The 65,544-nt window shown below is 44.7% G+C and overlaps 1 protein-coding gene across 3 annotated transcripts; it reads left to right on the top strand.

Moving 5' to 3' along the window:
• Positions 1-10,741: 10,741 nt before the first annotated feature.
• On the top strand, positions 10,742-57,821 carry OGT (O-linked N-acetylglucosamine (GlcNAc) transferase). Of its 3 annotated transcripts, none has more exons than XM_041000449.1 (22): positions 10,742-10,992; positions 13,749-13,929; positions 14,785-15,028; positions 22,142-22,210; positions 25,373-25,489; positions 32,961-33,040; positions 33,820-34,015; positions 34,270-34,410; positions 35,333-35,433; positions 35,555-35,708; positions 35,797-35,898; positions 36,347-36,526; positions 36,817-36,975; positions 37,123-37,212; positions 43,425-43,550; positions 44,342-44,512; positions 44,633-44,749; positions 44,841-45,011; positions 46,405-46,557; positions 48,489-48,741; positions 49,425-49,548; positions 55,527-57,821. In XM_041000449.1, exons 1-22 carry the CDS (start codon positions 10,956-10,958, stop codon positions 55,699-55,701), a joined length of 3,141 nt encoding a protein of 1,046 aa, XP_040856383.1. In that variant the 5' UTR covers positions 10,742-10,955; the 3' UTR covers positions 55,702-57,821. The 3 variants fall into 3 exon arrangements, with proteins under 3 accessions (XP_040856383.1, XP_040856402.1, XP_040856392.1); XM_041000468.1 differs by having other exon boundaries at positions 10,756-10,850; XM_041000458.1 differs by having other exon boundaries at positions 10,757-10,992; positions 13,779-13,929.
• The last annotated feature ends 7,723 nt before the right edge of the window (positions 57,822-65,544 follow it).

Genomic DNA, 65,544 nt, shown 5'->3' with positions numbered 1-65,544 from the left:
GAGCTGGATGGGAAGCAGGGCTGCAGGGGCATGAATCAGCTTGCAAGAACAGGACTTTAGCCAATAGGCTACCACGTTGGGCCCTGAAAAAATCTTTTTTTCTTTTTAATTTAAAGATTTATTTATTTCTATTGGAAAGTCAGATATACAGAGAGGAGGAGAGACGGAGAGGAAGATCTTCCATCTGAAGGTTCACTCCCCAAGTGGCCACAACAGCTGGAACAGAGCCAATCCAAAGCAGGAAGCCAGGAACATCTCCTCCAGGTCTCCCACATGGGTGCAGGGTCCCAAGGCTTTGGGCCGTCCTCGACTGCTTTCCCAGGCCACAAAGCAGGGAGCTGGATGGGAAGCGGGGCTGCTGGGATTAGAACCGACACCTATATGGGATCCTGTGGCTCGTGCAAGGCAAGGACTTTAACCACTATGCTATTGTGCTGGGCCCTGAAAAAAATCTTTTTTAAAAATATATTAGGGCCCGGCGGCGTGGCCTAGCGCCTAAAGTCCTCGCCTTAAACACACCAGGATACCATATGGGCACCGGTTCTAATCCTGGCAGCTCCACTTCCCATCCAGCTCCCTGCTTGTGGCCTGGGAAACATTTGAGGACAGCCCAAAGCCTTGGGACCCTGCACCCGCGTGGGAGACCCGGAAGAAGTTCCTGGATCCTGGCTTTGGATCGGCACAGCATCAGCCATTGCACTCACTTGGGGAGTGAATCATCGGAAGGAAGTTCTTCCTCTCTGTCTCTGCTCCTCTCTGTATAGCTGACTTTCCAATAAAAATAAATAAATCTTTAAAAAAATATATTGGAAGGGGCCTGTCACCATAGGCTAGTGGCTGAAGTTCTCACGGGATCCCATATGGGTGCTGCTTCATGTCCTGGTGGCCCAATTTCTTTCTTTCTTTTTTTTTTTAAGTTGTATTTATTTTTATCAGAAAGGTAGATATACAGAGAGGAAGATCTTCCATGCTTTGATTCACTCCCCAAGTGGCCACAATGGCTGGAACTGTGCCATTCCTAAGTCAGGAGCCAGGAGTTTCTTCTGGGTCTCCCACACGGATGCAGGGTCCCAAGGCTTTGTGCTATCCTCCACTGCTTTCCCAGGCCACAAGCAGGGAGCTGGATGGGAAGCAGGACCACTGGGATTAGTGCTCGCACCCATTTGGGTTCCTGGCGTGTACAAGGTAAGGACTTCAGCCACTAGGCTACTGAGCCAGGCCCTCTGAGGTCCAGTTTCCAACTCCTGGCTAATGGTCTGGGAAAGCAGTTGAGGATGGCTCAAAGCTTTGGGACTCTGCACCCATGTGGGAGATCCAGAAGAAGCATCTGGCTTCGGGTTGGCTCAGCTCGGGTCATTGTGGCCACTTGGGTAGTAAATCAATGCACGAAAAATCTTCCTCTCTGTCTCTCCTCTTTTCTGTATATCTGACTTTCCAATAAAAATAAAATAAATCTTTAAAAAAGTAATATCTTAAAAAAAAGTGGCATTGGGCCAGGCACCTTGGCCTAGCAGCTAAATTCCTTGCCTTGAACACATAGGGATCCCATATGGGTGCCGGTTCTAATCCCAGCAGTTTGTGTCCTGGCTGCTACTCTTCCCTTCCAGCTCCCTGCTTGTGGCCTAGGAAAGCAGTTGAGGACAGCTCAAAGCCTTGGGGCCCTGCATCAGCGTGGGAGACCCAGAAGAAGCTCCTTGTTCCTGGCTTTGGATTGGCACAGCCTTGTGATCACTTGGAAGATCTTTGTCTCTCCTCCTTTCAGTATATATGATTTTTTTTAAAGATTTTATTTATTTTTATTGGAAAGTCAGATATACAGAGAGGAGAGACAGAGAGGAAGATCTTCCATCTGATGATTCACTCCCCAAGTGAGCGCAACGGCCGATGCTATGCCGATCCAAAGCCAGGATCCAGGAACTTCTTCCGGGTCTCCCACGTGGATGCAGGGCCCCAAGGCTTTGAGCTGTCCTCAACTGCTTTCCTAGGCCACAAGCAGGGAGCTGGATGGGAAGTGGAGCAGCCGGGATTAGAACCAGTGCCTGTATGGGATCCTGGTGTGTTCAAGGCGAGGACTTTAGGCGCTAGGCCACACAGCTGGGCCCAGTATATCTGATTTTGCAATAAAAAATAAATAAATCTTTTTTTAAAAGTGACATTGGGAGAACCATTTCAAATTACATGTTTCATCTTCCGTGAGAATTCTTTGCTTTAGAGCTAAGTGGAAACATTTCTGGACAGCACAATCCCAAAGCGCTACATTAAAGCAATGTGCAGCCTGGTGTAGGCGCTCCTGGGGACCTGGTGTGTGGACTTGCATTGTGCCTGGGGCATGGTTTCAGCAGGTGCAGGAGGTGTCCTGGAGGCCAGCACGCTGGGGAAAGGAGCCTGTGAATTTCTTCACCTGCACAATCCAGGGGGGATCCAGGCCGGGAGGTGGGGTGGGGGTGGAAGTAGGGGAGGGGGAAGTGAGGGGGTGGGGCAGGGAGTAGGGGTGGAGGGACGTGGAATTGGAGAGCTCTAGGTTCGCATGCTGCATGGTATGCTGGAGGACCAGGCTTGGGGAACTGTGAAAGTGCTTTGATCTTGGTTGGGTGGAGGGGTAGGGTCCCAGGCCAGCACATGTGCCAGGAGCTTGGGTCTCTGGTGGGCCGGCAGAGCTCCAGGCCAGTACGCCACCCCATCTCAAGACTGGACTTGGAAAGACTGGGTGGGGGAACCCATGCACTCTCGGGGACACAGGGATTGTCAGTTGCTTTGTTAAGGGGGGTATGGGGATATGTGGGAGGGAGGACTGTTGAGGGAGTATGTTGCAGGTGAGAAATGACTTCTGGGGGACTTCCACCAACACGGCCACTGTACTTGCAGTTGAGTGAGGGGGCTGAGATTGAGCAGTTTGGAGGAGGGAACCTGGAGATCTTTCTGGGTCAGACTGATACACCCTCCCACATGGGAGACCTGATCTGGGCTAGTTAGCATCAATCACTGCTGAGCAGCACCCACTGGCCCACACTAAAGCTAGGGCTTGGTGCCTATCTGGCAGGTGTGGATCACAGTAACAAACAGTGAGAATCAGAACAGGGGAAAGGTAATGTTAGACTGGACCATGACACTAACCAGCACGCCAGAGAACCAGGTCTGGGGGCAGATTCTGTGGGGAATATGTGGACTCACCCTGTGGAACTGCAATTTCTGTTGGTTTCAAGAGCTGGGAGGGGGGGTATTGACAGCCTGATTAGCATGACCATGGAGCCCTAAGACACTCATGGGTACATGTTGGGGACAGCCTGGGCTGGTCCAGGTTATAGTAACCATAGGCACACCCAGGGATAGGGAGTGGGGCAGGCTGGGCCACAACATTCACCAGCTCACACAAAGGTTGAGACAGAGGGGCCGGACTATGCCAGGTAAGTGCCTAACACCCACTGGCACATGTGAGAGGACGTCTAGTACAATGGAGGACAGGACATTGGACAAATCTTCCAGCCAAGCACCGTCAGCAAGCATCTGGGCGAATGGAGACTCTAAGGTGGACTATGTCAGCCAATGGACCTTGGAAGGATTTCCTCATCCTTGAAGCAACGAAATCAACAGTGTTTCAGAACTATTGGAACCACTTGAGCAGAACCATCAGAACATGTTCCACATTGTGGATGCTGCAATGACATCAAGTGGCTGTCCCCCATCCCCAGGTACTGATGTGGTTAGGATGCTGGGTATGGCTTCTCCCCTTCTCTCTCTCCTTCCACCAGATACACGAAGAAAAAGAAAATTGGAAACAATGGTCTCATCCACTTTGTTGTTTGTTTGTCTCCTACCATTTGTAAGAACATTAGCTTGTTTTTAGTTAAGTAACATGTACCTTGTGGCTTGTAGTACTCTGTTTCATTCATGGTTCTGTGTAGTTTGCTTTTATGTGGTACTGGTTGCTGCATTTTGTTTTTCATATTTTAAACTATAAAGTAGGGGATAGTTTTGTCATAATAAGCAAGACATTTCCTTCTGTTGAAATTTAGTGTACTGAAACATTTTAAGATTTACTTAGGGCTCTGATTATGCAATATTTTGTTACCTTGGATTTTACAGTATAAAACAGTACTGGGGAAAAAAAATCTAAGTTATTGGCCCAGTCTGAACCAGTGGATGGAAGGCTTTTTGTCTTTCTTTCTCTCTGTAAAATCTACCTTTCCAATAAAATAAACAGATGTTTAAAAAAATCCACAGTTACATATACTATGTTGTTTAAAAAACACATTTTTTTTTTTTAATTGGAAAGGCAGTTCAAATTTACGGAGAGGAGAGAAAGATAGATCTGTTCGCTGGTTCACTCCCCAAATGGCCACAATGGCTGGAGCTGAGCCCATGCAAAGCTAGGAGCCAGGAGCTTCTTTCAGGTCTCCTACACAGGTGCAGGGTCCCGAGGTTTCACAAGGTCATCCTCTACTGCTTTCCCAGGCCACAAGCAGGGAGCTGGATGGGAAGTGGAGCAGCTGGGACATGAACTGACGTCTATATGGTATCCTGTTGCTTGCAAGGTGAAGATTTAGCCAACAAGTCATCATGCCAGGTTCTACATATAGTATCTTAGTATTTGTTACTTATTCTAGTGAATATTTATGGCCTAAATGCTTTATTAAAATAAGCACTGGGCCTGGTGCCGTGGCACAGTGGCTAAAGTTCTTGCCTTGAAAGCCACAGGATCCCATATGGGCACTGGTCTAATTCTGGAAGTTCTACTTCCCATCCAGCTCCCTGCCTGTGGCCTGGGAAAGCAGTGGAAGATGGCCCAAACCCTTGGGAACCTGCACCCACATGGGAGACCTGGAGAAATATTTCCTGGCTCCTGGCTTTGGATCAGCATAGCTCCGGCTGTTATGGTCACTTGGGGAGTGAATCATCGGACGGAAGGCCTTCCTCCCCGTCTCTCCTCCTCTGCGTATATCTGACTTTGTAATAAAAATAAATAAAATCTTTTAAAAAAATCTTTAAAACAACAACAACATACACTGTGGTCCTGGACTAATGGCTCATGTGATTTTTTAAGATTTTATTGGAAAATAAAATTTATAGAGGAGAGAAGAGAGGATCTTCCTTTCACTGGTTCACTCCCCAAGTGGCCACAACTGCCAGGTCTGAGCTGATTCTCATCCAGGAGCCAGGCACCCCTTCCAGGTCTCCCACAGGGGTGCACAGTCCCAAGTCTTTGGGCTGCCCTCTACTGCTTTCCCAGGCCAAAGGCAGGGAGCCGGCAGGGAAGTGGAGCAGCCGGGAATATGAACTGGTACCCATATGGGACCCTAGTGCATGCAAGGTGAGGACTTTAGCCACTAGGCTACTGTGCCGGGCCCAGAAATTAAAAAAAAAAAATGTGACATCAGTGATACAGAGGAATCTGATCCATTTGTGAAAACTAATTGTATAACCAAGTTAACAATCATAGTTGTGGAAGAAGCTCCTGGCTCCAGGCTTCAGACTGGCTCAGCTCCAGCCGTTGTGGTCACTTTGGGAATGAACTGTTGGACAGAGGATCCTCCTCTCTGTCTCCTCCTCTCTGTATGTCTGACTTTGCAATAAAAATAAATAAATCCTTAAAATAATAGTCATAGTTGTTTTTATATGTTGTGCTAATTTTTATCAGTTTAATGACACAAAAATGTCTAAGTTGGAAGCAGACACTTCCTTAAGATTGAAAAACATAAATCCGGTTTTAAATATAGACAAGCCACATATGAAAACGAAAGCAGGGGCCCGGCGCGGTGGCGCAAGTGGTTAAAGGTCCTCGCCTTGCACGTGCCAGGATCCCATATGGGCGCCGGTTCTAATCCCGGCAGCCCCGCTTCCCATCCAGCTCCCTGCCTGTGGCCTGGGAAAGCAGTCGAGGATGGCCCAAAGCTTTGGGACCCTGCACCCGCGTGGGAGACCCGGAAGAGGCTCCTGGCTTCAGATCGGCATAGCATCGGCCCGTTGTGGCTCACTTGGGGAGTGAATCATCGGACGGAAGATCTTCCTCTCTGTCTCTCCTCTCTGTATATCCGCCTTTCCAATGAAAAAATAATAAAAATAAATCTAAAAAAAAGAAAATGAAAGCAGCAGAATTTGTAACCAAAAAGTGTACAGAATTTTAACAATTTAGAAATGGGTGTTGTATAAGACTTGCTGGAGATCTGTGTACTATTATTCAGGATAATGTCAGTACATAATTGGAAATCTTTCTAACGTAGAGGATTAAAAATTGTTTTCAGTGTATATGTCAATTCTGTTTTAGCCCACAATGATAATTCAACTCTTTTGAAAAGGGTCCCTTGAAAGAGCCAACAATGTTTATTCTAAAAGTTTTGTTCAACTTAACTTCTGGTTGAATACACATGAATGTACTTTCTGTCTCTAAAAATCTCAGCAGATAGCAGCAAAAGGACAGCGAGGACAGATTAAAGAGAATCTGCTCGCTCACACTGTGATTACTTTGCCCATAGATACAAGAGAATTCTTTCTAAAACCTCAAGACTTTCCTTTTTAGGGAACCAAACTCCAAACAACTTGCTAAGCCTTCTTCATCCTTCAGCAAATTGAGCCAGTTACGACCGAAGAGGTTGATCAGGATACAAATTTGTAAAACCTATTTCAAGCTCTTTTGCATCCCCTCAAACAAATTGATCATCTTTCAGCAGAGCTGCTCCTGTATATAAGCCTCCTTTTGTTTTTTTTGGAGGGGGTTCGGTGGCTAAAGGTCGGACGTTTGTTGCAGTAAGTCTCCCCTGGTGTGCTGATACAAAACAAAGGACCCAGGTACCGCAAAAAATAAATCTGCGGACATTGTGCTACTGGATTGGTCATTCTGACGTGGTAAATAGCAGATCCTGGCAACCAAAACCTTGAAAAACAAAAGGTTCCATTTTCAGAATCCCTGGTTGAATGTTCAATTAGCACAGTTAATTGCCCGTCCACATCTGGTTGTTTAGGAAAGCAACACCTACCATTTGAGTGTTCAATTCTAGTGTGAAGTGTTTTGCCATGGGAGCGAGAGCTGAAGCTGAAAAAGGTACTGATCATTACGACCATCTTGAACAGCAACAAAAGGCGCAATTGACTATATTTGCTGCTTCCTTTCTGCCTCTCTGTGTGGTTGGTGTCTAGCAGCACCCCTATTTTGCAAGCCTTTTTTTCTTTCAGCTGCTCAGATGACATCACAGCCACAGGACCAAGGCTTTCCTTGCAGAGGGTCATAAACTGTTGTAACCCTCGGAGCAGAATCAGGCTCAGAATCCTCATGATAGCACACGCTTTCAGACACAAGCATGGCTCTTCCTGAGTTCACTGCAGTTCTTCTGGATTTGATTACTCTGCATTGGAGGTAGCAATGGCAAGAATGGAGGAACATCATGAGGACCCATTCTTGGGCCCACTGTGCCTCCTATGGTGTCAGTGAACAAGCCATTCTCAGATGGCCTTGAAACCGATGGGAACAAGCAGCTCCTGCTCTACCAGATTCTACTCTTTCCCAAATGGGGAAAGAGTTGCCTTTCACTTGAGAAGGAACAGCACAAACTTACATGGGAGAATAGCAGATGTCCAGACAATAGCCACGAGATCCTGGCTCAGAATACAGCTTTCATCTCAGGGCACAGAACGTGGAAATCAGCCTTGAGGCGCCAAGTTCAAGGACTACAGGCACACATCGTTCATCGAGGCAAAGCTGCAAGCCTCTGTTTTGCACTTCTGAATTCCTTAATGAATCTATCCTTTACATTCAGCCTCAGGCTGCTGCTTGTTAGTGAAAATCTTTTGGAACATTGTTGGGTGCTGGACTTGGAGGAACGAGCCAAGCCCTTGGCTTTCACCTGCCTAGTGATAGGCGAACTGTTTGCTCAATTTGCAGGCAAGGAGTAGGATTACTGAGATGACTGCGGAGGGAGGTGGAGGTTTAGTGGCCTTCGAACAGGCACATCTTTAAAGAGTGTTGCTGGTCCGAAGTGGAAAAGGCATCCTTGGGTCAAACTCCCAGAGGGCGTGCTTCCCTTGCAGGTCTGCTTTTGTATTGCAAAGAGCTGCCTTTTCAGCGCACCCATTAGGCTTTCAAGTGTTTGATCTTTTTTCTTCCACCTTTTTTTTTTTCCCCACCCTGCACAGTTACCGGTACTGCTACCTAATAAGGAATCATCGGCTTGAAATTCACTGACTGGTGATTGTGGTTGTACTATCAGGCAATCAGTTTCTTCTCTTGTTCTGGCTCAAAGCTTTCTGGAAGATTTTCACACTTATTTTCCTCATTGTGACTGATTGCTTAATCCACGGGAATTAGTTCTGCCGTGAATACTATCTATCTCCACACATGGCAGAGCCTGCGACTCTAATATTCTCATTTATTTCCATTTAACCTCTGGATCCGTTTTCCAGCGGCAGCAGCGGCCAGTGAGGGTTCCTTGCTCCCCGTGCTGCTCCGAAATGGGTGATGTTTGAAGGGCTACAGCTGTGATAATTTGTTACCCAACGTTAAAGGGACCGTGGGGGAGGCAAAGTTTAGGATCAGGGTTGATTTCTTTACAGATGATTTAAATTTGGTATTGCTGCCCATAAATGGGAGAGAAGAAAAAAAAAAATAACCAGAAAATAAACGCAAAAGAGAAGAAACACACAAGCGCTTCATTCAATCCCCAAATGAAGCCTTCATCACCCTCCTCCTGCCAGAAGAGATTTTTCCTGCTTCAAGTATTTATAGGCCAATGGAGTTTATCACCTAAACAATATTCTTCTGTGTTGTTCTCTAGTGGCTTTTTGTGTCTACCTAACTGGAGTTCAAGTTTTATGAAAGCTGGGATCTTGTATATTTTTATGTCTCCCACAGTACCTTGTACACAGAGATTCTAAGGAGTGTTGTTACTTGATTGAGAAGGTCTGCTTGCCTAATGAATAAGTCTTTCAAACGGAACCATACCATCCAGGTGCTGCTCCTGGAAGGTCTGCAGTGGGATTCTTGCGACTCCAGCAAAGGCTTTCTTTATTGAGCCCCTGTGAGCTCCCCTCCCCACCTCCTACCACGCAGCTTGTCACAGAAGCGAACTGAACTGCGTCCTGACTCTTCTCTCAGGATAAGGAACTCTCAACCATAAGTACCTATGGCCGAATAGCCTACTTGACCGGCAGCATGACCTGGCATTTAACAAGAAGAGTTTTACCTAATTAACTAGCACCCACTAATCAGTAAGGCCTAAACAGCTGCTGGTGGAATCTGGAGAAGTATGTTTAAAAAACTGAAAAGCTGTTTCTTCACTACAAATGGGGCCCTTGTCCTGGGGAGTAGTGTAGGGGGTCCACCAATTACACAAATGAAAGAATGTATACAAAGAGATGGGTTTGCAATTTACAAAAGAGTTTGTGTAGTGAACATTGTCTCTCTCTCTGTCTCTCTCTTTTTACTGCAAGAGGTGACTCGATTTTAGGATAAAAGAAATTATCATGAATTGTCTCTACTCACATTCATAATTAAGTTTGCTGACTCTTCAGAAGAAAATGAAGCACAATTCAAGGTTTTACCTTGTTCAATTACCATGTTTTGAAATGTTGACAAGGGCGCTCACTTTGGCAGCATATATACATAATATAGACAAGAGGGTTAGGTTGTAGAAACTTTTTGAAAAACATTTCCTGAAATGCTTTCTTAGATCAAGGAGTTTTTGAAATAAAAAGACTCTAAGGGATCCAACTTATAGCTTTAGCAGCTTGTAATAATTTCTCATTAATCTTTTCTGGAAGAAAAGTTATAAATTAATACCAATATGACAAACTGAACAGTGGACCTAAAACTGCGGGAGGAGTGCAAGGACCGGTTTGTTCAAGGAAGCGGAGACAATTCCTGACTCAATCTAGCTGTGTGCTTCATGCCAGGTGAATACATTTGTCTCCATTCTCCATGCCATGGTCTTGTGACAATTTGGAGAGCTAATTGGTGGACATTAAGTCACAACTTGGAGAGTCACGGATTTGGAAGAAAATGAATCATGTTTTGCATTTTTATGGTTGCCTTTGGGGGGCAAACCTTACCCTTGCCACGAGTTATTAAGCATTTGCCCCCCTACTGTGGGCAGAACTCCCCTGAACAAGAAAACGATTTTGAAATTTTGGGCTATGTGGTCAAACAAACCCAGAGTTACGTTTGGGTTCGCGTTCATTTGTCCCTCTGAAAGTATGTCGTTCTCATCAAAGTGTTTAAGCCTAGGGTTGAAGTTGGAACTAAGGAGTGTTCAAGTCAGAACCCTTCTCTCCCACGTTGAATTTTCTTGTAGAACTGAACCTGTGCCTTTGTAAACTTTTACTTATTATTATTATTATTTTGGGGGGGCATGAATAAAGTTACTTAAAGTTTTGTAGATGCCGTTAGCATTTTTGTTAAAATGTAGTACATGTGGCCAGGTATCAAACGTTTACTACTTTGGCAAATAAGTACACGGAGGATATTTTTCACTCTTCCGCCTTACTCTTAAAAAAAAAAAAAAGAAAAAGAAAAAGAAAGGAAAAACCTGGACACTCCAGCCCCAGCGAGGGCTCTAACAGGGTGCCCAATTGACAGAGTTGCTCGCATGCGCTGTCGACACAATTCTGTTTGTCGCAATGAGCCCTGAGCGGAAGCCTACAGGAGAGCAAGTGACTTTGATTGGAGTCATTGGGCTCCGTAGCGCTGGTTACGCGATTCCTCCGCCGGGTACTTGATTGTAACTGAAAGTAGTTCCGGCCCGTGTTGTTTCGGCCGAGGAGCCGTCGCCGCCATTTCAAGACCGTGAGAGGTAGACGGCCAACCAGAGTTCTTAAGGTTCCAAGTCCGTAACTGCCGCCACCGCTTAAGCCTTCCAAAAATTCTGGTACGGTTGCTGCCCTCCTATTACTACCTCTAGAACTATTCTTGCCCGTAGTGGCGGCAGTGAGAGTCAATTACCCCCTTCTTGCGCTCGCTCAAGAAGCTCCAGATGGCGTCTTCCGTGGGCAACGTGGCCGACAGCACAGGTACCGGTGTCCTAGTCTACCTGGTCAGACTCCCCTTTGGGGTCTCGCGCCACCGTCTTCCTCTCATCACTCCCTCCCTCCCCTCTCATCATCCCCATTGCATCAGTAGCAGTGCTGAGCTTTTCGCAGTCCGCTGACATCTGCTCGGGTTTTCTGCTGTTGTCTGTTCAGATATTTTCTCTCTCGTGCTTGTTTGCCGTTACTTATTTTGATTTGTTTGTTCTCAGAAATGCCCTAGCCTTTTACTCTCTCGGGACACTTCTCCCGCACGTGCGCGCTCAGAATGTCTTGGAATGGACTGCATTGGAATCCCTGCCCTTCCACTCTCCTTTGCAACGGGTTTCTCCCCAAATTCCAGCCGTCGCCCTGTCTTTTCCTCTCCATGTCCTCCTCCAGCCCTTTGCGCTTAGCCTGATTTCGTTCTTCTTTTCCAGTGTAGGGCGGGGGTGCAATTTCGTTGTAATCATATTCCCTCTTTGCATCACCCAAGGAGCAGCAAAAGCTCGTCACTATGGTACTGGTAACCTCCCAGAAAGGAGACATTGGGCAGCGCCCCGTTGGGCAGCGCCTTTCCGGTGTTCTTTTGGTTGAACGGTCCCAGTTTCGGTTGGAAATTTCCAGGGATTCCCTTTGCCATCGCCCAATTTCCACCCGCTACCCCCAGCCTGCTTTTCCCACCCGGTGCTCCCTCTCCGCCCGCGCGGAACCACACCCTTTGCTTCGAGACGATTGCCAGCCTTACGGGCCACTTCCTACCCTCGGGGGAGAAACCACCCCAGTACTGTTGCTTTGGCGCTGACCACCCTGCCCGCCCAATTGTCGCTTTGTGTTACTTTCGCGATGTATTCTTCCGCCGCCGCTGCCGCCGCCGCCGCTACCGCCTCTGGGTCTTCCATTCCCATTCTCTAGCCCGGTATCTCTTTATTCATAGGGTGTGTATATTTGTATATATTTAAGTTTCCATTCCTGCTTGAAGAGTTTGTAAAGCAACTGGAGTGTAGCTGCACAGACCACAACGCTGTTGCCCTTTTAGACAATACAGTTGCGAGCATTTGATGCTAAAAATAAAGAGAACAACCAAATTTTAAGAGTGTCCTTCGGCTGCCTTTCCATTTTGAGGCTATTTGGGGCGCGAGAGGGTGGAGAATTGGGACGCGCTTCTAAGGTTTCCCACGAGGTTATTTCTTTTGGTTGTTTCCCAGTTGAGATGAATCAAGGGTTTTAGCTACTGTTGTGGTCATTGTGTAGAAAGTGATGGGTGATCTGTAATAGTATCTTACTCAGGATTGTAGGGAGTGGGACTCATTAGTCCTAGCTCTCTTTGCACCCACATATTAACATATATATGTATAGTATGTATATAGATTCTGTTCTAGCTTACTCTCTCCATGAGTGTCATTTTATTGAACGAAGTTATCATTTCAGGTGCTAAAATGAGCGATTTGAAAAGTGAGCTAGGAAATATGGGGCTCTGAAATGTAATTTTCTAATTTCTATTAAGAGATCATAACCTCTTCCAGATCTGGACACAAGGCTGTTTTGTTCGTGGTCAGCTGTCAGGAGGAAATTTACTTAGCTTTCCCGGTGCAGAACTGTTGTCTGCCCTAATGATGGGGGAGGGGGGAGCAAAGCTCAAATTTAATCACGTCACTCTGATCTTGGTAGAATTAAGTAATTTGTCCATGGTTTCCCATCCCACCCCTTTATTTCAAAGTGCTGTACTGAACTTCAGTAATGTGTTATGGCTTAAAATATTTCCTCTTGAGCCTTAGTTTTTTCCCCTATCTCCAGGCTTTAGTTATATACCCTTTTTGCATCTGAATAATTTCACAGCAGAGTGCTTTTGTTATTTATTCTGTTGTGCCTTATCTACACATTTTTTCATTTTTTTTATACCATTGCAGTTGTGGATAACTGCTTGGTCTATATAGGATTGTTTGCAGTGCCTTAATCTTTAGTCAGTGACAGCTCTTTGGAAAATGTTAATGCAAAACTAACAGAGCTGGGATTTACCCAATCCAAGTCTCCTTGTGAGTTGTGTATGCTAGAGGACCTGTAGAACCCTGCAGCTTCGTTTAAAATGTTTGATAATTCCTTTAAATATGTTGGCTCTTGACAAATGCATATATCTTGTTTATCTTGTTTATCATGTGTTTTAAAAATAGCACTTTGACTTTCAGTATATTTTTACCCCTTAGGCTTGTTTTTTTGTGTTGATATTTTAAAATACTCAATTGTGAAAGAAAACTCAATGTAACTTAGAGTAAAAAATATCTGGTGTCCCCACCCAGGTTAAGAGATAGTGACCAATACTGTCCCACAAAAATGGAATGTGCAACATGAGACCAGGTGTTAGGTTTCCGTAGGTTATTCAGACATTATTAAATCTTTGTGACCTTTGCATTCACATTTGTTCCCGTTCCCAGGCTGTTAACTGAGTTGTAAGGCATAATGTTTAGTGATTCTTTAGATTTATAATTTAAAAAACACAAAATATTTTTGTCATACAATGTAATCTTATTTGGAAGTGAATATTCTTGTTGAGTATTAGCGGGTGAATTCTAAAAATGCCAGCTATGCACCTGATGATGTTAACTTGGGGCTGTAAATAACGGGCAGAACACTCTAGTGCTTTACATAGTTTCAAGCATTTTCATCTTTTAGTTTAATATACCATATTTTTACATCTTTTTGTTTGCATTTCTAACTTTTTGTTTTCCCCCCTCCTTCCCTCAAATGTTTTGATGATTCTCCAGAACCAACGAAACGTATGCTTTCCTTCCAAGGGTTAGCTGAGTTGGCACATCGAGAATATCAGGCAGGAGATTTTGAGGCAGCTGAGAGACACTGCATGCAGCTCTGGAGACAAGAGCCAGACAATACTGGTGTGCTTTTATTACTTTCATCTATACACTTCCAGTGTCGAAGGCTGGACAGGTAGGAGATGTGGGGGTACCTGCTGGTGATTGTTGCCTCTGGGTGCTGAGCTTAAAAATGGTATCTAAATATTTGAACTTGGAATTTTTTGATTACGGGGTATTAGCTAAGCCACCAACACACATCCGTTTTCTTTCCGACTTGTGACGTACCCAGCTGCCAGTTTTTCTCCCTACTTTCGTGGTTATATTGCCAGTGTGACTACAGATGTTTTCTGGATTTTTTTTTTCTCTACCTGGCTCTGCTGCTTAACTCTGTTCTGCTAATGAATTCTTTTTAGTGTACATCTGAGTATCCAGTCTCATCTCTGTAAGACTTGTCAGCTTGAGGGACTGAGATACTCAGAAATGATATGTCAGTTGTGGTAGGCAGTGCATGTGTGCTTCACATTGCAAATGCTGTCTTTAAATTTAGACAGGCTGCTTTGGGCTTCTCAGTTAAATTAATCAAATGGGAAGAATTTGTTTTTGTCCTTTTAATTGTCATTCTCGTGTATTTAGGCATTTGAAGATGTGCATCATTAAATCATATGGAATCAAATGGAAAATGGGACTGATGCACATGACGTTTTATTCCTGATCTTTATGATCATCAGTTACAATGTGGCAGTTGATAATAAGACTAGTATGAATTTTATCTCCAGAAGCTTTCTAATTTGAAATCTGGAGTACTTCCACTTTTGAAACACTTTAATGTCTGTAAATTTTTCCTACTGTGTGTTAGTGAAAAGATAATGTTACTTAATTACCAATAGCTTGGCATCTTCAGAAACTGTTTAAGTTACATACGGGCTATACCTTCTTTTCTACACAGAACAAGCATACTCATGGAGCAACACTTTTTCCCCCTTTCCAGATCTGCTCACTTTAGCACTCTGGCAATTAAACAGAACCCTCTTCTAGCAGAAGCCTATTCGAATTTGGGAAACGTGTACAAGGAAAGAGGGCAGTTGCAGGAGGCAATTGAGCATTATCGACATGCATTGCGTCTCAAACCTGATTTCATCGATGGTTATATTAACTTGGCAGCCGCATTAGTAGCAGCAGGCGACATGGAAGGGGCAGTGCAAGCTTACGTCTCTGCTCTTCAGTACAATCCTGTGAGTAAAATTTTAATGGTTATTTTCCCTTTATAGACACCCAGAAACAGTTGAATGCTAAGAGGCTTTTGCGTGGAATAAAGTCAGAGAGTTTAAAAATGTTTATAGATTTCAAATGGTGAACTTGTTTTGACCTGCTCTAACTTATGTCCAAAAAAATCCCTTTTATATTGAAAGTTTTATTAAAAAAAAAACCTAACAATTACCATTGTTGTATGAAATTCTACATCAGCCTCTTAAAATATTTTATTTGGGGCTGGTGTTGTGGCGCAGGGGGTTAGGCTGCCACATGCAATAGTGACATTTGTATGAGCAAGTACTGGTTCCAGTTCTGGTCATCCCGCTTTCGATCCAGCTCCTTGCTAAATGCATCTGGGAAGGTAGCAGAAAATGGGCCAAGTGCTTGGGCCGCTGCATCCATGTGGAAGTTCCAGATGGAGTTCCATGCTCCTGGCTTTGCCCTGGCCCAAGCTGTTGTTGCCATTTGGGGAGTGAACCAGCAGATAAAAGATGAGTCTGTCTTTCCCTGTCTCTGTAACTCTGCCTTTCAAATGAATAAATTAAAAGCATTTTTTTTTGAGAGGCAGAGAGAGCAAGTGTACTTAGGCATGCTTCCCTCACAACCAGGAGCTAGGAGCTGAATCTAGGTTTCCTGTGTGAGAAGCAAGATCCCCCATTACTCAGGCCATTGCTGCTGCCTCCCGGGGTCTAGATTAACAGGAAGCTGGAATGGGGGGGCGGCTTGAGCCAGGAATTGAACCCAGGCATTCCAATGTAGGATGAGGGTGTCTTTAATCACTGGGCTGGCTAACTGCTTGTAGTGCCCTGCCTCATTTTTTTCTATAATGCCCATGAAGTAATGGTATGTGGCTTTGTTTCTTTGGGCTGTTGTGATTAAATTTGGGTAAGTCCTGGCAGATGCTTCTAGCAGTTAATTGATTCTTATGGAGTGATGGGTAAAGGATTTTAATCTGTAATATAAAATTGTTAGGCGCCACTATATGGATTAGTGACACAAAAACTAGGCTCAAAATTTGTTCGTCAGCATCCTGTTCACTTAGGCATGACTTTTTCTCAACATAATTAAAAGTGGCACGGTCCACGTCAGACTTGGATTATTTCTTCAAGATTTTTTCCCTAAGATGCAGATGTGCTGTGGGCAGTGAGTCCCAGTTGGCAGAGATTAAATTCATGCCATGTTAGGGTCTGTGAAAGATACAAAAATGTAAGACTTGTCCTCAGAAATTTGCTGTAGAGAAGGTAAGTAAATGTAAGAGACAGTGAGGGTTCTAAGGAATACAGAAAGAGCATAAGAAGAATTGATTCTTAAGCTTTGTTGTCGGCATTCGGTTTTGTGACCTCTCTGGAAATGGTTAATAGTTCTTACACACTGTAATAGCTGCCACCTATTGAAAGGGTACTGTGCTCTCAGACATCGTGTTAACCACTTCAGATGGTTGGCGCTAAATCCTCACAGTGATCCTGCAGGTTGGCAGGTGGGATTATTTCTGATTTGTGAGTTTTTATTTTAAGAGAATTAGGAGTCAGAGCATGTAACTTTTGGGGGAGCACCTGACAAGTACCGGTGAAGTGGATGTTAGAACCTTAACCTGAATACCTTCGAAGAAAATGAAGGTATTTTTTGAAATGGCAAAAATATGAATAAAAAGGCATATTGTGTCCAGAGGGCACCTAGCTTCACAAAGGCAGTTCTTGAGTGCAGTTTAAAAGCTGGTCATCATATCCTGCTGTCCTTTAGTTCCCCACATTAGAGGTTAGGAAGCTAGAAACTTAGTCATTTGCTTAAAACTTCAAAGCCACTTTTCATTATGACATCTATTAGCAATTATTTTTCAGTTACTTATGAGAGTTTTAAAGTTTCATCTTTTTTATCCCTGGGTTTTTGAATGACTATAGTGAAAAGTCACAGTTAGCTTTCCTGGTAGCCGGTGAAACTGATTTCTCAGGTGTCCTTTCAGAGATGCTCAAATTTGAGTGACTTCTCTGGTTTTTATTGTGGCACTGTTTAGTGAGTTACCCATAGAAAGTTCTAGAGAATCTTGTATGTGCTGCTGTTGGGGCTTGGACCCTGTTACCAAGACTCGACGTTCACCTGTGTGCACCCAGTTGTCATAGTAAGTGTTTTTCCTTTGTTAACCAGGGCTGCTTTCATCTTCACCTGCCGACTGTGAATGTCCTTCGGTAGGAGGAGACACTTATAAACCGTGGTCCTGACCTGCTTTAGCTCTGATCCCCTTGCCTCAGATTCTCAGTTGCCTGTGTGTACACCAGAGCAGTCATTGCTGCTGACAGTATACCAAACCATAGGACTATGTGAAGAGAAAATGAAAGTGGAAGGCAGAACCATGTTATTTATTTAATACCTAACCTATGAACAGGAAGCTGATAATTGTGCCCTGCTGGAGAAGTGATATACGGTACTAAAATTTCAATTACTTCTTGAAGGCATTGAACAGCCATGTGGTCCCACCTGGTTCTGTGTTTAATGTGCTGCTTCATTTTTCTCTTTTTTTTTTTTTACCAGTAAGAGTAAGATGGAATTGTTCCCGCATCCTTAATTTCCCCTACTTAGCCATACTGATCATGTTTTAATTTATTTAGTTTGACTTTGACTTGCTACCAAATGCTGGTTGTCAATTCAGTACTGATGGAATCTTGAATCTGTTCCTTACATGGGCATCATGCACCAAGGCCCTGAATCCTAGATGTACTTGGTTTTCTGTGAAAAAAAATCAACTCAGATCGTTTTGGCTTTGCAGCAATTAAAAAAAAAAGTGAAATGTTAAGGGATTATTTAAGTTAGTAGGTTTATGTAAAATTTATTCCCTGTGACTTGATTCTAGAAATTACCTCTAGACATAGAGCTGATTCATGTTGCTCCATTCTGTATTGCCTCCTGTAACTTTGGATGGTTTAATACTATTGCTGAAAGTCTAAAGATGTTGCTGCTGGTATTCGTTCACATGATGGCTCGCTATAACTGCCCATGCTCAGAAATTCCTCTGTGAAGAGGAGAAAATTGTCTTGCTTAGAACAGCTCTGTTTTATGAATTTACAGGATGTTAAGCCATTGCCCTCCTTCACTGCTACTAGCCTGCCCATCGTGTGTTACTGTTAAATTGTTACTATGGTGAGCCTCACTGAAGTAGGATAGCTGGACTGTACAGAACCATGCATTTCTTTCCTCTCTGTCTGCTTTTTGTTAAGGTTGCCATGTAAATGTCACATTTAAATATTTCCCTATTTACTTTGTGCAATAAAAACGAGAGCGCTTTGTTAGAAATTGGGGAGGCATGTTGGGTAAAGTTTTGGGTTATGAGACAGGAGTTGACCTGTAAAGGAAAAAAAGGCCCAAGTTCCTCAGATGATTATTGTTGGAGAGTATTAATCAGAAGATTTCCTCGAGTGGGTGCTTATAACCTAAGCATTATGTAGGAAGGTAAATAACAAGTAGACTTCCTTGGCTGAAGTGGTGAGTCAAGAGGTAACAAGGAATGAGTGTAGCAGCGAGTCAATTGGAAGATTTAGAAAGAATAGAAAGGCTGAGGAGTCTGAATTGAGAGGCAATTGAGAACTGTAGGTTTTCATCAACCTGGTTTTACGTCACATGCATGTATAGCGTGTATGTGGCAGCAGTAGGGGGATTCCAGGAGGAAAAGCAGGAAACGTGTTATTTTAGGAAGGATGGGTGTGGAAGAAAATCTCGCTTAATTTCAGTTCCTTACTATTTCCCCTATTTACAAGGCTCTCTATGAATACCGTACTCAACCTTCATGAGCCTGCTTAAACTTCTCCTTTGTGCTCATTTTTTTCACTAAAATTTTCAAACACTAGGTGGGTGTTTCTTATGTGAGCCTTATTTTTCCAAATATATTGTAAGCCCCTTAAATAAGAAGGGCTCAAAATTTTTTCTGCATTCTAGGCACATTGTTGACTTGATAAAGGTTGGCATGAAAGGTGTTGGGATGGATAGAATGGGTTAGACTTGAGAAATATTATCTTAGCAGGTATAGTTTTGATTGAACAGATGCCCTAGTTTTTTTTTTTTAAGATTTATTCTTCTTGCAAAGGTAGATTTTTTTTTTAAGATTTATTTATTTATTGGAAAGTCAGCTATACAGAGAGGAGGAGAGACAGAGGAAGATCTTCTGTCCGATGATTCACTCCCCAAGTGACCGCAACGGCCTATGCTATGCCGATCTGAAGCCAGGATCCAGGAACTTCTTCCAGGTCTCCCACGCGGGTGCAGGGTCCCAAAGCTTTGGGCCGTCCTTGACTGCTTTCCCAGGCCACAAGCAGGGAGCTGGATGGGAAGTGGGGCTGCCGGGATTAGAACCGGCACCCATATGGGATCCTGTGGCGCATTCAAGGCTAGAACTTTAGCCGCTAGGCCACGCAGCCGGGCCCGGAAAGGTAGATTTACAGAGAGAAGGAAAGACAGATCTTCCGTCTGCTGTTTCATTTGCCAAGTGGCCACAATGGCTGGAGCTGAGCAGATCTGAAGCTAGGAGCCAGGAGCTTTTTCTTGGTCACCCATGTGGGTACAGGGTCCCAAGGCTTTGGGCCGTCCTTGACTGCTTTCCCAGGCCACAAGCAGGGAGCTGGGTGGGAAGCGGGGCTGCCAGGATTAGAACCAGCGCCTGTGTGGGATCCCTGCGCATGCAAGGTGAGGACTTTAGCCACTAGGCTACTGCACTGAGCCCCTGACTTAAACTTTTTAAAGATTTATTTGAACAGCAGAGTTACAGATGGAGGATTGTGGGGGAGATCTTCTTTCTGCTGCTTCCCCAAATGCTTAAATGGCCATAATGGGATCAGGACTGGACTGGGCCAAAGACAAGAGCTTCAGTGCTCCCAGTTAGTTGCAGAGGCCCAAGCACTTGGGCTGGCTGTCCTCCACTGTTTCCCAAAGCACTTTAGCAGGGAGATGGATCAGAAGTGGAGCAGCCCATATGGGATGCTGGCATTACTAGACGCAGCTAAACTCAATGTGCCCTACAACTCCGCTTGTTAACTGATACATTCTATGGACAGTGGGAGAATAGTAATGTCCTTGTATTTTAACTGTGTATATTTGGATAGCTTGATTTATTATACCATAATAGACCTAGATGATATAACTAAATATAGATAGATACCTCTGTCAGGACTTGGATGGTATCCATTAAAAAGCTTATAGAAACTAGAGGGTAAAATTATGCAACAGTTGGCTAAAATGTATAGCCAATTACAGTCATTGCTGGAGAGTTATTGCAAGACTTGTGATGATTATGGCTCAGAAAAGACAGAGCAGTTGGTAAAAGTCCAAAGATAAACTGTAATTATCAGGTAGTAGATTGCATTATTCAGCCAGCCTGCCAAAACAGAAGGCTAACCCTTAAAGTTGATGGGGGAAAAAAATCCATAGAGGAATGGATTATAGAATTCGGTATATCTGAGATATAAGTAGGGCTAAAAGGTAGTTACTAGGGTACAAGTGTTTGGTGTAGTGGTTAAGAAGTTGCTTGGGATTTTGATAGCCAATATTTGGAGTGTATGGGTTCAAGTTCCAGCTGTGCTGCCTATTCTGGCTTCTTGCTGATGTGATGGATTAAGTTCTCAGCTTCTGACTTCTGTCCGGCATTGCCTGGACTTTAGGGGGACATTTGGGGCCAGAAACAGTAGATGAGAGAGTTGTATTTCTTGTCTCTGCCTTTCAAGTGAACAAATTTAGTAAAAGTGCTTTTATTAGATTGATTCAAAGAGAGGTAAGTCTGTGATATTAGTGGTACTTATGATGGTGTTTTGAGGATTAGAAAAAGACAACCATACTTTCCCAAAACATTAGTAATTGTTTGCAGGACAATACTGAGTCAGATGGGTCAGGGAGCTGACCTGGTATGGCCCACGATGAGTGTTTTGTGGGCAGTCTGTATTTCGTTGGCTGACTTTTGGGTTCACATAATGGATGACAATATATAACCACAAAAGTTGATTAGTAAAATTAATCAACTGATTCTGGAAACCATAACACAGTGGCAGGGAGAATAATATACATGAGGATTCTTTGGCATAGTTGACAAAATTTCACTTTCTAGGACTTAATTTAAGACTTGCACCCGCAGAGCAGTTTGGAATGATAAGCATGCTTCCAATTGCCATTATCTCTGCTTGTTGACTGATACATTCTACTGACAAAGCCAAACTAGGGCAAATAAAATTTGAGCTTGCTGTTCTGATGAGTGTCTCACACTGATGAACATACTGGCGAGTCAGATGACTAGCAGCACAATTGAGCTTCTAATAAAAAGCAGAGTCAACTGCTTTTCATTATTCACCCACTCCACTCTAATGGTACTTAATACTAATGCATAATCTAGTGGCAGGTGCCAGGATTGAGGCTTTGGTTGGATGGTAATCCTTCAGCCTAAATGTGAAATGAAGTCAAGGTTTCTAAATATGCCTGGCAGCCTAAGGGAAGGTTTGCTCATAGGTGATCACATGCTAAATGGAGTACTGTTTTTTTTCAGCTGTGGAAAATTTTCAGTCCTTGTTACAGGAGTGATTCATCATAACCTTGAATAAAACAGTTGAACGAATGTTTGATGGCTTTTTTTTTTTTAAAGCACTGCTGACATTTGGAGATGGGAGAGCACTTGAATAAAGTTCTAGGGTCTTTTTGTCTGGAGCTGGTAGGGTCAAATGCATTTCAGGCTTTTCAGATTTTAGAAAGCTGAATGTACCATATGTAACGTTTCATCAGGTCTGGAGCAGTACGTTACAGTGAAACACTATATATATTATTGAAATAAACATATATATAAATAAACAAATACATAAAAGTATTTATGTAAATTTGTAAGTATTCATACTACATGAGATATGCACATTCTGTAAATAGCTTCATGTCCGTTCAGATCAGGTTTAACCAACGCATGAGTATTTGTAACATTTTGGGGTTTGGAATTATGGATGGAACGTTGTGGCTTGTCAGATAGTGTTTTTAGTTGAAAGAAGAAAATTGTGGAGGGGCCAGAGCCGTAAAAGTGATTTCAAGATGTTTGAAGCACGAAGCAGAGTATAATTAATGATGGTGTGTCTCTGGGCTTCTAGGATTTGTACTGTGTTCGCAGTGACCTGGGGAACCTGCTCAAAGCCCTGGGTCGCTTGGAAGAAGCCAAGGTAGGTGTTTGATAGAACACACATAAACATCAGTGTTACGAAAACTTGTACTTTTTGCCAAGTCTTCAACTCTTCATTGAGCTGTCTTCACAAAACAGTCCTATGAAACTGAGGAAAACTGACAGCATGACTCGCCTCAGACCAGAGCAGGGCCAGCCTTTGGCGTATCTGTTCTAAATCTGGGGGTAAAGCAAGACCCTGAACGTTGTGGAGCCTTTCTGCTGAGCTAGATCAACTTTATAACTATGGGCTCCGTCATGATCTTATGTGGGAATAAATAACATTCCTTCAAATCTGAGGCTTGCCTGCTGGTGACAAGCAGAGCGCCTGTGGTTTGGCTCAAGACTCCTATATGATGCAGGTGCCATTGAAAATGCTGCTCTTCTAAGTCCTTTGTGGCTTGTAAGTGGAGAAGAATTTCATCCAAATGTTACCCTGTAATACTGGCATTTAAAATTCTTATTTAACCTTCCTCCCTTCATCTTCCTCACCCTTTTTACAGTGGAAGAAAGGCTGTTAAAAATGATTATAAATTGACAATTGGACAATCCTGCCCTTTATCCTCACTCCCTTCCCAAGTTTCTTTTTTTTTTTCCCCCTCTTTTCAAATTCTGGTTGTCTACCTTCTTTTCTTCCTCACTTCCTCCTTTTATTCCATCCCCACCCCACCTCCTTCAAAACCAAAAGTCGGAAGGACAAAGCTGGTTTGTTTGGGAAATGGACTGATCGAAAGAAAACTTGCCAAAGTGGAAAGGTGGCTTTTAGCATTCTGTGTTTCCAAATAATGAATTTGAACACCAGGTTGGGTTAATGAAAGCTTTTGGTATAATTTAAAAATAAATTCCTAAATGCAGTTGTCTTGTTACAAGCCACCTTACGCAACCGCGCTGCAGGGGTGAGGAGTGGGGAGAAACCAGAATGCTTCTGAAACTCCCACCTGTTGCTCTGAGCCCCACGCGCATGCTAATACGTGGAGTGTATGCGCAGCGTAGCTGTCTGTTTGCTCTGTCCAGGGAGGGAGAAGGCTTTTCAACACCAGCTAATGTTAAAAGGCACTAGTTTTCAGTGCATAGCTCATAAATTCTGCTGACACGTCGGGTTAACCTTACGTAGGTTTCCAGCTAATGACTTGTAATTGTTTCAATCTTAGCTGATAAATCTAATTGGTAATTCATAGAACAAATATTTGATAAGCTCCTATTAATTGTTATCCCACCAAGCGGACAGCTAACATGAATTGCACTTCACCGCAGCTTTAGAGATGGGTTTAGGCTGACACATTGCGCCTGCCTTAGGTTGCTGACTTCTTTATTTCAGAGCTCTGGAGACACCTAGTTTGAAAAATGTTACTCTGTTTTTTTTTTTTTTTTTGGTAAGAACTTAGTAAACAAGAAAATACTCTTGAGTGAAACGCAATGTATTTCTTTTGTAATCAGTGCATTTGAAAATTCAAGCCAGCATATTCCTAGTAGATGGAAGCAAAATTAAGTTGTCTTTGTCGTAAATGAAGAGCCTTTCTTCCAGCAAAAATCCCTGCTGTATGCAATAGCCCTGATTAACCCTCTCCCTTCTGCATGTTTCCCATGTTACAGACTTGAGACTGTCCTCATTCCCATATGTAATAGACATCCAAAGAATTTCAATTGCTTTGTTGAACTTTTACTAATGATCTTGTTTTTATTTTCTCTCTTGTTTTTGGTTTTTCACCATTGATATTGTATTTAGAAGGTTTCAGGTGGGTGAAACCTCCTATTCCATGCGTAAGGTGCCTCGCTGAAGGGAGCTCGAGGCCTGGATCTAGGGCAGACACACAACCTCCTCCTCCTCTTCCAGCAAGGAACGCACCGAAAAGTCACATGATGAGAAATATGGTAACGGGTTTGTAACTGCCACAGCAAAAACAATTTGCCTCCATGCCTGAATCTTCTGTCTTGTGGCTTCAGAAACAGCTTAAAATGATTTTATTTACAAGCAAGTTATGTAAGAGAATGTTTTATTCTATAGCCACAATTCTGTCAAAAATAAGTAAAAGTTAATTAAGATATTAAAATTATTAGATAATTTACTAGTAAAAAGCTTCTAACTCTTCTTGTTGTTCATTTTTTTTTCCTTTTTTCTTCTTTGTTTGGATTGCAGCATTCTGCTCTCCTGATGATGCGCTGTGACCCTGCAGTAGCGCAAAGGCTGCGCAGCGTTAATGCGCATTGCGTGCGAATGAGCCCCTGTGAACGGTTGACTAGATGAGCAATCTGATTGACTGGCTCCCTCAGTCCTATTCTGTAGCCGTTTTGGATAAAATTGGGTTTTAACATACCTTGAGTCCAACTAATCTCATTAAACAAATATTCTCTGTGGGCCTGTCTAGTAGATTAATGGATCTGGTTGGCCGTTTGCTGCGTCTAGGGGTGTTCTATGTAGCGCAGCAGTTCGCAGCGATTGCGCAGTGCGATGCTGTTAGGTTGCGCAGGCGATGTTTGCGCTCGCATTACAGGGACCTCAACCCAGGTGCAGTCCTGTCATGTGAGGTTTCAGCTTCGGTCCTCCTCTGCAGCCAGGGCATCGTGACGACGTAAGAGTAGTCTTCCTTTAGAAGAGCACAAAGAGGTAGCACAGTTCTGATGTTAGTGAGGAATGCTGTTGCTGGGTGTGAATGCTCAATGAAAGAAGAGTTCCATGGTCAAGAATTTAGGGAATCTTGTAATATTGGTCAAGGCTTAGGGAAGATGCTTAGCAAAGCCTGTTTTTCAGTTTTCCTAAGTTATTTGATCATGAAATCCTTTTTTCCCTGGTGATACCTAGTAGAGCACCCTTTAGGAAATGGAAGGGATAGGAAAGTTTGGACTAGAATGGCGCCCTCTAGCAGTCACTTGAAGACCTCTAGGAACCCTTAGGTGGTTACCATTGAAACTTGCTTGGCAGAACTGAACATGGTGGTTTGCACTTGGGTTCTGGTGGCGCAGGCGCAGGAGCAGCCAGCTGCGGCAGCGCATTAGTTTTGGCGCAAGCGAGCCTATGCTGCAGGGTCACTTTTGATTGGTCAGAGAAGGAATAATGATATCACCTTCTTTCCCCCTCCCCAATCTTTTTTTTTTCCCCTTTACAAATTTTCCCCTTTCCCTTTACCTCCTTCCCTTCCCATCTTCTTTCATTAACTCCTCTAAGGCCTGTTATTTGAAAGCAATTGAGACGCAACCGAACTTTGCAGTAGCTTGGAGTAATCTTGGCTGTGTTTTCAATGCACAAGGAGAGATTTGGCTTGCAATTCATCACTTTGAAAAGGTGAGTAATTCAACTGGAGTTCTTGAAATACTTATGTTCACAGCGTTTTTACTAGAAATAAATAGTAGGCCTTTCTGTAACCAGTCACATAATGCATTTGTTTCTCTAACATTGTGGCGTTTGCTGGATAGTATGTGATATGGAAGTCTATAGTCTGCATTGAGAATGTACGTTGGTAATCACTTTTTTTTATAATTAAAGTTTTTTAGTTTATATTCTATTTGTTTTTTAAAGATTTATTTTTGTTGCAAAGTCAGATATACATGGAGGAGGAGAGACAGAGAGGAAGATCTTTCGTCAGCTGTTCACTCCCCAAGTGAACGCAACAGCCAGTGCTGTGCCAATCTGAAGCCAGAGCCAGGAGCCCCTTCCAGGTCTCCCACGCAGGTGCAGGGTCCCAAGGTTTTGTGCCGTCCTCGACTGCTTTCCCAGGACACAACCAGGGAGCTAGATGGGAAGCGGTGTGGCCAGGACTAGAACAGGTGCCCATATGGGATCCTGGTATGAACAAGGCGAGGACCTTACCTTCTAGGCTACTGTACCGGGCACAATTAAAGTTTTTTTTTTAAAATTTGTTTATTTTTGTTTGACAGATTTTACATAGAGAGGAGAATCAAAGAGATCTCCCATGCCTTGGTTTACTTTCCAAATGGTTGCAGTAGCTGCAGCTGCGCTGATCTGAGCCAGGAGTTTAGCTTGCTATGCTATGGCACCAACCCCAAATGTTTTTTTTTTTTTTTTCTTTTGGAACTTTTTGTTGTTGTTGTTTCTTTTATTTTGATAATCTTTACATAGTTGATTAGGACATAAAGGGTCAAGGGCTACAGGAAAGTGGTAAGACCATTGTTTCCACGTGTGTGTGTGTATTTGGGGTTAGGAGGGAGATAAAGGGAGAAGCCCCACTCGACCTCCCACCCACCTCGGGGTCCCCGATGATGGGCATGCTCCAAGGGCACTGCTCCAGTATTTTTTTTATCATTCAACAGTCCTGAATTGCTGCCAATCTTGGCATTCTAAGCATGATGAGATCTCTAAAATCCACTGGCTAACAGTCTACCTTAGGGTCTCCGTTTGCCAAGATCCTCACTGCCAACACATGGCTGGGGCAGATGGTCGATTTGTTCCGTCCTCTGTTGTGCGACCTGGTGTCCTCTGCAGGTTCTGATGGCCCGCCATTTCCTCCATGTGCACTTGTGCACACTGTGCACATGTGCAGCCTAGCCCAGCCCAGCCGGCAGCCTGTCCTAGCCATATGTGCTGTGTCCGAACCTGACACAACCCACACTCTGTTCTGGTGCTCAAATTGGCCAGTGGATGATGTGAACTGGATCAGCCTGATCCACCCCCGACCTGTGCCAAATGCATGACGGTGGGTACCGTTTCCTGGCCTGCTCTGGGCTGCTCCTTACCATGGTTCTTGCACTCACCTGCAAGGACTGTGTCCTGCCAGAGGAGTTGCCCAGGCTCTCCCATTGCCAGATCTTGCACATACTAATGGGCCCATGGGCCAGCGCTACTAAGTTCACCTCTTGGCCTGGCCTAGCAGGAACAGTGGCTTTTCCTTGCTGACCTTCACCCCATTCCAGTTCTTACTGTTGGATGTTTCAGCCCAGCCAAGGCTTGTCCATTACCAGACATAGCTCACACATGGCTCAGTAGGGGCAGGGACACAGTCTAGTCTGTCCTAATTCTACCCTGGTCCTCCAGAGCACCAGATGGTGCTGGAGTCTAGCCGGGCTCAGAATGCCCAGCCCAAGTCCACACTTGTGCCAAGGGACACTGCAGCCATATCCAGACCAGAACACAGCCCCCACTCCGGCCCATGTCCTCACCAGTGGGAACTCCAACACAGCAAGGGTATTCTCTTAGCTCCCCAACCAGGCCTGTTCCCAGCCATAGATCATGTGCATGCCATTGGTTGCTCTGACCCAGCTTGGCATTGCCCCACACCCGTCTTGGCCTTTGCCTTCGATGCAGTGTCCTGGCATCCAAACCAGCCAGTGTAAGAACCTAGCTCAGCATGACCTGTGCTCCATCCTGATTTCTGTTCTTGCTTGTGAGCTAAGGTTTGCTCGGCCCTGCCCGGTCCATCCCCTTTCATAACCAGTCCATACATTAGCCAGCCTTTGGAGCTACTGTCCCCACTTGCCCGACTTCCAGGCCTGGACCATGTGATCATCAGTGAATGCTGTGACCCACTATGGGAATTTTCCAAGTTCTTCCAGGTACCCACTCCCAGACCCAGATCTCATACATGCCCATGGGTGTTAGGCCAGGGCCCAGCATAGTCTGCCCTTCCATTTTGGCCTTGTACGAGGTGTTGAACGTTGCAGCCCGGCCCACCCCACACCCTGTGTTAGGATGCACATTCGGGTGCTGCAGCTTGGACCTGCCCAACCCATTCTCTGTCCCTGTACCTGTGAGTGTTGGCAGGTTCCATGATCACACCTAGCTCAGCCCATCACTGCCCCAACTCTTGAGCTAAGCAGCGGGACTTGTATTTCCACATGGTTTGGCCCACGCATCCCCCACAGAATCTACCTCCGGACCTGGTTCTCTCACATGCTGATTATGTCATGGCCCTGCCTGATGTGACCCATCCTCTGTTCCGACACTCATTCAGGTACTAGTACCTAGCCCTGCCAGACAGGCCCCAGCCATAGCTTTCATGTGGACTGGCATGTGCCAATCAGTGATGTTGTATGCTAACAGCCCATCTCAGGATTCCCATGTGGGCTGGTGAATCAGTCTGGCCAAAATGAATCTTATGGACTCTCCCCTCCAAACCACCAGGTCTCAGTCCCCACGCTTGTCAGCAATCTTCAAGACCCTGTCGCTGGGAGTCACACAGGATTCATCCTTCACCTACACTCACACTGGCCTTATCCACAGATGTCCTTAAGCAGCAATCACATAACCTAAAACCCCTATAGCTTGCCTTTGGATGCAGGCTGAGCCTGGTGCCCAATAGGCACACTGCTGACCAAAGCCTAGAACTCCTCGCCACGTGGCAGCAGTGACCATGGCCTGAGTCCCAAGCATTGGTTCTGGCCTGGCTTGAGCACTCCCTGTAGCTGCCATGCTGCAAGGGGCTCCTTTTGCCCCAGCCCCATGGCCAAACACTCACTTTGGAATATTCTTTTATAAATTATTTGAAAGGAAACGAGACAGAATCTTAACTGTTTCTAGGGAGGCAGCCAGGAGGATCGAACTCTCTTTGGGGTGTATAGCATGAGTGGCAGTAGTGCCAAGTGCTGGGCCCATCTTTTGCTACTTTTCCAGTTGCTGTTTCAGGGTGCCTGATCAGAAGTGGATCTAGTGAAGCTTGATTGAATTGGCACTCTTATGAGATGCCAGAATTATAGGCCAAGGTTTAACTTGTGGTTCCACAATGCCAGTCCCAGGTGTAATTACTTAAAAAAAAAAAAGAAACTGGGCTTCTAAGAAGCTGATTCTACATATGTGCCAGTAGATGCACTAAATTTACTTGGAATATCTTTTCATATCTTTGATTGTGTCAGTTATTTTGATTGTATCAGAATAATTCAGGAAGTAACTGAGATTTCCAGTAACTAATTGGAATATGATGTAAAGTATAGTAAAGCTTGTCAACTTTACTTAAGTCCATTATACTAGTTTATATTAGAAATATTGTTCAGTTTTGGAAGATAATAGGGAGTAGCTTTTTTTTAAACTCACTTTTTTTTTTAAGGTTTATTTCTTTTTATTGGAAAGGCAGATTTACAGAGAAAAGGAGAGACGGAAAGATCCTCCTTCTGCTGATTTACTCCCAAGATGGCTGCAACGATTGGCACTGAGCTGATCCTAAGCCAGGCTCCGCCTCTGAGTCTGTCACTTGGGTGCAGGCTCCAAGGCTTTGGGCTATCTCTGCTTTCTAATGCTGTAGCCAGGGAGCTAGATTGGAAGCTGATCCAGCCGAAACGTGAAGCTGGGTGCCTATATGGATTGCTGGTGCCTGCAGGTGGAGTATTAGCCTGTTGAACCCCTGCGCTGGCTCCTGCAAGAGCTCATTTTGAAAAAGAGGATAATGAATGTTTTGAGAAAGCTCCAGTACAATGGCAGTATTACCTGTATTCCATGGCACCAACCCCAAGTGTTTTCCAGTATTCCACCAAGACTTAAAATTGTCCTTTTGAAAACACCCATTCCGTTACAAATGAGGTCATATGCTTTTCTTTGATGATTAAGATAAACGTTTGTTTACTTTTTTAAAGATTTATTTGTTTTGAAAGAGCTGGAGAGGGAACGAGTGGAAGGAGGAGGTGGATGAGTAGGAGAAAGGAGGAAGAAGAGGAGAGAGGGAGAGAAAGATCCTTTATCTGTTGATTTACTCCCTAGATGGCTGTAGCAGGCTTGGGGCAGGCAGGCTGAAGTTAGGAGCCTGGAACTCCCGCTGGGTCTCCTATGTTGATGGCAGGGGCCCAAATACTTGAACATTTTCCTGCTGTTTCCTGCACACATTATCAGGGAGCTGGATTGGAAGTGGGGCGGATAGGCCTTGATTCTGTGCCCACAGGGGATGCTGCTATCGAAGGCAGTGCTGTAACAGAGTGTACCACAGTGCTGGCCCCAGTTCTTTATCTCTGCTGAGAAATGTCTGTTCAGATGCTTTGTCCAGTTTTAATCAAATGATTTATTTTTTCTTGTGTGCGTTCCTTATGTATTTTGGACATCAGCCTTTTATTAGATATAGTGTGCAAGTGTTTTCGTCCAGTTTGTGGGTTGTCTCTTCGCCGCATGGATGATCCTTAATTTGATGTAATGTTAATTTATCTCTTTGCTTTTATTGCTGGGCTTTATGTGAAGTGAAATAGTCAAACAAACATATTTTACGATCATACTTACGCGTGGAATGAGAGTAGAAAGGTGGTAACTAGGAGCTGTTGAGGGGGCAGCAATAAGGACAAGGGAAATATTATTTGAAAAAAACTATTAATTTATTGCAAAGGCTGAGTGACATGGGGGAGAGATCTTCCATTCACTTGTTCACTCCCCAAATGGCTTCACTAGCCAGGACCTGGGAACTCCATCTTGGCCACATGAGTGGCAGGGGTCCTCATTTGCTGCCTTCTCAGGCCATGATAACGGTGTTAGATTGTTTTTGGAGCAACCAGGGTTTGAACTGTCACAAATGGCAGCTTAACTTCCTGTGCCACAGTGCTGGCTGCCAGTTTTTTTCTCCTTTGTAAAATATTTATTTGAATGGCAGAGTGACAGAGTTTGAAGAGGGAGCTGAGAGAAGTTGTCATCTATTTATAAACTCTCTTAACTACAAAAGCTAGATCTGGACCAGTCCAAAACCAGAGATGCCACGAACTTCATCCGGGTCTGTGACGTGGGTGATAGGGGCCCAATTACTTGCCCCATCATCTGCTTTCCTAGAAACATGAGGAAGCTGGGACAGAAATAGAACTAGGAACTCCAGTTAACACTCAGATGTGGGATGTCGGTGTAACAAGTGACACAGTAAGTGTCACTGAGCCAGTGATGCCAGCCGCTTAGAAGGACACTCTTGTCTTGGCCCTGAAATTCATACTGAGATACTTTCTTTTTTAAGAAGATTATCTGGGAAGGCAAAGCAATGAAGAAAGAGAGAGATGTTTCATCCACTGGGTCCCTCATCACAAAACCAGGGCTGTGCCAGACTGAAGCCAGTAGCCATGAAATTCATCCAGGCTCCTCTTTGGTGGCAGGGACCCAGGGACTTGGACAATCTTTTTATTGTATTTATTTTTAAAATGTTTATTTATTTATGTATTAAAAAGGCAGATATACGGAGATAAAGATCTTCTGTTTGGTTGTTCACTCTCCAAGCAGCCACAGCAGCCAGAGCTGAGCCAATCAGGAACCATGAGCTGCTTTTGGGTCTCCCACGTGGGTGCAGGGTCCAAAGGCTTTGGGCCGGGTTGATTGCTTTCCCAAGTCACAGGCAGGTAGCTGAATGGGAAGCGGAGCAGTCAGGATTAGAACTGATGCCTGCCACTAGGTTACTGCACTGGGCCCTCCAAGGTTTTACTTAAAAAAAATTTTTTTTAAAGATTTATTCATTTTTATTGCAAAGTCAGATATAGAGAGATGGAGAGACAGAGAGGAAGATCTTCTGTCTGATGGTTCACTCCCCAAGTGGCCGCAACGGCTGGAGCTGTGCCAATCTGAAGCAAGGAGCCTCTTCCAGGTCTCCCCTTTGGGTGCAGGGTCCCAAAGCTTTGGGCTATCCTCGACTGCTTTCCCAGGCCACAAGGAGAGAGCTGGATGGGAAGTGGAGCTGCTGGGATTAGAACCGGTGTCCATATGGGATCCCGGTGGACGTTCAAGGCAAGGACTTTAACTGTTACGCTGTCATGCCGGACCCTTTTTTTTTTTTATTGAAAAGTATATTTGCAAAGAGAATGAGATACCAGAGAAAGACCTAGCATCTGTTGATTCAATCCCAAGTGGCTGCAGTGACTGAAGGGAGCCAAGCTGATCCAGAGCTAGGAGCCTCTTCCCCATCTCCCATGCAAGTGTAGGGTTCCAGAGCTTTAGGCCATCTGGCGCCCATATGGAATTCCAGTGTGTGTAAGGCAAGGATATAGCCACTAGGCCATCATAGCAGGCCCAACTTGGACCATCTTCGGCTGCTTTCCCAAGCCATTAGTAGAGAGTTGGATTGGAAATGGAGAAGCTAGGACATTTACCAGTACCCCTTTGGGATGCCGGCATCATAGGCAGCGTCTTAACTTGCTATGCCATAATGCCATCCCTGGAATAATTTCAAGTGAAATGATGTCTTTGGAGTTGGTCAAATGATCTGACAGTTGCGGGGAAGGAGTTGGTAGTTTGGAATATATGATCTGCGAAAGTTACGCTGCACTGATTTTGTATGTTTGAAGATTTACAACTCAATAAAACTGGAGCAGATCCAATCTAATTTTTCTCTTTGGGTCCCGATTTGTTCATAAGAATGTGAGTCTTATTAAGTTGTTTTGATAAACACCGAGGTTTGTAAATAATGAGAAGATACTAAATAATGAGATTTTAACCATAAGATTTGCCTAGAAAGTCAATTGGAGGTCTAAAATGACCTTAGAATGAGAGTATAGTTGTGGTACCAGTGCTGTGGCATAGTAAGTTGATCCTCTGCCTGTGGCACCAGCATCCCACGTGAGTGCTGGTTCAAGTCCTAGTTGTTTCATTTCCAATCACAGCTTTTGGCCAGGGAAAGCAGCAGAAAGTGGCTGAAGTCCTTGAGCCCTAATACCCTCGTGGGAGACCCGGAGGAAGCTCCTGGCTTATAATAGATAGGCCTGGCTGGAGCCATTGAAGCTGTTTGGGGAATGAGCCAGCAAATGTAAGATCTCTGTCCCTCGTTTCTCCTTCTCTCTAACTGCCTTTCAATTAAAAATAAATCTTTTAGAAATGTGTGATTGGAAGTTAATCTGGCAAACTTCTCTGTTTTGTACTTTTTTAGGCTGTCACCCTTGACCCAAATTTTCTGGATGCTTATATTAATTTAGGAAATGTTTTGAAAGAGGCACGCATTTTTGACAGGTAAGAGAGTGTGTTCTATTTGATAAAGTTCTCATGTCTGTATTATTTTGAAATTGTGATAATGGTCCACTAAAACACATTTTTCTAGTATGTGGTTACCTTTTATTTATAGATATTGTTGCCTGAGTTTTCATTGTTGGCTTTCCTCAGAGCTGTTGTTCATCTTGTTGAGAGTTAAATTGAAATTTTTTATTGTTAAACTATTGAATTGCTTATCTGTTAAACTAAGTTTTTTTTAAAAAAAATATTTATGTACTTGAAAGCCAAAGTTAAAGTGGGAAAGAGAAGGATTGATCTTTTATCTGCTTGTTCATTCCCCAACTGGCCCAAGCAGCCTAGTTAGAGCCAGGATCCAGGTTCATGTTTGTCTTCCATGTAGGTGCACGGTCGCAAACACTTGGGGCATCTTCTGTTTTTTCAGGCCGTTAGGGAGCTGGATTGGAAGTCAAGCAGCCAGGGCATGAACTAGCATCCATAAGGAATGGCAGCATAATAGGTGGTGGCTTTATTTCCCGTTTGTACCACAGTGCTAGTCCCTCGATTATTCCTTTGATGTGATGCAGAAGGCCACATGAGTCCTGATTTTCAGTCATTAAATGAAGATCTGTTTCTTTTGAGGGAATCGAACATTTTTTTCATTGGATGAAGATAGGATTTGGGTTTGAGATATTGCATAGAACGGGTTAATTGGTATTGTACAGCCTGAATTAACAAAGCACCTATTAAAGATGAGTTGCTGTGTGTTTTATTTATTAATTTATATTTCTTTATTTCGACAGAGCTGTGGCTGCTTATCTTCGTGCCCTAAGCTTGAGTCCAAATCATGCAGTGGTGCACGGCAACCTGGCTTGCGTGTACTATGAGCAAGGCCTGATAGATTTGGCAATAGATACCTACAGGCGAGCTATTGAACTACAACCACATTTCCCTGATGCTTACTGCAACCTAGCTAATGCTCTCAAGGAGAAGGGCAGTGTAAGGACTTTTATTCCATCTCTTTCTTTCTCTCATAGAATTAAGAAAGCTCTTTTGTACATATTGTTAACGAGTATTGATATGGTATGTTGGTTTGCTTTGAAGTTTTAATGGGATGAATATTGGAAATATTTTTTTTTTTTTTTGGAGCATTACCAGCTTTCCAAGGCAATTTTTAAAATTGCCAGAACAATATCATTGGTAGCTCTATGATTCTTGTGTATAGTGTTTGAATAGTTTGTTTTGTTTTCTAGGTTGCTGAAGCAGAGGATTGTTATAATACTGCACTCCGTTTGTGTCCCACTCATGCTGACTCTCTGAACAATCTAGCAAATATCAAACGAGAACAGGGAAACATTGAAGAGGCCGTTCGCTTGTATCGTAAAGCATTAGAAGTACGTTGAGGGTGCTGAGGCTGGGTATTTAGTCTATGAGACAGTAGAAGGAAGGCAGGCTTACCATGTTCATCTACCTTTTGCAAAAGTACAAGTGGTTTAAGGGCGTTACTGATTGAACCAATCATTGTTTGAGATTTACTTATTTTTATTAGAAAGGCAGATTTACAGAGAGAAAGAGAGACCAAAAGATCCTCCATCCACTGGTTCACTCCCAAGTGGCCACAGCAGCCAGAGCTGAGCCGATCCTAAGCCAGGAGACAGGAACTTCCTTTGAGTCTCCCATGTGGGTGCAGGGTCCCAAGGTTTTTGGCCATCCTCCACTGCTTTCCCGGGCCACAAGCAGAGAGCTGGATGGGAAGTGGAACAGCTGGGACATGGACTGGTGCCCATATGGGATCCTGGTGTTTACAGGAGGAGGATTAGCTGATTGAGCCAATGCACCCGGCCTGAACTATTCATATAGTGTCACAGCTGTGATAGGAAGTTCTGTGTGACATTCAAGAAAATTCCTGTCTTCAGACTTCATTATTTTATGGATAGATAAGACCTTTACAGTAAAATGGAGTAGTAAGTCACAGTTAACGAGAAGTTACCAGTGAATAAATTACCATTTCTAATGATTGTTGCTAGGGCTAGAAGTTTGGAATAGAGAAATTTCGATGGTGCTGGAGTGCTCAGCATAAACTGAGAGGTCTACTGCATCATGTTGAAAACAAGGGGAGGCATAAAATAGAGGGAAGAAATGGGTGAGCTGCAAAGCCTTCAAAGTAGATTTGGAGGGGCAAAATGAAGTTTAGTGGTATAAAAGATACTTGGACAAAGTTCTTATGATTGCATTAAATATTACTGCAGTTTCAGCAGATGGTTTTTTTTTTTTTTTTTTACTTAAACTTCAGTTATGGTTTTGACTCATTTATAGGTCTTCCCAGAGTTTGCTGCTGCCCATTCAAATTTAGCAAGTGTATTGCAGCAGCAGGGAAAACTGCAAGAAGCTCTGATGCATTATAAGGAGGCTATCCGGTAAGAGAGTTTTTAAATTTAATTTTGGACAAGTATGAAGTGGATTTTAACAGCAAAAGGGAACAGTACGAAGAAGTTAGAGACTTTTGCCATTGAGAAATAAAACGCTTGTGTTCTTCAGAATCAGCCCTACCTTTGCTGACGCCTACTCTAATATGGGAAACACATTGAAGGAGATGCAAGACGTTCAGGGAGCCTTGCAGTGTTATACTCGTGCCATCCAGATTAACCCAGCATTTGCAGATGCTCACAGTAACCTGGCTTCCATTCACAAGGTACTGCTATTTACTAGAATGAATGGATCTTAGCACCTGATGTCTGATTTTATGGGATGTTCTTACCATCCGTTTTGTGTACTTCCAGGATTCAGGGAATATTCCAGAAGCAATAGCTTCGTACCGTACAGCTCTGAAACTTAAACCTGATTTTCCTGATGCTTATTGTAACTTGGCTCATTGCCTACAGGTAAAGAAAAACAGACCAGTAATTGGCTTTTAGGGTATAGTCACTAAAATAATTTTTTCATTGTCAGTGTGTGTTAATCCAGGCCTGACTTCCCTTTCCCTTAACTGTTTTCATATCCCAGAAGAGAAAGCACTCAAAAGTATTTCCATCAACGAGTTCACTCCTCAGGTGTCCAAAATAGCTGGCACTGGAAGCAGGAACTCAGTCCGTATCTCCCATGTGAATGTTAGGAACCCACTTCCTTTAGTGATAATGTACTATTTTGTGGGAGCTGTATTAATGGGAACCTAGGATTTGCTGGGGCTGGGTTTCATCTTAAAATGGTAGACTAAGTGCCTGTACTAGAGGCAGTATTTTTAATAGGTTATGTGACATTACTTTAGGTCAAAGATGAAAAATATTCAATCCTGTGAGATTTTCTCAGTAATTTTGTTTTAACTTCTCCTAGATTGTCTGTGATTGGACAGACTATGATGAGCGCATGAAGAAGTTGGTCAGTATTGTAGCCGACCAGCTGGAGAAGAACAGGTTGCCTTCTGTGCATCCTCATCATAGTATGCTCTATCCCCTTTCTCATGGCTTCAGAAAGGCCATTGCTGAGAGGCACGGCAACCTCTGCTTAGATAAGGTATGAATCTTTTCTCTCAATCTCTGTTGTAAACAAAAACAGATGCAAAAAATATGCAAACAAACGTACGCCTTAATTAACTAACTCGTGAGCACTGTTGAAGTTGAGAAATAACAGCTTGTCAGCCGCTATTGAGTTTCATTGCGCTGCTTTTATGGACTAGATGAAGTGTCGTGGGCAGACTTCTAAAAATGAGAGATGTGGTTTTGGTGTGTTTTTAGCCAGTTTTCACAGATGAAAATTAGTGTGCAGACCCAAATTGGCTAACAAGTACTGGATTTTTGTGGCAGATTAATGTCCTTCATAAACCACCATATGAACACCCAAAAGACTTGAAGCTCAGTGATGGTCGGCTGCGTGTAGGATACGTGAGCTCTGACTTTGGGAACCATCCTACTTCTCACCTCATGCAGTCTATTCCAGGCATGCACAATCCAGATAAATTTGAGGTAAGGCTAATGATGCTAGAATCACTGCTGTTTAAAAACAACATAAAACTTCATAGTGGTGGCTTGATTGTCATAAGGTGTTAAATCCAGTGTATTTTGGAAAGGCTTGAGCCCAAGTTGTTAAATATACCTTGTGCTATCCTTCAGGTATTCTGTTATGCCCTGAGTCCTGATGATGGCACAAACTTCCGAGTGAAAGTGATGGCAGAAGCCAATCATTTCATTGATCTTTCTCAGGTAAGTGAAACCCTTACATTTCCACCATTTTCATTTTGAGCAAATTTGAATAGAACTGTGGATATATAGTTTGTATTTTTTTTTTTAAAGATTTATTTAATTTTTATTGGAAAGGCAGATGCACAGAGAGTAGGAGAGACAGAGAGAAAGATCTTCCATCCGATGATTCGCTCCCCAAGTGACTGTAACAGCCAGACCTGAGCCGATCTGAAGCCGGAGCCTCTTCTGGGTCTCCCATGCAGGTGCAGGGTCCCAAGGCTTTGGGCTGTCCTCGACTGCTTTCCCAAGCCACAGGCAGGGAGCTGGGTGGGAAGGAGAGTAGCCTGGATATGTACTGGTGCCCATATGGGATCCTGGCACGTGTAAGGCAAGGATTTAGCCACTAGGCTGTTGTGCCAGGCCCAAAAGTTTTTTTTTTTTTGTTTGAAGAATTAGAAGGAAAGACAGATCTGCTGGTACGCTCCCAAAAAGGCTACAGTGGCCAAAGGTGAGCTGATCTGTATCCAGGAGCCAGGAGGCTGCTCTGGGTCTCATACATGAGTGCAAGGTCCCAAGGCTTTGGGCCACCCTCAACTGCTTTCCCAGGTCACAAGCTGGGAGCTGGATGGGATGCAGGGCCGCTGGGATTAGAATTGGCACCCATATGGGATCCCATTGCGTTCAAGATGAGGACTTTAGCTGCTAGGCCACCACACTGGGACTCTGTATAGTTTGTATTTTTAAAAATTACTTTTATTTGTTTGAAAGGCAGGCAGACAGGGAGAGAGAAAGATCTTCCATGTGCTGGCTGTCTCCTAGATGGCTGCAACAGCTGTGGTTGGGCCAAGCTGAAACCAGGAGTTTCATCCAGGTCTTCCACATAGGCTCAGGGGTCCATAAAGCAGGGAACAGTGTAAATGCTATGTAAATAATAGCTATTCTTATGTTCAGAGAATGATGGCATGAAAACACCTGTGTATGTTCAGTTCAGATACAATTTTTTCTTTGAATATTTTTGTTAACTTTTACATTTTCTTTATTTTTAATATGGTTTAGATAGTTGAGGAATATATTCCCATGTGGACCAGCAATTAAGGTAGGGAGGGTCAGGAATTGAGAAAAGTGGGTGGAACAAATGTTTCAATTTTTTTTCCCTGTCTGCAGGGGAGGTTAGGGGAGGGGCACTCCTTGTTGTCAAACTACATTAGCAGCCTAGGGATGGGGGAGTCATTTGATGATGCCTCAGAGACCTCTATATGGGCAAGGATGTTCTGATGGTGTTACTTGAGTGGTTTTCATAGTTCCCAGATGTCTTTGGCTTTGTCGTGCTAGGATTGAGGAAATCTTTCTAAGGTCTGTTGGCTGACCAAGTCCACTTTAGTGCATCTACAGACCCAGGAACATGTTGCAAAGTTTGGCCAGGAAACTGATCTGACTTGTTTTGCTTTTTTTATCCTCTGATGAGGCACTCTAGGTCCTCTACTGGCCTAGATGAGCTGGCTGTCATTTTTCCTGTGTGCGTCTGGGCATCCTGTGTATTGCATGGGCATAGGCAGCTGGCGAGGCCTAGTCCTGATATATGCACTGCAAGGTTGGATCGCGTATCTTGTGATTTTCTCTTTGGCCGGTGTCTGAGTCCAGCCATCTAGTTGGGGAAGTCCCTCCAATAAACTTTATTTGTGTGACCTCAGACTTGGTTACTGTGTGTACCAGTCAGTACAGGGTCAGGTTTGGTCTGTCACTTGAACTAGCCAATGCACAGACTAGTGGATGCCTGGTCAGTTCTACCCCCAGTCTCATTGCTCACCTAACCAATGTTGTTATGGCCTATCTCAGCTCAGCCTGCCACAGGCCTGGTCCTTGTGCATCCTGACCCCCTGTCCCGAGTAACCCTCCACAGCACCCCCAGCCACGCCCCGGCTTCTGTGTGTACTGTGGCTTAACCTGATCTGTCCCACATCCTGTCTGGTTCTTTTTTTTTTTTTTTTTAAGATTTATTTATTCTTAGTGCAAAGTCAGATATACAGAGAGGAGGAGAGACAGAGAGAAGAAGATCCTCTGTCCTCTGATTCACTCCCCAAGTGACTGCAACAGTTGGAGCTGAGCCGATCCAAAGCCAGGAGCCCAGAGCTTTTTCAGGGTCTCCACACAGGTGCAGGGTCCCAAGGCTTTGGGCCATCCTTGACTGATTTCCCAGGCCACGAGCAGGGAGCTGGATGGGAAATGGAGCAGGGTGCCTAGGACATGAACCAGTGCCCACATGAGATCCCGGGATATGCAAGGAGAGGGCTTTAGCCACTAGGCTACCATGCTGGGGCCCCTATCTGGTTCTTGAGCACACCTGTGAGTGCTGTGGCTTAGCTCAGCTCAACCCACTTCAAGATCTGGCTCACATGTGTGCTGATGGGTGCTGCTGCTGCTTTTAGCAGCCTGGGCTCACTCCCCGGTCCTGGCTCTCATGTTCACCGGTAGGAGCTACAGCCCAGCAGATGAGTGCCCACAGTTCCCCTATCAAGTCTACTCACAGGCTTGGATCTTGTGCCTGCGAAGAGGGTACTACGGTCCAGTTTGACATGACCTGTACCCAGTCCCACACTTGCCACTGGGTACTGCATCCTAGCCTGGCTGTCCTGCGCCCATTCTTTCTCTGATGTGTGTTAGTGGGTTTAGCAGCCTAGCCCAGCCTAGCCTACTCCCAGCCTCCCTGCAAACTGTTGGGTGTTGTGGTCCAACATGGCCTGGCCTACACCTTGTCCAGGTTCTGGTTTGTGCCAGTGTATATTATGAACTCACCCTTCCTGGCCCACCACGCTGGCATGGCTCACACTTCTGCTGATGTGTGCTGCAGCCCAGCCTGTCCTGCCCCCAGCCCTGGCTCTTGTGCTCACCAGCAGGAGGCATGGCCTAGCAGGGGAGTTCTCCCAAGTCCTTCTACCATGCCTCCTCCCAGCCTTGGATCTTGTGTGTGTTGGCTGATGCTGCGGCCCAGCCTTAAATGGCTGATCCCCCAGTCCTGACACTCACTGATGGGTACTGTGGCCTAGCCTGACTACCTACACCCATTCTGGCTCTCACTGGTAGGGACTAGAGCCTAGCCCAGTCTAGCCTACCCCCCAAACTCAGCTTACCTGAATGCCAGCGGGTGCTGTGGCCTTGCCCAGTCTGGTCTACCCCCCTCCCCCCAGACCAGGTTCTTGTACTCACAAGTGGGAACTTCAGCCAAGCAGGGGAGTCCACAAATTTTCCCTACTAGGCCAAATCCCAGCCCCGAATTTTGTATATTGCTGGGTGCTTCAGCCCAGTTTGGCATGATCCGTCTGCAGTCTCAGCTCTTGCTTGCGAGTGTTGTAGTCTAAGCAAGCTGGGTATAGCCCACACCCTGTCCTGGTTCGTGTGTATGCCAGCAGGTAGTATGGCCTGGCCCAGCCTGGCCTGTCCCGTTCTGTCCCCAGCCCCAGCTCTTGTGCTCCCTGGTGGGAGGTGTGTCCTGGTAGGGACAGTTCCCCACGTTTACTTTATCAGGTCCATTCTGTAGTTGTGCCTGCTGGCAAGTGCCATAAGACTGCTTGGCATTGTGTGCCTTCAGTCCTGACCTTTCTTGTGCTGGCTAGTGCTGCAGCCTTGCCCAGCCTGTCCCCATTTTCAGCCATGGCCCCTGTGAATGACAGCTGAATTCTGTGGTCTAGTCTGACTCAACCTGTCACACCCCCATCTCTCCATGCAAACTGAATGTGCTTGCAGTCCCACTGAGGCGAACCCACAAGTCCCCTATTATTTTGCCCCCCCCCCCATCCGGTTTTCTCTTGTTCTGATGTGTTTTTGGCCCGGCCTGACGTGGCTCTGATTATCGCAGGTGGGTACTGTGGCTTAGCCCTGCCGTGTATGCCCAGTCAGCCTCAGGTTTGCGAGTGGTTGCAGTTGGTGAGTGATGCTGTTTAGCCCAGGGGTCTCATGTGTGCAGGTGCCTTGGCCTGCCCCAGATATGCCCTCCAGTTCCCATCTCTAAACCAGTCTGTCTCAGCTCCCTCACCTACCTGCGAGTGCAGTGGCCTGGTCTGTGGAAAACCCCAGAAGTCATTCTTTCCCAGTCAAACATGCCCACAGCTGCCGCTGCTCTCTAATATGTCCCTGTACCCTCTTCCCCTGGCCGTCTGCAGCGTATGCTCCCTCCTCTCCACTTGAGGGCCAAAGTGGCATATCACGACCCAGAGTTCCCCGCCTTTCCCATGTATCTTAAAAAAAAAAATAGGCAACTGTGCTGGCACACTGGTATAGTTAATACAGATTGGCATTAACCAGGCCTAGAATACCTTCTAGCTGTTGGCTGCCCAGCAGTGTAACACTTCCTTAGGTACAAGGCAACATAGGCCACATGTTAAGTCTATTTTTGTATAAGCCGAAGTCCTAACAGAAGAGTTTTGAGACTCAAATATTGTATACCAACATCCTTTTCAATGACTTGGAAAAATGCTTGGGCATTGAAACATTTTTTTAATTAATTTTTAAAAGAGATTTGTTTTATTTATTTGAAAGGCGAGAGTTCAGAAAGAAAGAGGGAAGGAGAGAAAGAGACAAATCTTCCAGCTGGTGGTTCACTTCCCAGATGGCCGTAATGGACACAGCTGGGCCAAACAGAAGCCAGGAACCAGGAGTGTCCCTCGTGTTTGCCACATGGGTGCATGACCCCAAGCACTTGGGTCACGTTTGGCTGCGTTTTCAGGCACATTAGCAGAAAGCTGGATTGGCAGTGGAATAGTGTTAAAGGATGTAGGTGACATAGGCACTGGCTTAACGCACTATGCCACAATGCTGTTCCCAGCCTTGCATTTCTGATGCATAATTGGACTCTTGTGGCTAAGAGAATACCACTGTATCTCTGACAACTTTACTCACTGTTGTTGACTAAAATCTGAACCCTTATGTGGCTTTCATGGCCTTACTCAATTTGCCACAACATTGTTTTTAATACCTTAAAAAAATGTGTGTGTGTGTGTGTGTGTGTGTGTGTGTGTGTGTGTGTTTAAAGATTTATTTATATTTTTTTGGTAAGGTAGATTTACAGAGAGAAGGAGGGATGAGATTGAGATCTTCCGTCCATTGATTCACTCCTCAAAAGCCTGCGATGGCTGGAGCTGAGCTGGTCCAAAGCCAGGCGTCAGGAGCCTCCTGTGTGTCTCCCACGTGGGTGTAGGGTCCCAAGGCTGTGGACCATCTTCTACTACTTTGTCAGGTCACAAGTAGGAAGCTGGATTAGAAGTGAGGATTAGCCAATTGATAACATTGCACTGGGTCCCCCAAAAAGATTAATTTATTTATCTGAAACTTGAAGTTAAAAAAAGAAAGGGTGAGAGAGATCGTCCCAAATGGCTTTGGCTCGGCTAGGCTCAAGCTAAGAGCCAGGAGTTTAATCCAGGGCCTTATATTGGTTACTGAGGCCCAAACACGCAACCCATTTTCTGTTTCCCCAAGTGGGTTGACAGGAAGCTGGATTAGAAATGTAGCAACTTGGATTCAAACCAGTGCTGATTTTTTGTGGCTGCATCCTGGGCAGTGGCTTAACCTGCTCTGCCACATGATGGCCCGTTTTTTTGCTGGTAGCATTCGCCTTCATGTGAACCCTGTACCAAACAGAAGTGACCTACTTGCCATATATCTATTTTAAGATTTATTTAGCAACAGAGTGCTTCCGTTCCCTGGTTCCATTCACTGCTAATAGCTTTGGCTGAGCCAGATTGAAACCAAGTTTCCCTGGTGATCTGCTGTGTGGGTGGCAGGAATCGTCATTGGTTGCTTCTCTCCAGGGAATTTAAAAGGGACCTGGATTGGAAAGGCGGCAGTTGGGACTTGAACTGGCTTTTTGATATGGGATGCAGGCATTCCATGTGGCAGTTCAACTTGTTTCACCACAGAACCTGCCCCTTGTCACATTTTTAAATCTAACTTGCACTTTAACTTGATTCTTTATTCACACTGATCCTCCACTGAGGTTTTACTGTCAGTCTCCCTCTTGTGAATCTGTGCCATGATGTAAGTCGGTCAGTGCAGAGATTGTCTTCTTCCTCTGGGTCCTGTTTCTGTTTTGAACCCATGATTTTTACATGTATTTTGCCTTTTATCAGTGCAATTTCTGTTATTAACCATTTGTGCTTCTGGGAATCTGAATTCTGTTTAATTCTGTTAAAACTAATTATTCTGAGATTCTATGTGTTGGATTCTTATTTTCCATTTCACAGATTCCATGCAATGGAAAAGCAGCTGATCGTATCCACCAGGATGGAATTCACATCCTTGTAAATATGAATGGTTATACCAAGGGTGCACGAAATGAACTCTTTGCTCTCAGACCAGCTCCTATTCAGGTAAAGGAATTGTGTGTTAGACTGCAGCTGACATTTGGAATGGTACAACACACATGCTTGTGTTTTACTTGAAATGTATTGGGACAATTTTGAGTGCCTAATACAGTGCTTCTGGGAATATGTATATGGATGGAGATGTGCAGTTATGGTTGAAATATAGCCAGTTGGTCTATCACACAAATTGGAAAAATATTTTAGTGTATATCAGATGCCTAAAATAATACTTTGTTGTCCTTGGTTAAAGAAATTAGCTTTTATTTATGTTTGGAACCTCTTTTGTTCAGATTTATTTATTTGAAAGGCAGAGTTGTGGAGAGGGAGATTAGAGATTGATCAATCTTCCAGCCTCTGGCTCGCTTCCCAAGTAACAGTGGTTGGACCCGGGCTAGTCTGAAGCCAAGAGCTTCATCTGGGATTCCAGCTTGAGTGGCAGGAGTCCAGGCACTTGGCCCAGTTTCTACTACTTTCTTGCACATTAGCAGGAAAGTGGGTTGGAAGTAGAACAGCTGGATCTTGAATTAGCACTCTTGGGATGCTGAAATTGCAGGCAGTGGCTTAACCCACTGCGAAATGCTAGCCCTTCAATTTGGAACCTTTTAATGAGTTTTCCCAACAAAACACAAGAAAAAACACACAACCCCCCCCCCCCCAATAAAAAAACCCTGCTTTATTGAGGTGTGATTCATATGCAAAAAGATGTATCCGCCTTTAATGCATGCGGCTTTTTGCATTTAGAGATAAGTATCATGATGAAGGTTTTTGATCGGTTTCTGGTCTTTCTCTTTTTGAAGGCAATGTGGCTTGGTTATCCTGGGACTAGCGGTGCACTTTTCATGGATTATATCATCACTGATCAAGAAACGTCACCAGCGGAAGTCGCTGAGCAGTATTCTGAGAAGCTGGCTTATATGCCCCACACTTTCTTTATTGGAGATCATGCTAATATGTTCCCTCACCTGAAGGTAAATAGGAAGCAGTGATGGGGGCAGTAAGAATTCAGGGAATTGTAGTCATTTGTTTTCTTCTTGTTGTTCGTGCATACCCTAAGACTGACTATGTCTGAACTATTTGTTTCCCATTAGAAAAAAGCAGTCATTGATTTTAAGTCCAATGGGCACATTTATGACAATCGGATAGTTCTGAATGGCATCGACCTCAAAGCATTTCTTGATAGTCTACCAGATGTAAAAATTGTGAAGGTGAGACTCTGCTTGGTATTCTTGTTGAAGCAACATTAATTGTACTGGGATCTTTTTTCTAATGTGTATTGTGTCCTTTGTTTGTTTCTAGATGAAATGTCCCGATGGTGGAGACAATGCAGACAGCAGTAACACAGCTCTTAACATGCCTGTCATTCCTATGAACACTATTGCCGAAGCAGTTATTGAAATGATTAACAGAGGACAAATTCAGATAACAATTAATGGGTTTAGTATTAGCAATGGCTTGGCAACCACACAGGTGAGAAAAGAATAATGGGAGCATTACATGTATCAAAAGCAAGCATTTATTAGGAAATAAACACATGAGTACATGAAGTCAGTGGAAATTGGTATCTTGCTAAATTAAACGTGACTGGTATTCAGCCAGCAGGTTGCTTAGGGATGGTTCACTGTGTTAATATCCCATTATTCTCTGTCTGTGGCTTTACTCTTATGATTTGGTGAAGTGTCTATCCTATTCCCTGGCTAAATTGTACTTGGATTTTTTAGTTCAGATCTCTCTTTGCAACAGTCTGCTCCTGTAATTACATCTAACCTCTGCAACCCTACTCCGTTGGTACCCTGCTCTATTACTACCTCTCCGCTGTATTTTTTTTTAAAGATTTATTTATTTTTATCGGAAAGTCAGATATACAGAGAGGAGAAGAGACAGAGAGGAAGATCTTCCATCCAATGATTCACTCCCTAAGTGACTGCAATGGCTGGTGCTGTGCCGATGCAAAGCCAGGAGCCAGGAACCTCCTCCAGGTCTCCCACATGGGTGTAGGGTCCCAAGGCTTTGGGCTGTCCTCAACTGCTTTCCCAGACCACAAAGAGGGAGCTGGATGGGAAGTGGAGCTGCCGAGATTAGAACCGGCATCCGTATGGGATCCCGGCACATTCAGGGAGAGGACTTTTAGCTGCTAGGCCATGCCACCGGGCCCCCCTCTGCTGTATTTTTATATTTGAAATAATGTAATTACATTCAGCATGAGACATTATATTGTCTGTGTCCTTCAGTAGATTGAATTATTCAAAGGCACATGTGTTAACCATAGTAATGCTAATATGCACTCCACAAATAATCTATTGTGTTCTTGAATAAATGAGTACCTACTTCTGTTAAGGAGCGTGAGCCTAGGATCCTAGACCTCTTGGGAGTGGAAAATTCTGTTGAAAAGCTGTATTGCTTAGAATTATTACATAACTGTGTGAGGCAGTTGTCACGTGTGTGGGTTTGCAAGATAAAATGAAAGCTCAGAAGTGATGATTGGTGTGAAGAGAGATAAGTAGAAGAAGAGACCATTTGGAAGGATATTTCATTTTGGCCTTGAAAGGCAAATGTGATTTAGAAAAGAGCTATTTCATTCATGAGGAAAAACATAGAGTAAAAGCTTGCTGTCAAATTGTTCCTGGGATTCTGGGAATTTTACGCTTAGAGCAAGAAGCTTCATAGTGTAGTCTTTCTCAAATTAAGAATGTTGCAACAGTTTTCCTTTTTAAACTTAAAATATGAATATTTTCTATTAAAGACATGACTTAATACCATTTTGCATCTTAATGATTCCTTTATCCATAAGATGAAGATACTCATGAAAACAGAGGGACTTGTCTTGGATTTAAGTAAAATCGTATTCTTGTCCTTGTTCTAGATTAACAACAAAGCTGCAACTGGGGAGGAGGTTCCCCGGACCATCATTGTAACCACCCGTTCTCAGTATGGCTTGCCGGAAGACGCCATTGTGTACTGTAACTTCAATCAGTTGTATAAAATTGATCCGTCTACTTTGCAAATGTGGGCGAATGTGAGTACATGCGGGCCATTTTGCTCAAGTTGATTCCCTGTCTTCATTTAGGAGCTATTGTACACTTTTCAGTCTTCTTTTTTTAAAGATTTATTTATTTTTATTGCAAAGTCAGATATACAGAGAGGAGAGACAGAGAAGAAGATCTTCCGTTCGATGATTTACTCCCTAAGTGAGCGCAACGGCTGGTGCTGTACCAATCCGAAGCCAGGATCCAGGAACTTCTTCCACGTCTCCCACACGGGTGCAGGGTCCCAAGGCTTTGAGCCGTCCTGGACTGCTTTCCCAGGCCACAAGCAGGGAGCTGGATGGGAAGTAGAGCTGGCAGGACCAGAACCAGCACCCAGATGGGATCCTGGGATGTTCAAGGCGAGGACTTTTAGCCACTAGGCCATGCCACTGGGCCCACTTTTCAGTCATTTTTGATTCCTCTTCCAGCTTCTAATATCACATTATCTTATATTTTACACTTATATATTCAAAATGGTGTTATGTCTAAATCAGAGATCAGGAAGTTTTTTCTTAAAGAGCCTAAAGTAAGTATTTTCAGTCATGTGATTTGTACTCTGGTATAGCTACTCAACATGAGTATAAACAGATCAGTAGGGCTGTATTCCAAAGAGGTTATTTACAAAAACTGGCAACATGCCAGATGTGGCTCAGAGGCTATAATTTGTCATCTTCTGGACTAAAGTGATAACAAAAAAGCTGTCATGTGTATCCGTATTCCCCCTCTCTCCCTACCTTATCTGTGTTTAACATTTTTGTAAGATTATAGAGTTGTAGCCAGGAATTTACTTACACAATTTTTCTTGGTCAGTTTGTCAGACCTGTTTGTATAACAAACAGGATATTAGCTATCTGTAGTTGGCTAATCCCTAGGATTCAAATGAGACAGTTTGGCTTCTGGTATTCTAGAGATAATTCCTTAATTTATTTTTTTTTACGTCCACCCAATACCAGTCCCCCTCCCCCGCCCCGCCCCCATTTCATTTTTTAAAGGAAAGGGAAGGGTGGAGTAAAAGAGGGAGCAGGTAGGCCTGGTGCGGTAGCTTAGTGGCTAAAGTCCTTGCCTTGCATGCACCAGGATCCCATATGGGACGATAGCAGGTAATGGATCAACTCCTCGAGTCCCTGCTGTTCATTCACATGGGAGACCAGGACTGAGTTTTGGTCTCTGGCTTTAGCCTGGCTCAGCCTTGGCTATTGAGCACTTGGCAGTGTGCCATCACATAACTAACTTTGTTGTTTAATTGTGGTATAGTTAAAATTTGAAGTGGAAATTTGTTTAACAAAACCCATTGTTTGCTACCAGTTCCTGCATGGTATAGCTACCTTAGATTTTGCTGATTAGTAACTTCATTTACATCTAACATCAGTCTTCTGTCTTTTTTCAAATTCTCTCTGGGGCCAGCTCAGCAGAAGAGGAATAAAAATTTAATTGATGTAAGGAAGATTTTAGTTCACAGTAGACTTTCTGGAGGAAAAGAATAGAGTACGGTAGACTTATTAGAAATCTATTGGAGGGCCCTGGCGGTGGGGCCTAGTGGCTAAAGTCCTCACCTTGAACGCGCTGGGATCCCATATGGGCGCCGGTTCTAATCCCGGCAGCTCCACTTCCCATCCAGTTCCCTGCTTGTGGCCTGGGAAAGCAGGCGAGGATGGCCCAAAGCCTTGGGATCCTGCACCTGTGTGGGATTCCTGGAAGAAGTTCCTGGATCCTGGTTTCGGATCGGTACAGCACCAGCCATTGTGCTCATTTGGGGAGTGAATCATCGGACGAAAGATCTTCCTCTCTCTCTCCTCCTCTCTGTATATCTGACTTTCCAATAAATAAATAAATCTTAAAAAAAAAAAAAAAGAAATCTATGGGAGTCTCTGTTGAAGGGCACATCTGTTGTTGGTAATTATTCTTATTTTCCCTGTTCTAGATTCTGAAGCGGGTTCCCAATAGTGTGCTTTGGCTGTTACGTTTCCCAGCAGTGGGAGAACCTAATATTCAGCAATATGCACAGAACATGGGCCTTCCTCAGAACCGGATCATTTTTTCACCTGTGGCTCCTAAAGAAGAACATGTCAGAAGAGGCCAGCTGGCTGATGTCTGCCTGGATACTCCACTCTGTAATGGGCACACCACAGGGATGGATGTCCTCTGGGCAGGAACACCCATGGTGACTATGCCAGGTAAGCTGCTGATCACTGGGCAAAATCATTGTTTTCTGTGTTTTATTTATTTATTTATTTTAGATAGTTTTTTTTTTTTTTAATTTGGGATTTCTCCCCAAACTTCCACCCTACCGAAGGTTTTCCCCACATTGATGTAAGAGTATAGTCCTTCCATCATTCTTTTAAGTGTACCCCGATATTGCTGGTACAGATAGTGTCAGACAGTCTGGGATCTCCTTGTCTACATATTTCCAACAGTTTCATTGGGAGTTCATCTTTTGTTTGGAAGCAGGGATGCATGTTGCATTATACTCCCACATCTGGATGTGGTAGATCCCAGTACTCCATCACTATACATTTCCATAAATGAGAAGCCATGAAACAAGGTCAACAACTGGTATGAATTCGAACAGCCAGAACAACAAATTACAGCAGTATGAGGAAATTTAAAACAAAAACAAAAACAAAAAAACCACTGAGTGTTTTTTTGGAAAAATCTCCTGGGATAATTCTTCCTGGGTGGAATTGGGTATATTGGAACAATATTTAAACCAAGATAACAGAAAATAAGATTAATTCAAGTCTGAATACTTGGTGCCATTTTGCTTGTCTGTGTTGTATGGATGCTTAATGTAAATGACATTGATAAATGTGTGCTATTTTTTATATTCTCAGATGTACAGTTCTCTTTTCTATTACAGGAGAGACTCTTGCTTCTCGAGTTGCGGCTTCCCAGCTCACTTGCTTAGGTTGTCTCGAGCTTATTGCTAAAAATAGACAAGAATATGAAGACATAGCTGTGAAACTGGGAACTGATCTAGAATAGTAAGTAAACTTTTTCATGAACAAATTATATGGCGAATAATAGGGAATATTGTTACAAAATGAAACCATAAAATAAGGCTAATATAAAGCTGATTGATTCCTGGGTAGGAGAACTTTATAAATTTAGAAAAGTCACCACTTGGTTTTACCATCTAAAGAGTGACAACTGAATAAAAGAGTCCAAGAAAAATTAAAAAAAAAAAGGGGGGGGGGAGACAGTGTTTGTTTCATGTATCAGAATATTAGCAGCGTGGCTACATAACCAGGAAATGAAGAGACAGGTCAATGAAGTAGAACACACAATTAATAGGAAATAATTTCAAGCTTTCTATGTAGACATGCCAGTTAAAACAATACTGAGGTATATCCATTACTGGCATATAAAACAATTCTTATGTAAATAGTTTGCTTATCTGAAAGGCAGAGTTACAGAAGACAGTCAAAAGTCTTCCATCTGCTGATTCAATCACCAGATGTCCACAGTAGTTGGTCCTGGGCTAGACTGAAGCCAGGAATTGGGGGTTTCATCTTGGTCTCCCATGTCGGTGTCAGGACTCAGGGACTTGGCCCTCCTTTGATGCTTTCCCAACAGCTTTAGTAGGGAGCTGCCTTGGAAGTGGAGCAGCCATGAACTGGCACCCTTATGAGATGCTGGTTTTGCAGGTAGTTGCTTCATGCACACGTCAGCCTAAATATTACTTCAGTATTATGATTGATTTTTGAAATGATTTTTGTGAGAAGTTGAGTACTCAGTTAAAGAAACAAATTCGGATTGCCTGAGTTTGAATCCAGGCTCTCCATTTAGAAAACTTTGTGGTTTTGAGCAGATTGATTTCTAACAGCCTTGATTTTTCTACCTGCAAGATGGAGTTTAGTGATGCTGTTTACTGAGATGTTATGAAGGTTAGAAAAGGCATTTCCTAATCTATCATTTAGAACGTTATGTAGGTGACCAGTGTCATGGCTCAGCGGTTAAACTGGCATCCCATTAGGAGTGCTGGTTCAAGTCCCAAGTTCTAATTTTTTTTTATTTATGTATTTTTTTTTTTTTGGAAAGAGATTGCATAGAGGAGGAAAGATAAGATTGAAATCTTCCATCCACTGGTTCACTCCCCAAATGGCTACAGTTGCCAGAGCTGAGCCAATTTGAAGCCAGGAGCACTACTCCCCGCTCCCGCCCCCCATCCCACACAGGTGCAGGGACCCAAGGCTTTGGGGCCATTCTCTGCTGCTTTTCCAGGTCACAAATAGGAAGCTGAATGGGAGGAGGAGGAGCTGGGACATGAACCAGTGCCAATTTGGGGTGCTGGCACTTGGAGCTTGAGGAATAGCCAATTGAGCCATTGCACTGGCCCCTGACTACTCTGCTTTCAGTCCAGTTCCCTGCCAATATACCTAAGAAGGCAGGAAAAAATGATCCCAATACTTGGAGCTCTGCACCTGTTTGGGAAACATGAATGGAGTTCCAGATCCTTGAGGCCATTTGGGGAGTGAACTAGCAGATGGATGAGGATTCTCAGGTCTTTGGAACTTTCTTTTGTTTGTACACTGTTTTTCCCAACAATTTGTTGTGAATGCTTTAAATGTTACAGTAAACACTTGTTCATCTACTGCTTTAATTTTTTCTACTGCTTTTATTTTATGATTAACTTCCTTATACTTACTTTAGTATAGATTTTGAGGTAAATGGAAGGCATCGGTATGCTTCTCCTTAAATACTCCGAAATGAGTTTCATGAATTAGACATCAGTATTTCCTTTTCTTTTGAGGCAAAATTTCTGTACAGTGGAACAAATCTGAAGCAGCCGTTCAGTTGTCTTTTTTCTTTCTTTTTTTTTTTTTAAGATTTATTTTTATTATGTTTTTGTTATTGGAAAGGCGGATATACAGAGAGGAGAGACAGAGAGGAAGATCTTCCGTCCAATGATTCACTCCCCAAGTGAGCACAACGGCCGATGCTATGCCGATCTGAAGCCAGAGCCAGGAACTTCTTCTGGGTCTCCCACGCGGGTGCAGGGTCCCAAAGCTTTGGGCCGTCCTCGACTGCTTTCCCGGGCCACAGGCAGGGAGCCGGAAGGGAAGCGGGGCTGCCGGGATAGAACCGGCGCCCATATGGGATCCTGGGCGTGCAAGGCGAGGACTTAACCACTTGCGCCACAGCACCGGGCCCCCATTCAGTTTTCTAACTCACATCTGCGTTTACCTTGCTGGTTCCTGGCGAGGAGATGTGACTGGAAATAAATGGGGCACAGTACTCTCTTGGGGCAACTGACAGTTTATTTCCAGGGTTCCATTCTATATACATTCAGCAAAGGAGCACTTCATAGTTCAGCTCGGACATCGGTTCCAGTGATCAGGTTTGATGTACAACTCATGTCAGGGAATTCTAGGAGAGCTAATAAGGCACCTGGATCAAAGCATCATTGGTGCGAGATATTGATAGGAGCATTGCTTTGGTCTAGGATAATTGACTAAGTGGAAATGTTCACCATGTATCAGAGAAGCACAAAAGCACATGTAAGGACTATTTGGAGGAAAGACTGCACTCGGGGTGAGAAGCTCTCCTCTTTCCTGGAGCCTCTTCTCGGCAGGATCCCACGGGCCTCTGCTGTCCCAGCTACCCTGCTGGATCTTTTTCGACAAGACCTAAGCACAAGATACCAAACATTGGGGTGGACACTGTGGCGTAGCATGTCTAGCTGCTCTCTGATGTGCCAGTATCCTCTGTGGTTACCTGTTTGAGTCCTGGCTGCTTCACTTAAGATCCAACTTCCTGTTATTGCACCTGGGAAAGCATTGGAGGTTGGCTCGAGCTTTTGGTCTACTGCATCCCCATGGGAGATCTGAACCAAGGAGTTCTCTGTCTCTCCTCTCTGTAACTCTTTTATTTAATACAGCTTATTATTACTTGTTTATTTTTATTGGAAAGGCAGATTTATAGAGAGAAGGAGAAGTAGAAACTTCTTCCATCCACTGGCTCACTCCCCAAGTAGCTGCAATGGCGAGAGCAGAACTGATGCACAAGAAGAGGCCAGGACCTTTTTCTGGATCTCACGTGGGTACAGGAGCCTAAGGACCTGGAACAGCTGAGACATTTACCAGCACCCATATGAGATGCCAAAACTAATAGGTGGAGGATTAACCTGTTGAACCACCATGCTGGCTTTATTGCAAAGTCAGATATACAGAGAGGAGGAGAGATAGAGGAAGATCTTCCATTGATTCACTCCCCAAGTGACTGCAACAGCTGGTGCTGTGCTGATCCAAAGCCAGGAGCCAGGAGCCTCCTCCAGGTCTCCCACGTGGGTTCAGGGTCCCAAGGTTTTGGGCCGTCCTCGCCTGCTTTCCCAGGCCACAAGCAGGGAGCTGGATGGGAAATAGAATTCCCGGGATTAGAACCAGTGCCCATATGGGATCCCAGCACATTCTAGGCAAGGATTTTAGCCGCTAGGCCACGCACCAGGCCCTCCTCATGCCTTTTAAATCAGTCCCCCCTCAGCATCCATTAGAGACAGCCCCTGTTCTGGAATTTTTTTTTCCACCAAAAATTAGTTTTGTTTCTTTGTAGAAATGGAGCCATGCAGTATGCACTTTGGTTCTTTTTGTTACTGAGCAGCATTTAATTATGGGCGTTACATAATCTGAAACCATTGCATTTACACAGAGCACTTAAAAATAATTACTTAATTTGAGAGAATAACGGGGAGAAAGAATGCAGCTTCTCTCATCTGGTTTACTCCTCCGATCCCTGCGATGGCTAGGGAGGAATCAAAGATGGGAGTTGGAAACTCAGTTCAGTTCTTCCTCAAGGGTGATAACAGCTCAATTACTTGAGCCTTCATCCCTCCATGGTCAGGAAGAGTCAAAGCTAGAAACTGATTCTTCACGTTCTGGTAGGCTGTGCCTGTCCCAACACACAAGTTAATGGGGAAAACATAAAAACATGATGTGGACTTCTTTCACCTTGGGAGGTGGTAATAGCAGTACAACTCAGTTGAGGCCGTACAGATATGCACAGCTATTTGTTTTTTCTGTTTGCCACAACAAATACTTTTTATTGCTTTTAAAATGCACTGCATTATTTTGGCTTTTTGTTGAAGTAATTCCTCATCTAAGAATACTTGTGTGAAAAATAACAGCGTAACCCCTAATTCTTGAAGAATGGATTGCTTTCCTTATTTTTTTTTTTAAACTATATATATGTTTGAAAGGCAGAGCAACAGAAGGGATGGAGAGAACGGGATGAACTGATCTTCCATCTGCTGGCTCATCCCCCAAATAGTTAGAATAGCTTGGAGTAGGCCACGCCAGTGCCAGCAGTCCAGGACTCTATCCAGGTATCCCACCCGGAGAGCAGTATCTTCTGTCTCCAGCTGTGTTAGTAGAAAGTGGAGCAGCTAGGACTTGCAATGGCACTTTCTTTTTAAATGCTTAATTTAAAAATTCTTTGTGAAGCAGGAATATAATTCTAGGGGAAAGTGGATACCTCGGGTTTTTTGTTTGTTTGTTTTTTGTTTTTTGTTTGCTTTGTTTTTGCTTTTCCTGTTTTACAGTTTTACAAGTTACAAGTTTAGGGCTTCCTCCCTTCCCTTCATCCCCATCCATTGTCCCCTGTGTTTTACAGTAATATAGTCCTTCACCTGTAGTGTTGACTCCAGCATTCTGCTCTTTATTGAATGGCACTTCGATGTGGGATGCTGGCATCACAAATATAAGTTTAATCTGATGTACAACAATGTTGACCCCCCTTTTCCCTGTATTGGAACAGTACCATAGTCCCAGTGATATTAGAAGCATATCTGAAGAAGTATTTTAATTCAGGTACAAGAGAAAATTATGGCAGTAGGTATGCCTTTTTTTCTTTAGCATTTTCCCATTTCATTAAGATCTTCATAAACTGAATACTTAGATTTATGCTTTGTTACCTATTTTGAATATAATCAATGCCTTAATTTTAACTGATTAGGTCAGAGTGTGATAAACACTCTTTTTTTAATGATGTATTTTTATTGGAAAGATTTACAGAGAGAAGGAGACACAGAAAGAGCCTGCTTTCTCTTATTCACTCCCCAAGTGGCTGCAATCGCCGTAGCTGAGCTGATCTGAAGCCAGGAGCCAGGAGCCTCCTCTGGGTCTCCCATGCAACTGCAGGGTCCCAAGGCTTTGGGCCATCCTTTACTGCTTTCCACAGGCAGGAAGCTAGACAGGTAGTGGAGCTGCTGGGATATGAACTAGTGCCCACCCATATGGGACCATGGCGCATGCAAGGCAAGGACTTTAGCCACTAGGCTACTGTGCCGGGTCACAATTCTTATACATACTTTTTCATTACCGCAAAGATACACAGTTTATATAGTTCTTTTCTAAACTTATTTGAAAGGCAGAGGGGAACAGAAGACAGAGATAATTTATCTACTGATTTACTCACCAAATGGCTGCATTATTTGAGCCTGGTTTGGGCCAAAGCCAGGAGTCCAGAACTCCATTGGGTTTTCCCATATGGGTGCACTTGGACCATCTTTCATCACTTTTCTCAGATGTGTTAGCAGGAAACAGGATTGGAAGCAGAGCAGGCAGAAATCTTAATTGATGCTCTAATAATATGGGATACTGACTTCATGAGCCATGTTTACCCTACTGCGCCACAACATCAGACCTCAGCGGTTTATATGTCTTAACAGGTTAAGAGCTAAGAGTAGTCATGTGTCATCATCAGTTCTTGCTTATATTTATGTCCCTTGCTTATTTCTTGCATTGGAAAGAACTAAATGTTTTCTGAAGACCTGGGGATTAACTTGGTTATGCACTGGGCTAGCTGTGACGCCTTTTCAGCATTGAGGTTACAGGGGCTAATTAGAAAATGTGAACGTTGGCCATATATTTTGCTGTAAAGGTGAGTAGACATTTTTTTTTTTTAGGTGTAGTTCTGTTTCTGCTGTGATCTGTAAACTTGGTTCTCTCTTGTTTTAATTACGCAGCCTGAAGAAAATTCGTGGCAAAGTCTGGAAGCAGAGAATATCTAGCCCTCTGTTCAACACCAAACAATACACAATGGAACTAGAGCGGCTCTATCTACAGATGTGGGAGCATTATGCAGCTGGCAACAAGCCTGATCACATGATTAAGCCTGTTGAAGTCACTGAGTCAGCCTAAATAAAGACTGCACAGGAGAATTGTCCTATACCTGAGCCTCAACCTTCTGGGGGAAAGGGAATGAGCTAACACACTTTTTACTTACCTGTACAGTACCATGTTGCAGATGGGTAATCTGTAATGGTAATAGATAGCACAGCCAGACTTGCTTCCTGCATGATAGGGAGAGACACAAGCGATGGGAAACTGCTGTTCCACAAGGAGTCTTCATTAGAGTTTCACAGCAACCAGGTGGTGCATAAGTCTGGAAGGTCTGATCTCCCTTGGTCTTCCATGGGATGGTTAGTGTGGAGTGGAGATATAGATTGTCCAGCCGTTTTGTGATTCCATGGATTGAATGAGTCTTCTGAATTAATTTTTTTCTTTATATTTTGGATATTTGAGCTTTTAAAATGTTTGGTTTTCAGGTATTTTTATTCATGTGAAGTGTGGATGATTCTCTTTGAGATAAGGTTTTAAGCTAAAATGTGGTTCCCTGTTTTAGTTTCTGAACTCTGACAGATGAACAGGGACTTTGCTGGTGTAGTCTTTTTATAGGTTTTATAAACCACTTGAGCCTATATCAGTCATTTTAGTGTCTGACCTGATGTTTGGAGCTATCAGTGCTTTGTTGATTTAGATGATGACTCTTGATTCCCCCCCCCCCCCCCCCGTCCAAGCTCCTTCCCTTCCCCTCACCCCCTCCCACCTTAAACATTTTTTTTTTTCTTAGAACTCAGCGAATGAAACCAGGTCTGATTCAAAACATCCAAGAGTTTTCCTAATCACATCATCTGGTGCCAAATGAAAATTCTTAGGAGTGATTATTAGGAAGGATTACAGTTGTGGTACTGTTAATTGATAGTAATGTAGATTTTTTTTTTTCTGATCTTGACTTATTTCGCCAGTGTTTTACCTTTTACTGCCCCTTCTATGCTGCTTCCAAAAGTGATAGTGTGATAAGATTTTTACCTTCTTTTCTAAAGTTTGTTTTTTTTTTAAAGTGAGTCCTGTTCTTCCTATTTCTTTCAGCAGAAATGAAATCCCAGGTAAGTATAAGTATTCAAATATTTGATCAATGCGTTACAGTTCTTCAATACATAGTATAACTTTAATTGAAAATCTTGTTAGTGGTAAAAATCTCTGAAGGACCATCTGTGTATATGAATAATTATTTTTCAGGCCTTCTAGGGTGTTTATACAATAATGTCTTCTGAACTTGGTCTTGAAGTTTATATGAATTCAGACTCAGTAATTAGTGAACTGCACTGCTACTTGGTTTGGAATACACGTTAGACTTTAGCCCTCCTGGAGCTTGAGTTTCTTGGTATTAAAACCCATAGGAATAAAATTACTGGTTTTCAACCAAGGGTTGAGGGCTTGAGGCTTAAAGAAGCCAACATACGAATCTGTGTTTCGTCTTGCTCTACTGCAATTATGCTATCCAAATCCCAGATCATTTTTTTGTCTGCTAGTAGTGTTCTAGATCATGTCTTTCCAAAGTGCTGAGGCAGTGCACCTCTTCTGTAGTTGCAGCTGTTACCTGAATGTATTCTAGCTGACAAATTACTGAATAAGAACTTGAACTTCTGAAAGATGATTACTGCTAGCCAAATTCTGAGGAAGAAGCCTCAAATGTAATTCCAAAGCTGGATTACATGTCAATGAACTGTGTACCCATTAATGTTATGAATCAAGAAACATCAGTTAAGGGATTTCTTAATTTATTTTTTACCTGATTGAAAGTTGAAAGTTGCCAGTATGGTTGCAAATAAACTGATGTTTGTAGTTCACCGAATTACTTAATGTGGAATAGGATAATATACTGACAATGCCCTCCAGGCTGTGGCTTCACAGTCATTTTACATAGCACATCATTCCTCCTATAGGGGTGAACTTTTTCCTGGCACGAAAAGTAGCCGCTCTGGTTGAAGCTTTGCTTATTGTAACAGGCTTTTATTTCCAGGTAACATGTCTGTGGAAGACTTAATTCTGAATAGAGATATAGATATTACTGGAAACTAATTGTTTTTTTTCTATTATATTCTGCTTTATCAAAAAAGTAAAACATTTAAATTGTGCGACAGAAATTCAGATGTTGTCTTGCGATCTTTAAATAATAAATGGATGATTTCCCCTTACTATGGCTGTTATCTTTTGTTTCTTGTTAAAATATTGAGTGCTAGACAGAATATCAGGATTATCTAATGATAAAGCTTGCTTTTGTATGTGCTCTAAATTATATAGAACGAACAGATTTCTCTAATGTATTTGTGAAATTAAGATTTTGCTCAGTTATACTTAGTGGAGGGGTATAACTACTATGTAATCCTATCAAGACAGACAGAAAGCCTGTGACCCCTACACCCCCAGTAAACCCATTTGCTCTGGAGTTAAATACGTGCCTTTTTTTTTTTTTTTTTAAAGTTTAGTTTACTTGAAAGCCATAGAGACAAATCTTTCATCTGCTTATCTATTCCACAAATACTTGCAACAATTAGGGTGTCGGGCCAAAGTGAGGAGGCTAGAACTCAATCCGGATCACTCATGTGGGTGGCAGGGGACCCAAGTACTCGGGCTATCATCTCCTATCTCCCTGGGTGGCACGCATTAGTAGGATGCTGGATTGGAAGTAGAGATGGGGCTTGTTATAGGACATAGACATCCCAAATGGCAGCCTAACCTCATGTGCCACAACATCTGCACATGTACTCATATTTTTTATGGGGTGTTTTCTTGACCCTTTGGGTCAAAATTTTGCTTCTCTCCAGGGGTTGAATTCAGCCGTAAGTATGAGGGGGGAATAGTATCAGTACATCAGGGATCAGAATAGGTTGGGGTTGGCTGCCAGTTTTCTTAAATATGAACAAGAGGGAAGATTTATTCTTTAATAAATTTTTTTAAGATTTATTTATTTTTATTGGAAAGTCAGAGGAGGAGGACAGAGAGGAACTTCCATCTGTTGATTCACTCCCCAAGTGGCTGCAATGGCCGGAGCTGAGCTGATCTGAAGCCAGGAGCCTGGAGCTTCTCCCACGTGGGTGCTGGGCCCCAATGCTTTGGGCCGTCCTCGACTGCTTTCCCAGGTCACAAGCTGGGAGCTGGATGGGAAGTGGGGTGGCTGGGACAGAAACTGGTGCCCATATGAGATCCCGGTGTGCGCAAGGCGAGGACTTTAGCTGCTAGACTACTGTGCTGGGCCCATGTCCACATCTTTGAAACCCCAGTGTAGAGAATGTTCTGAGGGTATTATTTAAATGGTTTTGATAGTTCTGAGATGCTGTTGGTTTCACTTGTTCCAAGGCTGAGAATGTCCTTCCAGGGTTCATCTAGTGTATCCACTTACCCAGAGACACTTGCTGTCAAAGCTTGGCCAGAAGAGTTGTCTTCTTTTTTATAAAGATTTATTTTTATTATTTTTTTATTGGAAAGGCGGATATACAGAGAGGAGAGACAGAGAGGAAGATCTTCCGTCCAATGATTCACTCCCCAAGTGAGCGCAACGGGCCGATACTATGCCGATCCGAAGCCAGGAGCCTCTTCTGGGTCTCCCACGCGGGTGCAGGTTCCCAAAGCTTTGGGCTGTCCTCAACTGCTTTCCCAGGCCACAGGCAGGGAGCTGGAAGGGAAGCGGGGCTGCCGGGATTAGAACCGGCGCCCATATGGGATCCCGGGCGTGCAAGGCGAGGACCTTTAACCACTTGCGCCACCGCGCCGGGCCCAGAAGAGTTGTCTTCTTACATGGCACTTAACGTCTTCTACAGGCCCAAATGAGCTGGCATCAGGACATGCTGTCTACTGCATAGGCATCAGCAATTGAGGAGGCCCAGACCCGATATGTGTATTCCTAGGATCACAAATACTGTGAGTTTTGAGTCCCTTGGTCCTGTTGGGTAGTCTCCTAAGAAACCTCACTTGGGGTGATCCTAGACCTGACTCTTGCGTGTGCCAGCCAATACAGGATTCGGTTCACTTCATTGCCCACATAAGCTATGGACATACTGGTGCTTGTAGTTATTGGTCAGTCCCGTACCAGCCTCATAACTCATGCAAACTGACAGGTGCTTTGGCCCTGCCTAACCCAGTGTGCCACAGACCTGGGCCTTTTGCACACCAGCAGGAGCTGCAGCCTAGTTGGGGTGACCCCTGATAATCCCCACTAGGCCCACCCCCAGCCCAGTTCCTGCACATACTAGTACATGCAGCAGACTAGTCTTGTCCCAAGTGTGCTCTTCTATACACCTATGCACCGGTGTTGCAGTTTAGCTCAGCCCACCCCACCCAACCCCCTCTATATGTATGAGGACAGATGCTGCCACCTAACCCAGCCTGAGCCTCCCCTGGGTCTGGCTCTCATGCACACCAGCAGAAGCTGCAGCCTAGCAGATGAGTGCCCACAGTGTCCCTCTACTAGGCCCTCTTCTAGTCCCCAATCTCCCAAATCTTGCACTTTCCAGGGAGTGCTGTGGTCCAGTCTGACACGACTTGACCCTGTACCCACACTTAGCAGAGGCTGTGACAAAGCTCGGCCAGTCAGCACTTATCCTGGCCCTTGCATGTGCCAGCAGATGTAGTAGCCTCGCCTAGTGCGGCCATCCCCCAAACCCAGCTTACGTTTAGGCTGATGGTCGTTGCAGTTTTGCCCAACCCAGTCCACCCAATCCCAACTCTCATGTTCACCAGTGGAAGCAGTGACCCAGCAGGGAAATTCTGACAGACCCCCCTGCCACGCCGCCCCACCAGGTTCGCTTCCAGGCTGGGGTCTTGCTTGTGCTGGTGTGTGCTGTGACCTGGTTTTCCATGACTTGTCTTGCCTCAGCATTCACCAGCAGGTGCTGCAGCCTTGCTCTGCCCAGTCTGCGCCCAGTTCCAGCTCATGTTAAATGTTGCTGTAGCCTAACCCAGCCCTAATGTGAATTGGCTGGTGTGGCTCAAACTGACCTGGTCTGCACCCCATCCTGACTTTCACACCTGTCAGTGGCTGTTCGTAGACTTGCTCAGGCCGGTCTGCCCCTAGACCTGAATCACGTGTGCTGATGGACAACTGTAGCCTGACCTGTCCTGGACTGCCCACAGCCTTGGATCTTGCACACACCATCCCGGGCTGCCCCTTAACAGGGGCATTCCCCAAGCTCTCCTATTAGACCAGCTCCCAGTCATGGATCGAGCTCACACTGGTGGGTGTTTGGCTCAGCCTGACTTGACCCATCTCCATTCCCAACATTCACCAATGGGCACAGTGGCCTTGCCAGACTAGACCACAACTGTTATGACTCTTACCAGTGGATGCTACAGCCCAGCTCTCCCTGACTCGCTCTCAGACCCAGCTCTCATGTGCCATTAATTAGTCTAGCCTGTCCCTCACTCACTCTGGCTCTTTTACGCCAGTAGATGCTAGAGCCTGGCCTAGTCTGGCACACCCCTAGATCCAGTCAACACAGATGCTGAGGGATGTTGTAGTCATGTTTAGCCCAGTTCCCCCCGAACCCCATTCCCAGCTCTTGTGTTCACCAGTGGGAACTGTAGTCCAGCAGGGCCATCCCCTTAATTCCTCTACCAGGCCAACTGCCAGCCACAGATCTTGTGTCTGCCAGTGGTTGTTCTGGCCTAGCCTGGCATGGCTTACCCCCCTTGTTTTGGTTTTTGCCATCAGATGTTATATCCTGGTCCGGTCCGGTCTGCTCCTAGGCCCAACTTTTACTGGTGGGTGCCCAGACTGTCTCCATCTCTGGCTTTCATGTAAACCATAGGGGTGAGAGCCTAGCCCGACATTGCCAGTACCCCATCCTGGCTCCTGTGCATGCCAGTGTACTATGGCTTCGCCTGGCCCTTCCTGGGCCTCTCCCTGGAGTCAGTGCACATACCTGCCATTAAGTGGAGTAACTGCCTGGCCTGGCCCACACCCAGCCCTGACTTGTGTAGCTTACCAGTTGGAGCTACAAGCTACTAGGGGAGTTCACCCATCAGGCCCACTCCTAGACCCAGACCTCAAGCATGCCAGCAGGTACTAAGCCCCTACCTGGCAAAGTCCGTCTCCCAGTTTCAGTTTTTGTGTTTGATGGTAGATGTGGCCCAGCCTGCCCCACACTGAATTTTTGGGTGCTCCTAAGGATGCTCCAGCCTGGACCAGCCTGGCCTGTTTCCAACCCAAGTTCCCACAAGTGTCAGTGACTTCTGTGGTCATGCCTAGCTTGACTGGTAGCCACACTCAGCTCTTTTTTTTTTTAAAGATTTATTTATTTTTATTACAAAGTCAGATATACAGAGAGGAGGAGAGACAGAGAGAAAGACCCTCCGTCTGATGACTCACTCCCCAAGTGACCGCAACAGGCCGGTGCTGCGCCAATCCAAAGCCAGGAGCCTGGAATATCTTCCGGGTATCCCACACAGGTGCAGGGTCCCAAGGCTTTGGGCCGTCCTCGACTTCTTTCCCAGGCCACAAGCAGAGAGCTGGATGGGAAATGGAGCTGCCGGGATTAGAACCATATGGGATCCCGGTACGCTCAAGGCAAGGACTTTTAGCCGCTAGGCCATGGCGCCGGGCCCCACCCTCAGCTCTTGAGCCAACCGATGGTTATTGTACTCCCACAAGGGTGAGCCAACAAATTCCCCACAGAATCTGTTCCCAGACCTGGCTCTCTTGTGCCAGTTAGTGAGTGGCCAAGATTAATGTGGCTAACCCCTTGCGCTGACACGGGTGGGTACTCTGGACTATCCCTGCCAGGCAGGTCCTCTCCCCTAACTTTTGTGAGTGTTGGTGGGTAGTGGTCAATGCTAATTAGCTCAGCTCAGGTCTCCTATGTGGGTGGGTGCATTGTTCAAACTCCAAAAGGTCCTCCAGTTTCCATCTTCCAAACCACCCAGTCTCAGACAACTTGTTTACCTGAAAGTACAGTAGCCTGGTCTGTGGAAGTCTCTCAGAAGTCACTCCTTATCTGTGCCATTCTCCCTTAGTGGTCTTCCCTCCCACACAGCCCCGTACACCCTTCCCTAAGCAATCCACAGCCTCTATGCCTGCAAGCATGCGCATAACCAAGCTCGGTCTTCCGGTGGTGCGGTGTGCTAGCCTGGGAACCTGCCTACCTGCCTGGGTCTTGCACATGCTCAAATGTAGGTGCCCAAACCCTATCTGCTGGTGTGCTGGATCTGCCAGCATTCTGGCATCTGCCACCACATAAATTTAAAAAAATAATAATAATAAAAAAAAAAAGAAGGCCTGGTGCGATGACTCAGGAGCTAAATCCATGCCTTGCGGGCACCAGGATCCCATATGGTTCTAATCCCCAAAGGTTCCATATTCCATCTAATTCCCTGTTTGTGGCCTGGGAAAGCAATAGAGGATGGCCCAAACCCTTGGGTACCTGCCACCTGTATGGGAGACCTGTAGGAAGCTCCTGGCTACTGGCTTTGAAATGGCTCAGTTCTGGTCATTGTGACTGCTTGGGAAGTGAACCAGCAGATGGAAGATGTTTCTCTGTTTCTCCTTCTATATCTGTAAATCTGACTTTCCAATAAAAATAAATCTTTTTAAAAAGTAGAATAGGCAACTATGCTGTCACACTGCTCTAGATCACACAAATTTGGCATTAACCATGCCCAGAGTTCCCTCCAGCTGTGCTATTAGTTGCTTTTCTCTAAGCAGTGTAATAACTGCCTAGGTATAAGGCAATACAGGCAGTTGCCAGCAGCTAGGGACAATGCATTACAAGTACCTAGAAAAATAAGCCAAACCCCAAATTAGTAGAAGGTAAACATAATTAAAATGAGAGAAGAAATACACGCAAGTGAAGCAAAAACACTAGATAGAGTGTTTGGCCGTGGGGCTGGGGCAAAAGGAGCCCCCTGCAGCGTGGTGGCTGCAGGGAGTGCCCGAGCCAGGCCAGAACCAATGCTTGGGACTCAGGTCATGGTCACTGCTGCCACGTGGTGAGGAGTCCTAGACTTTGGTCAGCAGTGTGCCTATTGGGCACCAGGCTCAGCCTGCATCCAAAGGCAAGCTATAGGGGTTTTAGGTTATGTGATTGCTGCTTAAGGACATCTGTGGATAAGGCCAGTGTGAGTGTAGGTGAAGGATGAATCCTGTGTGACTCCCAGCAACAGGGTCTTGAAGATTGCTGACAAGCATGGGGACTGAGACCTGGTGGTTTGGAGGGGAGAGTCCATAAGATTCATTTTGGCCAGACTGACTCACCAGCCCACATGGGAATCCTGAGATGGGCTGTTAGCATACAACATCACTGATTGGCACATGCCAGTCCACATGAAAGCTATGGCTGGGGCCTGTCTGGCAGGGCTAGGTACTAGTACCTGAATGAGTGTCGGAACAGAGGATGGGTCACATCAAGCAGGGCCATGACATAATCAGCATGTGAGAGAACCAGGTCCGGAGGTAGATTCTGTGGGGGATGCGTGGGCCAAACCATGTGGAAATACAAGTCCCGCTGCTTAGCTCAAGAGTTGGGGCAGTGATGGGCTGAGCTAGGTGTGATCATGGAACCTGCCAACACTCACAAGTACAGGGACAGAGAATGGGTTGGGCAGGTCCAAGCTGCAGCACCCGAATGTGCATCCTAACACAGGGTGTGAGGTGGGCCGGGCTGCAACGTTCAACACCTCGTACAAGGCCAAAATGGAAGGGCAGACTATGCTGGGCCCTGGCCTAACACCCATTGGCATGTATGAGATCTGGGTCTGGGAGTGGGTACCTGGAAGAACTTGGAAAATTCCCATAGTGGGTCACAACATTCACTGATGATCACATGGTCCAGGCCTGGGGGTCGGGCAAGTGGGGACAGTAGCTCTAAAGACTGGCTCATGTATGGACTAGTTATGAAAGGGGATGGACCGGGCAGGGCCGAGCAAACCTTAGCTCACAAGCAAGAACAGAAATCAGGATGGAGCACAGGTCATGCTGAGCTAGGTTCTTACGCTGGCTGGATTGCATGAGACATGGATGCCAGGGCACTGCATCGAAGGCAAAGGCCAAGACGGGTGTGGGGCAATGCCAAGCTGTGTTGGAGCAACCAATGGCATGCACATGATCTATGGCTGGGAACAGGCCTGGTTGGGGAGCTAAGAGAATACCCTTGCTGTGTTGGAGTTCCCACTGGTGAGGACATGGGCCGGAGTGGGGGCTGTGTTCTGGTCTGGATATGGCTGCAGTGTCCCTTGGCATAAGTGTGGACTTGGGCTGGGCATTCTGAGCCCAGCTAGACTCCAGCACCATCTGGTGCTCTGGAGGACCAGGGTAGATATAGAACAGACTAGACTGGGTCCCTGCCCCTACTGAGCCATGTGTGAGCTGTGTCTGGGTATGGACAAGCCTTGGCTGGGCTGAAACATCCAACAGTAAGAACTGGAATGGGGTGAAGGTCAGCAAGGAAAGGCCACTGTTCCTGCTAGGCCAGGCCAGGAGGTGAACTAAGTAGGGCTGGCCCATGGACCCACCAGTATGTGCAAGATCTGGCAATGGGAGAGCCTGGGCAACTCTTCTGGCAGGACACAGTCCTGCAGGTGAGTACAAGAACCACGGTAAGGAGCAGCCCAGAGCAGGCCAGGAAACGGTACCCACCGTCATGCATTTGGCACAGGTCGGGGGTGGATCAGGCTGAACCAGTTCACATCATCCACTGGCCAATTTGAGCACCAGAACAGAGTGTGGGTCGTGTCAGGTTCAGACACAACATATACCAGTACACATGAGGGTTAAGGCCGGGTGTCGGCTGGGCTGGGCTAGGCTGTAACCCCCACCAGCAGAAGCTGGAATTGGGGGTGGGCTGGTCCACGCTACAGCACCCACTGGCAAATGCCATGGTCAGGGCGGCCATGTCAGACTGGGCCTCAACATCCAACCAGCACATGTGA

This window comes from Ochotona curzoniae, unplaced genomic scaffold (genome assembly GCF_017591425.1).
Source record: "Ochotona curzoniae isolate NIBS_2020 unplaced genomic scaffold, NIBS_Ocur_1.0 contig_1274, whole genome shotgun sequence".
Lineage (NCBI taxonomy): Eukaryota > Metazoa > Chordata > Mammalia > Lagomorpha > Ochotonidae > Ochotona > Ochotona curzoniae.
This window is presented reverse-complemented; position numbering and strand designations above follow the sequence as displayed.

Excerpts from the sequence above, each read along its gene's own strand:
- OGT (XM_041000449.1), top strand. The coding sequence starts at position 10,956 with ATGGCGTCTTCCGTGGGCAACGTGGCCGACAGCACAG. Across the intron at positions 35,709-35,796 it reads ACCTGGCTTCCATTCACAAG|GATTCAGGGAATATTCCAGA; the intron begins GTACTGCTATTT and ends GTGTACTTCCAG. Across the intron at positions 44,750-44,840 it reads CAGATGTAAAAATTGTGAAG|ATGAAATGTCCCGATGGTGG; the intron begins GTGAGACTCTGC and ends GTTTGTTTCTAG.